The following is a 72089-nucleotide window of genomic DNA, read 5'->3' on the forward strand; positions in this document are numbered from 1 at the left end:
CCTTCGTCTTCCTCCTCCTCTTCCTCCTCTCCTTCCTCCTCTTCCTCCTCCACTGTCTCCTCCCCCTCCTCCTTCTCCACCTCATTCATTCATTCATTCATTCATTCATTCATTCATTCCATCGTATTTATTGAGTGCTTACTGTGTACAGAACACTTGTACTAAGTGATTGGAAAGTAAAGTTCAGCAACAAAAAGAGACAATCCCTGCCCACACCGGGCTTACAGTCTAGAAAGGGGAAGACAGAGATCAGAACAAGGAAACAGGCAAGTAAACTCCTCCTCCTCCTCTTCTTCCTCCTCCTCCTCCATCATCTCCTCCTCTCCCTCCAGCAGCGTGGCTCAGTGGAAAGAGTCCGGGCTTTGGAGTCCGAGGTCATGGGTTCAAATCCCGACTCTGCCACTTGCCAGCTGTGTGACTTTGGGCAAGTCACTTCACTTCTCTGGGCCTCAATTACCTCACCTGTAAAATGAGGATTAAGACTGTGAGCCAAACGTGGGACAACCTGATCACCTTGTAACCTCCCCAGCGCTTAGAACAGTGCTTTGCACACAGTAAGTGCTTAATAAATGCAATTATTATATCTCCTCTCCCTCTTCTTCCTCCTTCCCCCCTCTTCCTTCTGCACCTCTTCCTCTCCCTCCTCCCCTTCCTCCTCCTCCACTACCTCCTCTTCCTCCACCACCACCACCTTGTCTCCCTCCTCCTCCTCCTCCTCTCCCTTCTTCTCATTCATTCATTCATTCATTCAATCATATTTATTGAGTGCTTACTGTGTGCAGAGCACTGCACTAAGCGCTTGGGAAGTACAAGTCGGCAACATGTAGTGACGGTCCCTACCCAACAATGGGCTCTCCTTCTCCTCCTCCTTCCTCTCTTCTCCTCCTTCTGCACCTCTTCCTCTCCCTCCTCCTCTTCCCCTTTCTCCTCCTCCACCTTCTCCTTCCCCTTCTTCTCCTTTTCCTCCTCCTTCCTTGCTTCTCCTCCTTCTGCACCTCTTCCTCTCCATCCTCCTCTTCCTCCATCACCACCTTCTCTCCCTCCTCCTCTTCCCCCTCCTCCTCTCCTCCTCCACCTTCTCCTTCCCCTCCTCTCCCTCCTCCTCCTCTTCCCCCTCCTCCTCTCCTCCTCCACCTTCTCCTTCCCCTCCTCTCCCTCCTCCTCCTCCTCCCCTTCCTCCTCCTTCCCCACTTCTCCTCCTTCTGCACCTCTTCCTCTCCCTCCTCTTCTTCCTTCCTCTTTTCCTACTTCTGCACCTCTTCCTCTTCCTCCTCCTCTTCCTCCATCACCACCCTCTCTCCCTCCTCCTCTTCCCCCTCCTCCTCCTCCTCCTCTGCCTTCTCCTTCCCCTCCTCTCCCTCCTCCTCCTCCCCTTCCTCCTCCTTCCCTGCTTCTCCTCTTTCCGCACCTCTTCCTCTCCCTCCTCCTCCTTCCTCCCTATTCCTCCTTCTGCACCTCTTCCTCTCCCTCCTCCTCTTCCTCCATCACCACCTTCTCTCTCTCCTCCTCTTCCCCTCCTCCTCCTCCTCCACCTTCTCCTTCCCCTTTTCCTCCTCCTCTCCCTCCTCCTCCTTCCCCACTTCTCCTCCTTCTGCACCTCTTCCTCTCCCTCCTTTTCCTCCATCACCACCTTCTCTCCCTCCTCCTCTTCCCCTCCTCCTCCTCCTCCACTTTCTCCTTCCCCTTCTTCTCCCTTTCCTCCTCCTCCTCCTTCCCCACTTCTCCTCCTTCTGCACCTCTTCCTCTCCCTCCTCCTCTTCCTCCATCACCACCTTCTCTCCCTCCTCCTCTTCCCCTCCTCCTCCTCCTCCACCTTCTCCTTCCCCTTCTTCTCCTTTCCCTCCTCCTCTCCCTCCTCCTCCTTCCCCGCTTCTCCTCCTTCTGCGCCTCTTCCTCTCCCTCCTCCTCCACTAGCTCCTGTCCCTCCACCACCGCCTTGTCTCCCTCCTCCTCTTCCCCCTCCTCCCCCTCCACCTCCTCCTCCTCCTCCTCCTCCTCCTCCTCCTCCTCCTCCTCCTCCCGCCCTCCCGGTGGCCCCCATCCTCCACAGGTCCCCCGTGGCGAGGGGGCCCGACCGAAGGCCCGGAGCCCGGTGACTCAGGCTGTGGGGCGCTGAGCACGGCGGGGCCCGCCCCATGGCCCGGGGCCCGAGCCTGGGCCTCCCTCGACACTCCCTCCCGCCAGTGGTGGCGGCCACCTCGCTTGGCCAACAAAGGCCCCACTGTGGCCGCCAGACACCGACTCAACCATCGTCAGCGCCCCAGGGAGCCCCACCCGCCCCGCCTCAGCCGACGGGAGGCACGGGGCACCTGGGTTCCCGCCCCTCTTGGCCCTGTGTGGCGGCTGTGTGGGAGACAGGGGAGGGGGAAAGGTGGGGAGGCCCGCTCTGGCCACAGCCAGGCCCCAGGGCACCCTGGGAAGCGGGCCTGTCACGCTGGGGCCCCCAGAGGGGCCTCCCAGGTGGACCCCAGGGCACCCAGGGAAGTGGGCCTGTCACAGTGGGGCCCCCATAAGGGTCCTCTTGGCTGGACCCCAGTGCATGCTGGGAAGCAGGCCTGCATGGTGGGCCCTGAGAGGGGCCTCCCTCCTGGACCCCAGTGCACTCTGGGAAGCAGGCCTGCATGCTGGGCCCCGAGAGGGTCTTCCCGGCTGGACCCCACTGCACGCTGGGAAGCAGGCCTGTCACATGGGGTCCCTGAGAGGGGTCTCCCAGACGGACCCCAGTGCACCCTGGGAAGCAGGCCTGCATGGTGGGCCCCAAGAGGGTCCTCCCGGATGGACCCCAGTGCACCCTGGGAAGCAGGCCTGTCACGGTGGGGTCCCTAGAGGGTCCTCCCGGATGGACCCCAGTGCACCCTGAGAAGCAGGCCTGTCACGGTGGGGTCCCTAGAGGGTCCTCCCGGATGGACCCCAGTGCACCCTGGGAAGCAGGCCTGTCATGGTGGGGCCCTGAGAGGGGCCTCCCAGACGGGACCCAGTACACCCTGGGAAGCAGGCCTGTCATGGTGGGGTCCCGAGAGGGGCCTGCCAGATGGGACCCAGTGCACCCTGGGAAGCAGGCCTGCATGGTGGGCCCCAAGAGGGTCCTCCCAGAGGCCTTCCCAGACTGAGCCCCTTCCTTCCTCTCCCCCTCGTCCCCCTCTCCATCCCCCCATCTTACCTCCTTCCCTTCCCCACAGCACCTGTAGAGATGTATATATGGTTGCACATATTTATTACTCTATTTATTTATTTATTTATTTATTTTACTTGTACATTTCTATCCTATTTATTTTATTTTGTTGGTATGTTTGGTTCTGTTCTCTGTCTCCCCCTTTTAGACTGTGAGCCCACTGTTGGGTAGGGACCGTCTCTATGTGTTGCCAATTTGTACTTCCCAAGCGCTTAGTACAGTGCTCTGCACATAGTAAGCGCTCAATAAATACAATTGATTGATTGATTGATTGACCCCAGTGCATACTGGGAAGCAGGCCTCTCACAGTAATCCCCTGAGAGGGTCTTCCCGGCTGGACCCCAGTGCATGCTGGGAAGCAGGCCTGCACGGTGGGCCCCCGAGAGGGTCCTCCCGGCTGGACCCCAGTGCACCCTGGGAAGCAGGCCTGTCACAGTGGGCCCTGAGAGGGTCTTCCCGGATGGACCCCAGTGCACGCTGGGAAGCAGGCCTGTCATGGTGGGGCCCTGAGAGGGGCCTCCCGGATGGGACCCAGTGCACCTTGGGAAGCAGGCCTGTCATGGTGGGGTCCCGAGAGGGTCCATCAAGATGGACCCCAGTGCATGCTGGGAAGCAGGCCTGCATGGTGGGCCCTGAGAGGGGCCTCCCTCCTGGACCCCAGTGCACCCTGAGAACCAGGCCGGTCACAGTGGGGCCCTGAGAGGGGCCTACCGGACGGACCCCCCGGGCATGCTGGGAAGCAGGCCTGTCTCAGTGGAGCCCTGAGAGGGGCCTCCCGGCTGGACCCCAGTGCACGCCGGGAAACAGGCCTGCATGGTGGGCCCTGAGAGGGGCCTCCCTCCTGGACCCCAGTGCACCCTGAGAACCGGGTCACAGTGGCCGGTCACAGTGGGGCCCTGAGAGGGGCCACCCGGATGGACCCCCAGGGCATGCTGGGAAGCAGGCCTGCCTCAGTGGGGCCCTGAGAGGGGCCTCCCGGCTGGACTCCAGCGCACGCTGGGAAGCAGGCCTGCATGGTGGGGCCCTGAGAGCATCCTCCCAAACGGACCCCAGTGCACCCTGGGAAGCAGGCCTGCATGGTGGGCCCCTAGAGGGTCCTCCCAGCTGGACCCCAGTGCACACTGGGAAGCAGGCCTGTCACAGTGAGCCCCCCGAGAGGGTCTTCCCGGCTGGACCCCAGTGCATGCTGGGAAGCAGGCCTGTCACAGTGGGGTCTCTAAAGGGGCCTCCCAGCTGGCCCCCAGGGCACTCTGGGAAGCAGGCCTGTCACGGCGGGGTCCTGAGAGGGTTAATCAATCAATCAATCAATCAATCAATCGTATTTATTGAGCGCTTACTGTGTGCAGAGCACTGGACTAAGCGCTTGGGAAGTACAAGTTAGCAACACATAGAGACAGTCCCTACCCAACAGTGGGCTCAGGGTCCTCCCAGCTGGACCCCAGTGCACCCCGGGAAGCAGGCCTGTCACAGTGGGGCCCTGAGAGGGGCCTCCCGGCTGGACCCCAGGGCATGCTTGTACTTCCCAAGCGCTTAGTCCAGTGCTCTGCACACAGTAAGCGCTCAATAAATACAATTGAATGAATGAATGAACTTGTTAAGCGCTTACTATGTGCAAAGCACTGTTCTATGTGCTGGGGAGGGTGCAAGGTGATCAGGTTGTCCCAGCAGAGTGAAGCAGAGTGGCTCAGTGGAATGAGCGTGGGTTTTGGCGTCAGAGGTCACGGGTTCGAATCCTGGCCCCGCCACTTGTCAGCTGTGTGACTTTGGGCAAGTCACTTCACTTCTCTCGGCCTCAGTTCCCTCATCTGTAAAATGGGGATCATCATCATCATCAATCGTATTTATTGAGCGCTTACTATGTGCAGAGCACTGTACTAAGCGCTTAATGAAGAATGAAGGATGAAGACTGTGAGCCCCCCATGGGACAACCTCATCACCTTGTAAGCTCCCCAGCGCTTAGAACAGTGCTTTGCACAGAGTAAGCGCTTAATAAATGCTATCATCATCAGGTTGTCCCACGTGGGGCTCACAGTCTTCATCCCAGACCGATCCCAGCGCTCAATAAATACGATTGATGATGATGACGTATATATGTTTGTACATATTTGTTACTCTATTTATTTTACCTGTACATATCTATTCTATTTATTTTATTTTGTTAGTATGTTTGGTTTTTTTCTCTGTCTCCCCCTTTTAGACTGTGAGCCCACTGTCGGGTAGGGACTGTCTCTATATGTTGCCAATTTGTACTTCCCAAGTGCTTAGTACAGTGCTCTGCACATAGTAAGCGCTCAATAAATACGATTGATGATGATGATGATCCCCCTTTTTTCCTCTCCTCCTCCCCATCCCCCCCCACCCTACCTCCTTCCCCTCCTCACAGCCCCTGTATAGATGTTTGTGCAGATTGATTACTCTATTTCACTTGGACATATTTACAATTCTATTTATTTTGTTAAAGTGATGCATCTAGCTTTATTTCTATTTGCTCTGATCACTTGACACCTGTCCCCATGTTTTGTTTTATTGTCCGTCTCCCCCTTCTAGACTGGGAGCCCGTTGTTGGGTAGGGACCGTCACTATATGCTGCCGACTTGGACTTCCCAAGCGCTTAGTCCAGTGCTCTGCACGCAGTAAGCGCTCAATAAATACGATTGAATGAATGCTGAGTCCCAGTGCCCTCCAGGCAGCTGCAGGCCCCCATGGCCCCGCGTGGCCTAGCGTGGCCCACACGTGTGAGGACACGGTCGCCCAGCCCAGAGACGTTTCCCCGGGGGGGCTCGGCCCCATTTCTCTCCCTCGGCCCTCCCGGCCCCCAACCCCGCCCCGGGCCTGCCAACCGCAAAAAAACCAATAAAAACCCTTTTCTCCCATTAAACCCTAATGGGACAAGTTCCATCTCCTCCTCCTGTGGTGAAATCCTAGCAGGAATGTGTCCTGCCCACCTCCTCTGTGCACAGCCCTCATCCGAGCACCTTCCAAGGGCACGGCGGAGCAACTCCCAGGATCAGGAGGAGCAACTCCCAGTCCTTTTAGACTGTGAGCCCACTGTTGGGTAGGGACTGTCTCTATATGTTGCCAATTTGTACTTCCCAAGAGCTTAGTACCGTGCTCTGCACATAGTAAGCGCTCAATAAATACGATTGATGATGATGATGATGATGATGATCAGGGGGCTGTACTGGGCACTCCTTGTGAGCGGAGCACTGTTCTGAGCATCTTTTGGGAATAGAACATCATCATCATCATCATCAATCGTATTTATTGAGCGCTTACTGTGTGCAGAGCACTATACTAAGCGCTTGGGAAGTACAAATTGGCAACATATAGAGACAGCCCCTACCCAACAGTGGGCTCACAGTCTAAAAGGGGGAGACAAAACCAAGCATACTAACAAAATAAAATAAATAGAATAGATATGTACAAGTAAATTCATTCAATCAATCATACTTATTGAGCGCTTACTGTGTGCAGAGCACTATACTAAGCGCTTGGGAAGTACAAATTGGCAACATATAGAGACAGTCCCTACCCAACAGCAGTGGGCTCACAGTCTAAAAGGGGGAGACAAAACCAAACATACTAACAAAATAAAATAAATAGAATAGATATGTACAAGTAAATTCATTCAATCAATCGTACTTATTGAGCGCTTACTGTGAGCAGAGCACTGGACTAAGCGCTTGGGAAATACACGTTGGCAACATATAGAGACGGTCCCTACCCAACAGTGGGCTCACAGTCTAAAAGGGGGAGACGAAACCAAACATACTAACAAAATAAAATGAAATAGATATGTACAAGTAAATTCATTCAATCAATCGTACTTATTGAGCGCTTACTGTGTGCAGAGCACTGGAGTAAGCGCTTGGGAAGTACAAGTTGGCAACATATAGAGACGGTACCTACCCAACAGTGGGCTCACAGTCTAGATATTGAATGCATCCTGTGAGCAGAGCACTATACTGAACATTAGTAATAATAATGATGGCATTTACTAAGCGCTTACTATGTGCCAAGCACTGTTCTAAGTGCTGGGGTAATAATAAAAATGATGGCATTTGTTAAGCACTTACTATGTGTGAAGCACTGTTCTAAGAGTTGGGGGGAATACAAGGTGATCAGGTCGTCCCACGTAGAGCTAACAGTCTTAATCCCCATTTAACACATGAGGTCACTGAGGCTCAGAGAAGTGAAGTGACTTGACCAAGGCCACACAGCAGACATGTAGGGGAGCCGGGATTAGAACCCATGACCTCTGGCTCCCAAGCCCGGGCTCTTTCCACTGAGCCACACTAAGGTAAACAGGTTGTCCCACGTAGGGCTCACAGTCTTCACCCCCAATTTACAGATGAGGTCACTGAGGCCCAGAGAAGTGAAGTGACTTGCCCAAAGTCACACAGCAAACAAATGCCAGAGCCAGAATTAGAACCCACAACTTCTGACTCCCAAGCCCGGGCTCTTTCCACTAAGCTGCGCCGTACTAGAGCACGGCGTAATGGCTCGAACAAAGGCCTGGGACTCAGGTCCTGGATTCTAATCCCGGCTCTGCCATTTGTCTGCTGTCGTGAACTCGGGCAAGTCCCTTCACTTCTCTGGGCCTCAGTGACCTCATCTGTAAAATGGGGGTGGAGACTGTGAGCCCCCCAGGGAACAGGGACTGTGTCCAACCTGATTTGCTTGTGTCCACCCCAGAGCTTAGTACAGTGCCTGGCACGTAGTAAGCGCTTAACAAATACCACAGTTATTACTACTACTTGCCGCTTCCTGACTCACCTCCCTAGAGAAGCAGCGTGGCTCAGTGGAAAGAGCCCGGGCTTTGGAGTCACAGGTTGTGGGTTCAAATCCCGACTCCACCACTTGTCAGCTGTGTGACTGTGGGCAAGTCACTTCACTTCTCTGGGCCTCAGTTACCTCATCTGTAAAACAAGGACTAAGACTGTAAGCCCACCGTGGGACAACCTGATCACCTTGTAACCTCCCCAGCACTTAGAACAGTGCTTCACACATAGTAAGTGCTTAATAAAAGCCATCATTATTATTATTATTATCATTATTACTCTCCTACCCAGCTCTCACAATTTGTTTCTCACTGCCCCTCAATCTCACCACCGACTCCCGCTCCCCATCCTTAATAATGATGGCATTTTGTTAAGCGCTTACTATGTGCAAATCAATCAATCAATCACATTTATTGAGCGCTTACTGTGCGCAGAACACTGTACTAAGCGCTTGGAAAGTACAAGTCGGCAACATATAGAGACAGTCCCTACCCCACAGCGGGCTCACCGTCTAGAAGACAGTGCAAAGCACTGTTCTAAGCGCTGGGGGGGATACAAGGTGATCAGGTTGTCCCACGTGGGGCTCACAGTCTTCATCCCCATTTTCCAGATGAGGGAACTGAGGCTCAGAGAAGTGAAGTGACTTTCCCAAAGTCCCACAGCTGACAATTGGCAGAGTGGGGATTTGAACCCACGACCTCTGACTCCAAAGCCCATGCTCTTTTCATCATCATCATCATCATCATCAATCGTATTTATTGAGCGCTTACGGTGTGCAGAGCACTGCACTAAGTGCTTGGGAAGTACAAGTTGGCAACATATAGAGACGGTCCCTACCCAACAGTGGGCTCACAGTCTAAAAGGAGGAGACAGAGAACAAAACCAAACATACTAACAAAATAAAATAGATAGAATAGATATGTACAAGTAAAATAAATAAATAAATAAATAGAGTAACAAATATGTACAAACATATGTACATATATACAGGTGCTGTGGGGAAGGGAAGGAGCCACGCTGCTTCTCTGCTTCCTTCCTCAGGACCGGAACGCCCTCCCTCCTCAAATCATCATCATCAATCGTATTTATTGAGTGCTTACTATGTGCAGAGCACTGTACTAAGCGCTTGGGAAGTACAAGTTGGCAATATATAGAGACGGTCCCTACCCAACAGTGGGCTCCCAGTCTAAAAGGGGGAGACAGAGAACAAAACCAAACATACTAACAAAATAAAATAAATAGAATAGATATGCACAAGTAAAATAAATAAATAAATAGAGTAACAAATATCATCATCATCATCAATCGTATTTATTGAGCGCTTACTATGTGCAGAGCACTGTACTAAGCGCTTGGGAAGTACAAATTGGCAACATATAGAGACAGTCCCTACCCAACAGTGGGCTCACAGTCTAAAAGGGGGAGACAGAGAACAAAACCAAGCATACTAACAAAATAAAATAGATAGAATAGATATGTACAAGTAAAATAAATAAATAAATAGAGTAACAAATATATACAAACATATATACAGGTGCTGTGGGGAAGGGAAGGAGCCACGCTGCTTCTCTGCTTCCTTCCTCAGGCCCAGAACGCCCTCCCTCCTCAAATCCATGAGACAAAGACTCTTCCCCCCTTCAAAGCCTTACTGAAGGCCCACCTCCTCCAAGAAGCCTTCCCTGACTGCGCCCTCCTTTCCTCTTCTCCCCCTCCCTTTCGCGTCACCCTGATTCACTCCCTTTCTTCATCCCCCGATCCCAGCCCCACACCGCTTCTGTCCCCATCCCTCATTTATTTATTTCCCTCCATGTCTGTCTCCCCCTCTAGACTGTCAGCTCCTTGTGGGCAGGGAATGTGTCTCTAATTTTGCAAGCAACCTGCTCTCATGGGCTCTCTTTTAGACTGTGAGCCCACTGTTGGGTAGGGACTGTCTCTATATGTTGCCAATTTGTACTTCCCAAGCGCTCAGTACAGTGCTCTGCACATAGTAAGCGCTCAATAAATACGATTGATGATTGATGATGATGATGGGTACAGCCCAGGCCTGGGGGTCTAATCCCGGCTCCTCTACTTGTCTGCTGGGTGACCTTGGGCAAGTCGCTTCCCTTCTCTGGGCCTCAGTTCCCTCATCTGGAAAATGGGGATTAATTTTAATAATAATAATGGCAATTGTTAAGTGCTTACTATGTGCAAAGCACTGAACTAAGCGCTGGGGAGGATATAAGGTGATCAGGTTGTCCCACGTGGAGCTCAGAATCTTAATCCCTCGCTTCCTCCCTTCAAGGGAGGAAGCTCACCTCCTCCAGGAGGCCTTCCCACACTGAGCCTCCTCCTTTCTCTTCCCCTCCTCCCCACCTCCATCCCCCCCACCTTAGCTCCTTCCCTTCCCCACAGCACCTGTATATATGTACATATGTTTGCACATATTTATTACTCTATTTATTCATTTATTTTACTTGTACATATCTATTCTATTTATTTTACTTTGTTAATATGTTTGGTTTTGTTCTCTGTCTCCCCCTTCTAGACTGTGAGCCCGCTGTTGGGTAGGGACCGTCTCTATATGTTGCCAACTTGTACTTCCCAAGTGCTTAGTACAGTGCTCTGCACACAGTAAGTGCTCAATAAATATGATTGATTGATTGATTGATTGATTAATCCCCATTTTACAGATAAGGTCACCCAGAGAAGTCCAGTGACTTGCCCAAAGTCACACAGTTGACAAGTGGTAGAGCTGGGATTCAATCAGTCAATTGTATTTATTGAGCGCTTACTGTGTGCAGAGCACTGTACTAAGCGCTTGGGAAGTCCAAGTTGGCAACATATAGAGACAGTCCCTACCCAACAGTGGGCTCACAGTCTAAAAGGGGGAGACAGAGAACAAAACCAAACATACTAACAAAATAAAATAAATGGAATAGATGTGTACAAGTAAAATAAATAAATAGAGTAATAAATATGTACAAACATATATACAGGTGCTGTGGGGAAGGGAAGGATTCGAACCCATGACCCCTGCCTCCCAAGCCCGGGCTCTTTCCACTGAGCCACGCTGCTTGAGATGGTGAGGTCTATGTGGGACAGGAACTGCGTCCCAACCCGATTTGCTTGTGTCCATCCCAGTGCTTAGTACATCATCATCATCAATCATATTTATTGAGCACTTACTATGTGCAGAGCACTGTACTAAGCGCTTGGGAAGTACAAATTGGCAACATATAGAGACAGTCCCTACCCAACAGTAGGCTCACAGTCTAAAAGGGGGAGACAGAGAACAAAACCAAACATACTAACAAAATAAAATAAATAGAATAGATATGTACAAGTAAAATAGAGTAATAAATATGTACAAATATATATATATATATGTACAGGTGCTGTGAGGAAGGGAAGGAGGTAAGATGGGGAGGATGGAGAGGGGGACGAGGGGGAGAGGAAGGAAGGGGCTCAGTGTGGGAAGGCCTCCTGGAGGAGGTGAGCTCTCAGCAGGGCCTTGAAGGGAGGAAGAGAGCTAGCTTGGCGGAGGGGCAGAGGGAGGGCATACTATGTGCCTGGCACATAGTAAGCGCTTAGCAAATGCCATTATTATTATTATTATTATTATTATAGCGTGCTCTCCCAAGCGGAAACTATGGTGCTCTGTGCATAGTAAGTGCTCAATAAATACACTTGACTGACTGGCCGTCTGAGATAGGTGGGATGGAGGGACAGGGGGAGAGGATTAGCCTTAAGGGAGCGCGGAGTGTGTGGGCCGGGATGGAGGAGGAGGAGGGGCGACCCCATAGATGATGATGGGTTCCTGTCTGATGTGGACGGGGACGGGCAAATTACATCAAGAAATGTCGGCTTTCGGGGATTTTTATCACCATCATCAATCATCATCCTCAATCATATTTATTGAGCACTTACTGTGTGCAGAGCACTGTACTAAGTGCTTGGGAAGTACAAATTGGCAACATATAGAGACAGTCCCTACCCAACATTGGGCTCACAGTCTAAAATGCCATTATGATTATTATTATTATTATTGTAGCGTGCTCTCTCCAGCGGAAACTATGGTGCTCTGCGCATAGTAAGTGCTCAATAAATACGATTGATTGACTGACTGTCTGAGATAGGCGGGATGGAGGGACGGGGGAGAGGGTTAGCCTTAGAGGAGCACGGAGCCATGGATGATGATGGATTTCTGTCTGATGTGGAGGGAGACGGGCAAATTACATCAAGAAAAGTCGGCTTTCTGGGATTTTTATCATCATCATCAATCATCATCATCAATCATATTTATCGAGCGTTTACTGTGTGCAGAGCACTGTACTAAGCGCTTGGGAAGTACAAATTGGCAACATATACAGTTCCTACCCAACAGTGGGCTCACAGTCTAAAATGCCATTATTATTATTATTATCATTGTAGCGTGCTCTCTCGAGCGGAAACTTGGTGCTCTGCGCATAGTAAGTGCTCAATAAATACGATTGATTGACTGACTGTCTGAGATAGGCGGGATGGAGGGACGGGGGAGAGGGTTAGCCTTAGAGGAGCACGGAGCCATGGATGATGATGGATTTCTGTCTGATGTGGAGGGAGACGGGCAAATTACATCAAGAAAAGTCGGCTTTCTGGGATTTTTATCATCATCATCAATCATCATCATCAATCATATTTATCGAGCGTTTACTGTGTGCAGAGCACTGTACTAAGCGCTTGGGAAGTACAAATTGGCAACATATACAGTTCCTACCCAACAGTGGGCTCACAGTCTAAAATGCCATTATTATTATTATTATCATTGTAGCGTGCTCTCTCGAGCGGAAACTTGGTGCTCTGCGCATAGTAAGTGCTCAATAAATACGATTGATTGACTGACTGTCTGAGATAGGCGGGATGGAGGGACGGGGGAGAGGGTTAGCCTTAGAGGAGCGCGGAGCCATGGATGATGATGGATTTCTGTCTGATGTGGAGGGAGACGGGCAAATTACATCAAGAAAAGTCGGCTTTCGGGGATTTTTATCATCATCATCAATCATCATCATCAATCATATTTATCGAGCGCTTACTGTGTGCAGAGCACTGTACTAAGCGCTTGGGAAGTACAAATTGGCAACATATAGAGACGGTCCCTACCCAACAGCTGGCTCACAGTCTAAAAGGGGGAGACAGAACCAAACATACTAACAAAAGAAAATCAATAGAAATAGAATTTTTATATTCGCTCTCTCCCACGGACAAGGGTGGGCAAAATATTGTTTGAAAATGATACTAATGTTGGATCGTTTTCACGCTTGTCTGTCCTATTCTGTACTTTTTAAAAGTGATGGGGCCTGGTGGAAAGAATACAGTCTTGTGTATCAGAGGGCCGGCATTCAAATTCTGCTTTGGCCATTTGCCTGCCGTGGGATCTCGGGCAGGTCACTGAGCTTCTCTGTGCCTCAGTTTCCTCAGCTCAAAAATGGAGATTCAGTAACTGTTCCCCCTCCTGCTTATTTATTTATTACTCTATTTATGTATTTATTACTCTATGTATTTATTTATTTATTTTACTTGTACATATCTATTCTATTTTATTTTATTAGTGTGTTTGGTTTTATTCTCTGTCTCCCCCTTTTAGACTGTGAGCCCACTGTTGGGTAGGGACTGTCTCTATATGTTGCCAACTTGGACTTCCCAAGTGCTTAGTACAGTGCTCTGCACACAGTAAGCGCTCAATAAATACGATTGATGATGCTTGTCAGTCACTTAATTCATCATATTTATTAAGCGTTTACTGTGTGCAGAACACTGTACTAAGCACTTGGGAGAGGACATTATAGCAGTGTAACACACCCATTCCCTGCCCACAATGAACTTAGAAGGTGAAGCCCATATGGGTCAGGGATTGTCCGACCTGAGCCCCTTCTATCAATCAATCAATCAATCGTTTTTATTGAGCGCTTACTATGTGCAGAGCACTGTACTAAGCGCTTGGGAAGTACAAATTGGCAACACATAGAGACAGTCCCTACCCAACAGTGGGCTCACAGTCTAAAAGGGGGAGACAGAGAACAGAACCAAACATACCAACAAAACAAAATAAATAGGATAGAAATGTACAAGTAAAATAAATAAATAAATAGATAGATAAATAAATAAATAGATAGATAGATAGATAAATAAATAAATGAATAGGATAAATAAATAAATAAATAGACTAGACTGTGAGCCCGCTTTCGGGTAGGGACCGTCTCTATATTTTGCCAACTTGGACTTCCCAAGCGCTTAGTCCAGTGCTCTGCACACAGTAAGCGCTCAATAAATATGATCGAATGAATGAATGAACCCCTGGAGGGTCTTGAGGAGTTGGGAGACGTGGACTGAACGTTTTTGTAGAAAAAAGATCCGGGCGGCGGAGCCAAGCCTGGACCGGAGTGGGGAGAGTCCGGAGGCAGGGAGGTCAGCCAGGAGGCCGATCCAGGAGATGAAGTGGGAGAGGATAAAGGGATGGAGATGAAAGGGCGGATCTTAGCCATGTTGCGAAGGTTGAATCAATCAATCAATCAATCAATCAATCATATTTATTGAGCGCTTACTATGTGCAGAGCACTGGACTAAGCGCTTGGGAAGTACAAATTGGCAACATATAGAGACAGTCATCATCAATCGTATTTATTGAGCGCTTCCTGTGTGCAGAGCACTGTACTAAGCGCTTGGGAGGCACAAATTGGCAACATATAGAGACAGTCCCTACCCAACAGTGGGCTCACAGTCTAAAAGGGGGAGACAGAGAACAAAACCAAACATACTAACAAAATAAAATAAATAGGATAGATATGTACAAGTAAAATAAATAGAGTAATAAATATGTACAAACATATATACATATATACAGGTGCTGTGGGGAAGGGAAGGAGGTAAGATGGGGGGATGGAGAGGGGGACGAGGGGGAGAGGAAGGAAGGGGCTCAGTGTGGGAAGGCCTCCTGGAGGAGGTGAGCTCTCAGCAGGGCCTTGAAGGGAGGAAGAGAGCTTGAACAGCTTGAGCTTGAACAGCTTGGCTTAGGGGAAAGAGCCTGGGCTTGGGAGTCAGAAGTCATGGGTTCTAATCCCGGCTCCGCACTTGTCAGCTGTGTGACTTTGGACAAGTCACTTCACTTCTCTGGGCCTCAGTGACCTCATCTGTCAAATGAAGATGAAGACTGTGAGCCCCACGTGGGCTAGACGGTGAGCCTGTTGTTGGGTAGGGACCATCTCTATATGGTGCCAACTTGTATTTCCCAAGTGCTTAGTCCAGTGCTGTGCACACAGTAAGCGCTCAATAAATACGATTGAATCCCCCCCCACCTTTAGACTGTGAGCCCCCCTTTTAGACTGTGAGCCCACTGTTGGATAGGGACTGTCTCTATATGTTGCCAACTTGTAGTTCCCAAGCACTTAGTACTGTGCTTTGCACACAGTAAGCACTCAATAAATACAATTGATTGATTGATTGAATGAATGAATGAATGACAACCTAATAACCTTGTATCTACCCCAGCGCTTAGAACAGTGGTTGGCACATAGTAAGCACTTAACAAATACCAACATCATTATTATTATTATTATTATTATTATTATTATTTATTATTATTATTAAACCGGGAGAATTTGGTGGCAGATGGAACGTGTGGGAAGTGGGCACCAGAGGCTGGGGCTGAGGAGGTGGGGAAGGGGTGGAGGAGGGGAAAGGGACTGGGCTATGGCTGGGAGAAGCAGTGTGGCTCCGTGGAAAGAGCCTGGGCTTTGGAGTCAGAGGTCATGGGTTCAAATCCAGGCTCCACCAGTTGTCAGCTGGGTGACTTTGGGCCAGTCACTTCACTTCTCTGGGCCTCATCATCATCATCATCTGGAAAATGGAGATTAAGATTGTGAGCCCCACGTGGGACAACCTGATCACCTTGTATTCCCCCAGTGCTTGGCACATAGTAAGCGCTTAACAAATACTATTATTATTATTATTATTATTATTATTTCCCCAGAGGGGCTGTGGATGGACATCCCACATCAGTCAGGCTCTGGGGATGCAGTCCTCCACAGCGATGGGGAACACATGGCTCCCGCCATGGCCTGGCAAGATTCCGAATGCGGGATGGATGCAGGCCGAGGCCGGGATTCCCGAGGATTCGCCAGGGAGGTCCTGGCCTTGGCCTTCCTCCTCCCTGACCGTTCGCCTCAGAGAAGCAGCGTGGCTCAGTGGAAAGAGCCCGGCTTGGGAGTCAGAGGTCATGGGTTCTAATCCCGGCTCCGCCACTTATCAGCTGTGTGTCTTTGGGCAAGTCACTTCACTTCTTTGTGCCTCAGTTCCCTCGTCTGTAAAAGGGGGATTAAGACTGTTAGCCCCGTGCGGGACAACCTTTCATTCATTCATTCAATCATATTTATTGAGCGCTTACTGTGTGCAAAGCACTGTACTAAGCACTTGGGAAGTACAACTTAGTAACACATAGAGACAGTCCCTCCCCAAAAACGGGCTCACAGTCTAGAAGTGGGGGGACAGACAACAAAACATGTAGCCAGGTGTCAAAATGTCAGAACAAATAGAATTAAATTTGTCTTTCAATAGTCAGTTTACGATCACTGTTTAATATATACTTCCATTAACACAATCACTTTCGATGTCTATATATTTTGTCGTGAATCATATGCCTTTTGCAGGCCTGGCCTGAAGTGGGGAGTCACACAACATTTTGCCACTTCTTTAGACGACCAGAGCCCCATCTCCTCCATCAGGATCTGCAAATTGCTAATACTAAAGAAATTCCACTGAAGTCCAGGACTCCAACGGATGCAGTATGCGCTTAGAACAGTGCTTGGCACATAGTAAGCACTTAACAAATACCGACATTATTATTATTATTATTATTCATTCAATCGTATTTATTTATTTATTTTACTTGTACATATCTATTCTATTTATTTTAGTTTGTTAGTCTGTTTGGTTTTGTTCTCTGTCTCCCCCTTTAAGACTGTGAACGCACTGTCGGGTAGGGACTGTCTCTATATGTTGCCAACTTGTACTTCCCAAGCGCTTAGTACAGTGCTCTGCACCCAGTAAGCGCTCAATAAATACGATTGATTGATTGATTGAGTGCTTACTGTGTGCAGAGCATTCATTCATTCAATCATATTTATTGAGCGCTTACTGTGTGCGGAGCACTCTACTAAGCGCTTGGGAAGTACAAGTCGGCAACAGAGACGGTCCCTACCCAACAACGGGCTCACAGTCTAGAAGGGGGGAGACAGACAACAAAACAAAACATGTGGACAGGTGACAAAACATGTAAACAGGTGACCGCACTACCCAAGCGCTTAGTCCAGTGCTCTGCACACAGTAAGCGCTCAATAAATACGATTGAATGAATGAATGCACTAAGCGCATTAACAAATGCCAGCATTATTATTATTATTACTAAGCGCTTGGAAAGTACAGTTCGGCAAGAGACAGAGACAATCCCTACCCAACAATGGGCTCACAGTCTAGAATGGGGGAGACAGACATCACCACAAAACAAGCAGACGGGCCTCAATGGCATCAAAATAGATAAATAGAATTATAGATAGATACGCATCATTAATAGATGTGTACTTCTAGACTGTGAGCCCACTGTTGGGTAGGGACCGTCTCTATATGTTGCCAACCTGTACTTCCCAAGCGCTTAGGACAGTGCTCTGCACACAGTAAGCACTCAATAAATACGATTGAATGAATGAATGAATAATAAAAGAAATAGAATAATGAATATGTACAAATAGACACAAGTGCCGTGGGGAGGGGAAGGGGGTAGGGCAGATGGAGGGAGTCGGGGCGATGGGGAGGGGAGGAGGAGGAGAGGAAAAAGGGGGCTGAGTGTGGGAAGGCCTCCTGGAGGAGGTGAGCCCTCAGTAGGGCTTTGAAGGGAGGAAAAGAGCTTGGTGGATGTGCAGAGGGAGGGAATTTCGGGCCGGGGGAGGACGTGGGCCGAGGGTCGGTGGCGGGACAGGCAAGAACGAGGCCCATCATCAATCGTATTTATTGAGCGCTTACTATGTGCAGAGCACTGTACTAAGCGCTTGGGAAGTCCAAATTGGCAACATATAGAGACAGTCCCTACCCAACAGTGGGCTCACAGTCTGAAAGGGGGAGACAGAGAACAAAACCAAACATACTAACAAAATAAAATAAATAGAATAGATATGTACAAGTAAAATAAATAGAGTAATAAATATGTACAAACTTATATACATATATACAGGTGCTGTGGGGAAGGGAAGGAGGTAAGATGTGGGGATGGAGAGGGGGATGAGGAGGAGAGGAAGGAAGGGGCTCAGTCTGGGAAGGCCTCCTGGAGGAGGCCCAGGGAGGAGGTGAGCGGCGGCAGAAGAGCGGAGGGTGCGGGCCGGGCTGGAGAAGGACAGAAGGGAAGTGAGGTAGGAGGGGGCGAGGGGATGGATAGCTTTTAAGCGCTTAGTACAGTGCTCTGCACACAGTAAGCGCTCAATAAATACGATTGATTGATTGATTGATTGATTGATTGATTGAAGCCAACAGTGAGGAGCCTGTTGTTGGGTAGGGACCGTCTCTATATGTTGCCGATTTGTACTTCCCAAGCGCTTAGCTCTGCACACAGTAAGCGCTCAATAAATATGATTGAATGAATGCTTCACAGGAAGTTTGATAGGCAACCACTAGCCCCAGCCCGGCTCCTCCCTGCGGGCTTGTCCGGAGTCCAGGCCTAAGCCCGCTTTCTCCCGGACATTTTTTTCCAGGGTCCCAACCTCAGCCTGCCCGCCCCTCCAAGGGTTTGTCCGTGCTCCCAGTTTCATCACGGCTCCTGACCGAAGTTAATAATTAATTTAATAATGGCATTTGTTAAGCGCTTACTATGTGCAAAGCACCGTTCTAAGCGCTGGGGGGATACAAGGTGATCAGGGTGTCCCGCATGGGGCTTACAGTCATCATCCCCATTTTACAGATGAGGTAACTGAGGCTCTGAGAAGTGAAGTGACTTGCCCAAGATCACACAGCTGACATGTGGCGGAGCCGGGATTCGACCCCACGACCTCTGACTCCAAAGCCCGGGCTCTTTCCACTGAGCCACGCTGCTTCTCTGAAGTTCCCACCTCAGCCTGGTTTTTCCCCGACGTTTTTCCCGGGGTCTCGGCCTCAGCCTGGCTCCCGTCTGATGGTTCGTCGGGAATCTCCGCCTCATCGTGGCTCCTTCCCGTGGGTTCATCCGGGGTCCCCGCCTCGGCCTGATTTTTCCCCGACGGTTCTGTCCAGGGACCGGGCCTCAGCCCGGCTCCCGTCTGATGGTTCGTCGGGAATCTCCGCCTCATCATGGCTCCTTCCCGTGGGTTCATCCGGGGTCCCCGCCTCGGCCTGATTTTTCCCCGACGGTTCTGTCCAGGAACCGGGCCTCAGCCTGGCTCCCGTCTGATGGTTCGTCGGGAATCTCCGCCTCATCATGGCTCCTTCCCGTGGGTTCGTCCGGGGTCCCCGCCTCGGCCTGAGTTTTCCCCGACGGTTCTGTCTGGGAACCGGGCCTCAGCCTGGCTCCCGTCTGATGGTTCGTCAGGAATCTCCGCCTCATCGTGGCTCCTTCCCGTGGGTTCATCCGGGGTCCCCGCCTCGGCCTGATTTTTCCCCGACGGTTCTGTCCGGGAACCGGGCCTCAGCCTGGCTCCCGTCTGATGGTTCGTCGGGAATCTCCGCCTCATCATGGCTCCTTCCCGTGGGTTCATCCGGGGTCCCTTCCTGGGCCTGATTTTTCCCCGACGGTTCTGTCCGGGGACCGGGCCTCAGCCCGGCTCCTGTCTGATGGTTCGTTGGGAATCTCCGCCTCATCATGGCTCCTTCCCGTGGGTTCATCCGGGGTCCCTGCCTCGGGCTGATTTTTCCCCGACGGTTCTGTCCGGGAACCGGGCCTCAGCCTGGCTCCCGTCTGATGGTTCGTCGGGAATCTCCGCCTCATCATGGCTCCTTCCCATGGGTTCATCCGGGGTCCCTTCCTGGGCCTGATTTTTCCCCGACGGATCTGTCCGGGAACCGGGCCTCAGCCTGGCTCCCGTCTGATGGTTCGTCGGGAATCTCCACCTCATCATGTAGCCAGGGAGTATTTCATGGTCTCAAAGTTACTTTAATTGGGCCTCTTTCATCTGAAGCAGTGCTAAACTGTAAACGACAGGAACAGGAAATGTCAGCACCTGAAATGTTCTGTATATTCTGGTGGCTGTATCTTTAGCGGGGGCGTGAAGGCAAGGAAGGATTCAAAGAAGGGTAGCTAAGACGATCAGGTGGCAGAACAGCTTCTCCAAGCTTAGGCTGAAGGGGTTTGGGTTCTTCAGTTAGGAAAAATGAAGTCTGAAAAAGGGGTTTGAAGTCAGTAAAATTATTAAAAGCACAGTAAAATGATTAAAAGAACATCTCCAAGAGTCCTTCCCCAACTAAGCCCTCATTTCTTCTTTCCCCACTCCGTTCTGCATCATTCTTGCGCTGGGATCTTTACTCTTTACTCACCCCACCCTCAGGCCCACAGCAGCGTGGCTCAGTGGAAAAGAGCCCGGGCTTTGGAGTCAGAGGTCATGGGTTCAAATCCCGACTCCGCCACTTGTCAGCTGGGTGACTTCGGGTAAGTCACTTCACTTCTCTGGGCCTCAGTTACCTCATCTGTAAAATGGAAATGAAGACTGTGAGCCCCCTGTGGGACAACCTGATCACCTTGTAACCTCCCCAGCGCTTAGAACAGTGTTTTGCACATAGTAAGCGCTTAATAAATGCCATTATTATTATTATTATTATTATTATTGTTATTATCATGGCTCCTTCCCATGGATTTATCCAGGGTCCCCGCCTCGGCCTGATTTCTCCCCGACGGTTCTGTCCGGGGACCGGACCTCAGCCGGACTCCTACCCACGGTTTTCCCAAGGGCCCGTCCACAGCCTGGTTCATTCCCGAGGGCTTGCCAGGGTTCCCGGCCTCAGCCTGGTTTCTCCCTTATCATCATCATCATCATCAATCGTATTTATTGAGCGCTTACTATGTGCAGAGCACTGTACTAAGCGCTTGGGAAGTACAAATTGGCAACATATAGAGACAGTCCCTACCCAACATTGGGCTCACAGTCTTATTTTACTTGCACGTATCTATTCTATTTATTTTATTTTGTTAATATGTTTGGTTTTGTTCTCTGTCTCCCCCTTTTAGACTGTGAGCCCACTGTTGGGTAGGGACTGTCTCTATGTGTTGCCAACTTGTACTTCCCAAGCACTTAGTCCAGTGCTCTGCACACAGTAAGCGCTCAATAAATACGATTGATGACGATGATGATGATTTTTTTGGGTGTTTCGGCTCCACCTGGCTCCTCCCTGAGGGTTTGTTAGGCCTCAGCCTGAATCCTCCCTCAGGACTTGTCCCTGTCCCCATGGGAATCACAGACTTAATCCCCACTTTACAGATGAAGAAACTAGAGGCCCAGAGAAGTGACTTGTCCAAGGTCACACAGCAGACAAGTGGCGGAGCCGGGATTGGAACCCAGGTCCTCTGCCTCCTAAACCCGGGCCCATTCCACTAGGCCGTTCATTCATTCAATCATATTTATTAATAACAATAATAATAATAATGATGGCATTTGCTAAGCACTTACTATGTTCCAAGTACTGTTCTAAATGGTGATGATAGTAATGGTGGTATTTGTTAAACGCTTACTGTGTGCCAGGCACTATTCTAAGCGCTGAGAGATATACAAAATTACCAGGTTGTTCCACGTGGGAACAACCCACAGTCTTAATCCCCATTTTACAGATGAGGTAACTGAGGCACAGAGAAGTGAAGTGACTTGCCCAAAGTTACCCAGCTGACAAGTGCATATTTACAATCCATATCAATCGTATTTATTGAGCGCTTACTGTGTGCAGAGCACTGTACTAAGCGCTTGGGAAGTACAAGTTGGCAACATATAGAGACAGCCCCTACCCAACAGTGGGCTCACAGTCTAAAAACACATATTTACACATATTTATAACTCTATTTGTTTTATTAATGATGTGTATATAGCTATAATGCCATTTATTCTGATGGTATTGACATCTGTCTACTTGTTCTGTACAAGTATATATATATATGTTTGTACATATTAATTACTCTATTTATTTATTTATTTATTTTACTTGCACGTATCTATTCTATTTATTTTATTTTGTTAATATGTTTGGTTTTGTTCTCCGTCTCCCCCTTCTAGACCGTGAGCCCACTGTCGGGTAGGGACTGTCTCTATATGTTGCCAACTTGTACTTCCCAAGCGCTTAGTACAGTGCTCTGCACACAGTAAGCGCTCAATAAATACGATTGATTGATTGATTGATTGATTGTTCGGTTTTGTTGTCTGTCTCCGCCTTCTAGAATGTGAGCCTGTTGTTGGGTAGGGACCGTCCCTAGATGTTGCCAACTTGTACTTCCCAAGCACTTAGTCCAGTGCTCTGCACACAGTAAGCGCTCAATAAATACGATTGAATGAATGAATGATGTGGCGGAGTCGGGATTAGAACCCACGACCTCTGACTCCCAAGCCCACGCTCTTTCCACTAAACTATTATTGAGCGCTTACTGTGTGCGGAGCACTGTACTAAGCACTTGGAAAATACAGTTCAGCAACAAAGAGAGACAATCCCTGCCCACAGCAGGTTCACAGTGTAGAAGGGGGGAGACAGACATCAAAACAAGTAAACAGGTATCGATAGTATAATAATAATGACATTTGTTAAGCGCTTACTATGTGCAAAGCACTGTTCTAAGCGCTGGGGAGGATACAAGATGATCAAGTTGTCCCACGTGGGGCTCACAATCTTAATCCCCATTTTCCAGATGAGGTAACTGAGGCCCAGAGAAGTGAAGTGACTTGCCCAAAGTCACACAGCTGACGAGCGGCGGAGCTGGAATTTGAACCCACAACCTCTGACTCCAAAGCCCGGGCTCTTTCCACTGAGCCACGCTGCTTCCTTCCCCTCCCCACAGCACGTGTACAGATTTATTACTCTATTTATTTTACTTGTACATATTTACCCTTCTATTTCTTTTGTTAATGATGTGCATTTAGCTTTAATTCTATTTGTTCTATTTGTACGTATTTATTACTCTATTTATTTATTTTACTTGTACATATTTATTCTACTTATTTTATTTTGTTAATATGTTTTGTTTTGTTCTCTGTCTCCCCCTCCTAGGCTGTGAGCCCACTGTTGGGTAGGGACCGTCTCTATATGTTGCCAACTTGGACTTCCCAAGCGCTTAGTACAGTGCTCTGCACACAGTAAGTGCTCAAAAAATACGATTGATTGATTGTTCCAACTTGACACCTGTCCACATGTTTTGTTAGAGAAGCAGCGTGGCTCAGTGGAAAAAGCACGGGCTTTGGAGTCAGAGGTCATGGGTTCAAATCCCGGGTCCACCACTTGTCAACTGTGTGACTTTGGGCAAGTCACTTAACTTCTCTGGGCCTCAGTTCCCTCATCTGTAAAATGGGGATGAAGACTGTGAGCCCCACATGGGACAACCTGATCACCTTGTACATTCCCTAGCGCTTAGAACAGTGCTCTGCACATAGTAAGCACTTAATAAATGCTATTATTTTGTTTTGTTGTCTGTCTCCCCCTTCAAGACTGTGAGCCCATTGTTGGGCAGGGACCATCTCTCGTGGCTCAGTGGAAAGAGCACGGGCTTTGGAGTCAGAGGTCATGGGTTCGAATCCCAACTCCGCCAAATGTCTGCTGTGTGACCTTGGGCAAGTCACTTAACTTCTCGGAGTCTCCATTTCCTCATCTGTAAAATGGGGATTAAGACTGTGAGCCCCACATGGGACAACCTGATCATCATCATCATCATCAATCGCATTTATTGAGCGCTTACTATGTGCAGAACACTGTACTAAGCACTTGGGAAGTACAAACCTGATCACCTTGTATCCCCCCCAGCGCTTAGAACAGTGCTGTGCACACAGTAAGCGCTTAACAAATGCCATTATTATTATTATATGTTGCCGACTTGGACTTCCCAAGCGCTTAGTACAGTGCTCTGCACACAGTGAGCGCTCAATAAATACGATTGAATGAATGAATGAAATAAACAGAATTATAGATATATATACACAGTGAACAGGCCTTAATGCAAATAAATAGAATCTGTACATCTATACACAAGTGATGCGGGACAGGACGGGAGGCGATGGGGACGGGAGGAGGAGGAGAGGAAAAGGGGGCTCAGGCTGGGAAGGCCTCTTGGAGGAGGTGAGCGCTCAGTAGGGCTTTGAAGGGAGGAAGAGAGATAGTTTGGCGGATTTGAGGATGGAGGGAATTCCGGGACGGGGGAAGGACGTGGGCCGGGGGTCGATGGCGGGACGGGCGAGAACGAGGCCTAATGGTGAGGAGATTAACGGACAAGTTCAAGTGGACAAGGTCGGCCTGCTACCTAGATTTCCACTAGCCTCGCTCTGCGGCTTTTGGATCAATCAATCAATCAATCAATTGTATTTATTGAGTGCTTACTGTGTGCAGAGCACTGTACTAAGCGCTTGGGAAGTCCAAGTTGGCAACATAGAGAGACGGTCCCTACCCAACAGTGGGCTCACAGTCTCAAAGGGGGAGACAGAGAACAAAAACAAACATACTAACAAAATAAAATAAATAGAATAGCTACGTACAAGTAAAATAAATAGAGTAATAAATATGTACAAACATATATCCATCTATACAGGTGCTGTGGGGAAGGGAAGGAGGTAAGATGGGGGGGATGGAGAGGGGGACGAGGAGGAGAGGAAGGAAGGGGCTCAGACTGAGAAGGCCTCCTGGAGGAGGTGAGCTCTCAGTAGGGCTTTGAAAGGAGGAAGAGAGCGAGCTTGGCGGATGGGCAGAGGGATTGGGGGCATTCAAGGCCCGGGGGAGGACGTGGGCCGGGGGTCGATGGCGGGACAGGCGAGAACGAGGCCTAACGGTGAGGAGGTGAGCGGTGGAGGAGCGGAGGGTGCGGGCTGGGCTGGGGAAGGAGAGAAGGGAGGTGAGGGAGTAAGCTCTCAATAAATACGATTGATTGATTGATTGATTGATTGATTGATTGAGGGAGGAGGGGGCCAGGGGATGGATGCACAGCCTTGAAGCCCAGGGTGAGGAGTTTTTGCTTGATTCGAAGGTTGCTAGGCAACCACTGGAGTTTTTTGAGGAGGTGAGTGACATAATAATAATAATTATCTTGGTATTTGTGAAGCGCTTACTTTGCACCAAGCACTGTTCTCACCAAGCGCTGGTGAGGGGTTACAAGGTAATCAAGGTTGTCCCCCGTGGGGCTCACAGTCCTCATCCCCGTTTTCCAGACGAGGGAACTGAGGCCCAGAGAAGTGAAGCGACTCATCATCATCATCATCAATCGTCTTTATTGAGCGCTTACTGTGTGCAGAGCACTGGACTAAGCGCCTGGAAAGTACAAATTGGCAACATCTAGAGACAGTCCCTACCCAACAGTGGGCTCACGGTCTAAAAGGGGGAGACAGAGAACAAAACCAAACATACAAGGTGATCAGGTTGTCCCACGTGGGGCTCACAGTCTTCATCCCCATTTTCCAGATGAGGGAACTGAGGCTCAGAGAAGTGAAGTGGCTTGCCCCAAGTCCCACAGCTGACAATTGGCAGAGTGGGGATTTGAACCCATGACCTCTGACTCCAAAGCCCATGCTCTTTTCATCATCATCATCATCATCATCATCATCATCATCATCAATCGTATTTATTGAGCGCTTACTATGTGCAGAGCACTGTACTAAGCGCCTGGAAAGTACAAATTGGCAACATATAGAGACAGTCCCTACCCAACAGTGGGCTCACAGTCTAAAAGGGGGGGACAGAGAACAAAACCAAACATGCCAACAAAATAAAATAAATAGAATAGATATGTACAAGTAAAATAAATAGAGTAATAAATATGTACAAACATATACACAGGACTCTCCCAAAGTCACACAGCTGACAAGTGGCAGAGCCGGGATTAGAACCCGTGACCGCCGAGTCCCAAGCCCGGGCTCTTTCCACTGAGCCACGCCGCCGCACTGGCCACGGTGCTTCTCTTTACCTCAGTTTCCTGCTCTGTAAAATGGGGATTTAATCCCTGGTCTCCCTAAATTCCCCCTTTTAGACTGTGAGCCCACTGTTGGGTAGGGACTGTCTCTATATGTTGCCAATTTTTACTTCCCAAGCGGTTAGTACAGTGCTCTGCACGTAGTAAGCGCTCAATAAATACGATTGATGATGATGATGATGGTCTCCCTTCCCCTTAGAGTGTGAGCCCCGTGTGGGACAGGGACTGTGTCCAACCTCATTACCTTCTATCTACCCCAACGCTTAGTACAGAGCTTGGCACATAGTGAGCGCTAAATAAATCCCACACTCAATCAATCAATCAATTGCATTTATTGAGCGCTTACTGTGTGCAGAGCACTGTACTAAGCGCATGGGAAGTACAAATTGGCAACATATAGAGACGGTCCTTACCCAACAGTGGGCTCACAGTCATGATTATGATTGCCATTATTATTTATAATTGTGGTATTTGATAATAATAAGAATGATAATGGCATTTATTAAGCGCTTACTATGTGCAAAGCACTGTTCTAAGCGCTGGGGAGGAAACAAGGTGATCAGGTTGTCCCACGGGGGGCTCACAGTCTTAATCCCCATTTTACAGATGAGGGAACTGAGGCCCAGAGAAGTGAAGTGAGTCGCCCAAAGTCACACAGCTGACACTTACTATGTGCCTAGCGCTGTACTAAATGCTGAAGTGGATACAAGATAATCAGAGAAGCAGTGTGGCTCAGTGGAAAGAGCCGGGCTTGGGAGTCAGAGGTCGTGGGTTCTAATCCCAGCTCCGCCGCTTGCCGGCTGTGTGACTTTAGGCAAGTCACTTCACTTCTCTGGGCCTCAGTTCCCCCATCTGTCTAATGGGAATGAAGACTGTGAGCCCCCTGTGGGACAACCTGATCACCTTGTATCCCCCTCAGCGCTTAGAACAGTGTGCTTGGTAAGCGTGGCTCAGTGGAAAATCAATCAATCAATCAATCGTATTTATTGAGCGCTTACTATGTGCAGAGCACTGTACTAAGCGCTTGGGAAGTACAAATTGGCAACACATAGAGACAGTCCCTACCCACCAGTGGGCTCACAGTCTAAAAGGGGGAGACAGAGAACAGAACCAAACATACCAACAAAATAAAATAAATAGGATAGAAATGTACAAGTAAAATAAATAAATAAATAAATTTAGGAAAAGAGTCCGGGCTTTGGAGTCAGAGGTCATGGGTTCAAATCCCAGCTCTGCCAATTGTCAGCTGTGTGACTTTGGGCAAGTCACTTAAATTCTCTGTGCCTCAGTTCCCTCATCTGTAAAATGGGGATGAAGACTGTGAGCCCCCCGTGGGACAACCTGATCACCTTGTAACCTCCCCAGCGCTTAGAACAGTGCTTTGCACATAGTAAGCACTTAACAAATGCCATTATTATTATTATTCATTATTATTTAGTAAGCGCTTAACAAATGCCATCATCATTATTATTATTATAATCAGGTCCCACATGGGGCTTACAGTCTAAAGAGGAGGCAGAAGCAGTGTGGTCTAGTAACAAGAGCCTGGGCTTGGGAGTCAGAGGACCTGGGTTCTAATTCTGACTCGGCCGAATTCCTGCCGTGTGACCTTGCAAGTCACTTCGCTTCTCTGTGCCTCAGTTTCCTCAACTTTAAAGTGGGATTTTGTTAGTATGTTTGGTTTCGTTCTCTGTCTCCCCCTTTTAGACTGTGAGCCCACTGTTGGGTAGGGACCGTCTCTATATGTGGCCAACTTGGACTTCCCAAGCGCTTAGTACAGTGCTCTGCACACAGTAAGTGCTCAATAAATACGATTGATTGATTGATCTATTGAGCGGTTAATAATAATAATGGCATTTGTTAAGCGCTTACTATGTTTTGTTTTGTTCTCTATCTCCCCCTTCTAGACCGTGAGCCCACTGTTGGGTAGGGACCGTCTCTATGTGTTGCTAACTTGGACTTCCCAAGCGCTTAGTACAGTACTCTGCACACAGTAAGCGCTCAATAAATATGATTGTGAGTAATCCATGTTCTCCTTCCTACTTAGACTGGGAGCCCCATGCGGGACAGGGACCGTGCCTGTCCCGATTAACTTGCCCGCTGATGGATAGGGACCGTCTCTCTATGTTGCCAACTTGGACTTCCCAAGCGCTTAGTACAGTGCTCTGCACACAGTAAGCACTCAATAAATATGATTGAATGAATTAATTAATTAACTTGTACTTACCCCAGACGTTAGGACAGCATTTGACACAGAATAAGGGCTTAACAAACACCATTAAAAGAAAAAGACAAAGAAAAGAACAGGTTTTGAACTGTGGCATGGAGGAACAAAATGATCCTTGTGTCCACCGGCTCTCTTGCGTACTTCCCCAAGTACTCAGTGTTCTTCTCTGCACACAGTAATAATAATAATAATAATAATAATAATAATAATAATAATAATAACAATAATAATAATAATAACAGTATTAAGTGCTTAATACTTAAGCAATACTTAATACTTAAGAAAGTGTTCTTCTCTGCACACAGTAATAATAATAATAATGATAATAATAATAATAACAGTATTAAGTGCTTACCTTAATAAGAATAATAATAATAATTGGCATTTGTTAAGTGCTTACTATGTGCAAAGCACTGTTCTAAGTGCTGGGGAGGATACAGGGTGATCAGGTTGTCCCACGTGGGGCTCACAGTCTTCATCCCCATTTTACAGATGAGATAACTGAGGCCCAGAGAAGTTAAGTACAGCGCTAAGCGCTTAGTACAGTGCTAAGCGCTTAGTACAGTGCTCTGCACATAGTAAGCGCTCAATAAATACGATTGATTGATTGATTAAGTGACTTGCCCAAGATCACACAGCAGACATGTGGCGGAGTCGGGATTCGAACCCATGACCTCTGACTCCAAAGCCCGGGCTCTTTCCACTGAGCCACGCTGCTTCTGCTTGCTTACCTTGTGCCAAGCACTGTTCTAAGCACTGAGGGGGATGCAAGGTGATCAGGTTGTCCCGTGTGGGGCTCACAGTCTTCATCCCCCTTTTCCAGATGAGGTAACTGAGGCACAGGGAAGTTAAGCAACTTGCTCAAAGTCACACAGCAGATAAGTGGCGGAGCCGGGATTAGAACCCATGACCTCCAACTCCCAAACCCAGGCTCTACCCTGCTCCCAGCTCAGCCAATTGTCAGCTGTGTGACTTTGGGCGAGTCACTTCACTTCTCTGGGCCTCAGTTCCCTCATCTGGAAAATGGGGATTAAAACTGTGAGCCCCCCGTGGGACAACCTGATCACCTTGTAACCTCCCCAGCGCTTAGAACAGTGCTTTGCACATAGTAAGCGCTTAAAGAATGCCATCATTATTACCCACTGGACCATGCTGCTTCCCAGTAAACGCCCAATAAATACCACCAACTGATGGATTGGGAATAAAGCAGCGTGGCTCAGTGGAAAGAGCCCGGGCTTTGGAGTCAGAGGTCGTGGGTTCTAATCCCGGCTCCGCCAATTGTCAGCTGGGTGACTTTGGGCAAGTTACTTAACTTCTCTGTGCCTCAGTTATCTCATCTGTAAAATGGGGATTAAGACTGTGAGCCCCCCGTGGGACAACCTGATCACCTTATAACCTCCCCCAGCGCTTAGAATAGTGCTTTGCACGTAGTAAGCGCTTAATAATTGCCATTATCATTATTATTATCGTGGTTTCTGTTAAGCATTTACTCTATGCCAGGCACTGTACTAAGCGCCGGGATGTACTAGGCCCTGAAGCAGCGTGGCTCAGTGGAAAGAGCGTGGGCTTGGGAGTCAGAGGTCATGGGTTCTAATCCCGGATCCGTGACTTATGAGCCGTGTGACTTTGGGCAAGTCGTTTCACTTCTCTGGGCCTCAGTTCCCTCATCTGTCAAATGGGGATGAAGACTGTGAGCCGCACGTGGGACAACCTGATGACCTTGTATCTCCCCCAGCGCTTAGAACAGTGCTCGGCACATAGTAAGCACTTAACAGATACCAAAATTATTATTATTATATAAGCTAATCGGGTCAGACACGGCCCCCGTTTCGCTGAGGAGCTCACCCTCTCACTCCCCTTTCCCAGGCGAGGGCGTTGAGGGCCAGAGAAGTAAAATGACTCACCCAAGGTCACCCAGCAGACAAGAGTCAGAGCCGGGATTAGAACCCTGTATAGATGTATATATGTTTGTACAGATTTATTACTCTATTTATTTATTTTACTTGTACATATCTATTCTATTTATTTAATTTTGTTAGTATGTTTGGTTTTGTCTCCCCCTTTTAGACTGCGAGCCCACTGTTGGGTAGGGACTGTCTCTAGATGTTGCCAGTTTGTACTTCCCAAGCGCTTAGTACAGTGTATGTTTGTACATATTTTTTACTCTATTTATTTATTTATTTTATTTGTACATAGCTATTCTATTTATTTTATTCTGTTAGTATGTTTGGTTTTGTTCTCTGTCTCCCCCTTTCAGACTGTGAGCCCACTGGTGGGTAGGGACCATCTCTAGATGTTGCCAGTTTGTACTTCCCAAGCGCTTAGTACAGTGTATGTTTGTACATATTTTTTACTCTATTTATTTATTTATTTATTTATTTATTTATTTATTTTATTTGTACATATCTATTCTATTTATTTTATTTTGTTAGTATGTTTGGTTTTCTTCTCTGTCTCCCCCTTTCAGACTGCGAGCCCACTGTTGGGTAGGGACTGTCTCTAGATGTTGCCAATTTGTACTTCCCAAGCGCTTAGTACAGTGTATGTTTGTACATATTTTTTACTCTATTTATTTATTTATTTATTTTATCTGTACATATCTATTCTATTTATTTTATTTTGTTAGTATGTTTAGTTTTGTTCTCTGTCTCCCCCTTTCAGACTGCGAGCCCACTGTTGGGTAGGGACTGTCTCTAGATGTTGCCAGTTTGTACTTCCCAAGCGCTTAGTACAGTGTATGTTTGTACATATTTTTTACTCCATTTATTTATTTATTTATTTTATCTGTACATATCTATTCTATTTATTTTATTTTGTTAGTATGTTTGGTTTTGTTCTCTGTCTCCCCCTTTCAGACTGTGAGCCCACTGTTGGGTAGGGACTGCCTCTAGATGTTGCCAATTTGTACTTCTCAAGCGCTTAGTACAGTGTATGTTTGTACATATTTTTTACTCTATTTATTTATTTATTTATTTTACTTGTACATAGCTATTCTATTTATTTTATTTTGTTAGTATGTTTGGTTTTGTTCTCTGTCTCCCCCTTTCAGACTGTGAGCCCACTGTTGGGTGGGGACTGTCTCTAGATGTTGCCAATTTGTACTTCCCAAGTGCTTAGTCCAGTGCTCTGCACATAGTAAGCGCTTAATAAATACGATTGATGATGATGATGATGATGATAGTAAGCGCTCAATAAATACGATTGATGATGATGATGATGATGAACCCTGGTCCTCCTGGCTCTCAGGCCCGGGTTCGGCCCGTCAGACCAGCCCACTTCTCGGCACGGGGAAACTCCGTTACGCCGTGCTCTCCCGAGCGCTTAGTACACTGCTGCGCACACAATCAGCGCTCAGTAAATACCATCGACGGACTGATCGACGGACGGGGCCGGTTACGCCACTCAACAAGATGGGATCGTGGGTGTGATCCGACCAGCCTGTCTACCACAGTCTCCGGGACGGAGTGGGGGTTTAATAGATACCTTTACTGCTTAATGACCGGTTTCGGGATTTACTGCAGCCCATACTTTTCCAGAGCCGGATTCCCTTCTCCGTGTCACGTTGAAATAATAATGATGTTGATGACTATAATTAGGGTGTTTATTGAGGCCTCACTCTGGGCAAGGCGCTGTACTGGATGCAAGTTTGACGACCCCGTCGGTGACGCTCTCCTCTGAGTGCTTGCGTGGCTGAAAATTCCCAGGCGCTTAGTACAGTGCTCAAGCGCTCTCTGCACACAGTAAGCGCTCAATAAATACGTTACTGCTTAATGACCGGTTTCGGGGTTTACTGAAGCCCATAGTTTTCCAGAGCCGGATTCCCTTCTCCGTGTCACGTTGAAATAATAATGATGTTGATGACTATAATTAGGATGTTTATTGAGGATTCACTCTGGGAAAGGCGCTGTACTGGATTCAAGTTTGACGACCCCGTCGGTGACGCTCTCCTCTGAGCGCTTGCGTGGCTGAAAATTCCCAGGCGCTTAGTACAGTGCTCAAGCGCTCTCTGCACACAGTAAGCGCTCAATAAATACATTACTGCTTAATGACCGGTTTCGGGATTTACCGAAGCCCATACTTTTCCAGAGCCGGATTCCCTTCTCCGTGTCACGTTGAAATAATAATGATGTTGACGACTATAATTAGGGTGTTTACTGAGGATTCACTCTGGGCAAGGCGCTGTACTGGATTCAAGTTTGACGACCCCGTCGGTGACGCTCTCCTCTGAGCGCTTGCGTGGCTGAAAATTCCCAGGCGCTTAGTACAGTGCTCAAGCGCTCTCTGCACACAGTAAGCACTCAATAAATACGTTACTGCTTAATGACCGGTTTCGGGGTTTACCGAAGCCCATACTTTTCCAGAGCCGGATTCCCTTCTCCGTGTCACGTTGAAATAATAATGATGTTGATGACTATAATTAGGGTGTTTATTGAGGCCTCACTCTGGGCAAGGCGCTGTGCTGGATTCAAGTTTGACGACCCCGTCGGTGACGCTCTCCTCTGAGCTTTCGCATGGCTGAAAATTCCCAGGCGCTTAGTACAGTGCTCTGCACACAGTAAGCGCTCAATAAATACGTTACTGCTTAATGACCGGTTTCGGGGTTTACTGAAGCCCATACTTTTCCAGAGCCGGATTCCCTTCTCCGTGTCACGTTGAAATAATAATGATGTTGACGACTATAATTAGGGTGTTTATTGAGGATTCACTCTGGGAAAAGCGCTGTACTGGATTCAAGTTTGACGACCCCGTCGGTGACGCTCTCCTCTGAGCGCTTGCGTGGCTGAAAATTCCCAGGCGCTTAGTACAGTGCTCTGCACACAGTAAGTGCTCAATAAATACGTTACTGCTTAATGACCGGTTTCGGGGTTTACTGAAGCCCATACTTTTCAAGAGCCGGATTCCCTTCTCCATGTCACGTTGAAATAATAATGATGTTGATGACTATAATTAGGATGTTTATTGAGGATTCACTCTGGGAAAAGCGCTGTACTGGATTCAAGTTTGACGACCCCGTCGGTGACGCTCTCCTCTGAGCGCTTGCGTGGCTGAAAATTCCCAGGCGCTTAGTACAGTGCTCTGCACACAGTAAGTGCTCAATAAATACGTTACTGCTTAATGACCGGTTTCGGGGTTTACTGAAGCCCATACTTTTCAAGAGCCGGATTCCCTTCTCCATGTCACGTTGAAATAATAATGATATTGATGACTATAATTAGGATGTTTATTGAGGATTCACTCTGGGAAAGGCGCTGTACTGGATTCAAGTTTGACGACCCTGTCAGTGACGCTCTCCTCTGAGCTCTTGCGTGGCTGAAAATTCCCAGGCGCTTAGTACAGTGCTCAAGCGCTCTCTGCACACAGTAAGCGCTCAATAAATACGTTACTGCTTAATGACCGGTTTCGGGATTTACTGAAGCCCATTCTTTTCCAGAGCCGGATTCCCTTCTCCGTGTCACGTTGAAATAATAATGATGTTGATGACTATAATTAGGGTGTTTATTGAGGCCTCACTCTGGGCAAGGCGCTGTACTGGATTCAAGTTTGACGACCCCGTCGGTGACGCTCTCCTCTGAGCGCTTGCGTGGCTGAAAATTCCCAGGCGCTTAGTACAAGTGCCATCATTATTATTATTATTATTATAATCAGGTCCCACATGGGGCTCACAGTTGGGCTTGGGAGTCAGAGGACCTGGGTTCTAATTCTGGCTCGGCCGAATTCCTGCCGTGTGACCTTGCAAGTCGCTTCGCTTCTCTGTGCCTCAGTTTCCTCAACCTTAAAGTGGGGATACAATCCATGTTCTCCTTCCTACTTAGACTGGGAGCCCCACGCGGGACAGGGACTGTGTCTGTCCCGATTAACTTGCCCGCTGATGGATAGGGACCGTCTCTCTATGTTGCCAACTTGGACTTCCCAAGCGCTTAGTACAGTGCTCTGCACACAGTAAGCGCTCAATAAATACGATTGATGATGATGATGGACACGAGATCCATCAAATCGCTTTTATCCAGCGCCTGGCATGTAGGCGCCTTTTAGACTGTGAGCCCACTGTTGGGTAGGGACTGTCTCTATATGTTGCCAATTTGTACTTCCCAAGCGCTTAGTACAGTGCTCTGCACATAGTAAGCGCTCAATAAATACGATTGATGATGATAGTAAGCGCTTAACAAACACCCCACTTATGATTATTATTATTAGGAGTGAATCCTCCCTCTACAGATGGGGAAACCAAGGCCCGGAGAAGTGAAATAACTGGCCCAAGGTCACACAGCAGACAATGGGCAGAGCAGGATTGGAACCCTATAATAATAAAATAATAATAATAATAATAATAATAATGATGGCATTTGTTACGTGCTTATGATGTGCAAAGCACTGTTCTAAGTGCTGGGGGGATACAAAATGATCAGGTTGTACAAGACGATCAGGTTGTCCCACGTGGGACTCACAGTCTTCATCCCCATTTTACAGAGGAGGTCACCGAGGCCCAGAGAAGTGAAGTGACTTGCCCAAAGTCACGCAGCTGACAAGTGGCGGAGCTGGGATTTGAACCCATAACCTCTGACTCCAAAGCCCGGGCTCTTTCCACTGAGCCACGCTGCTTACTATGTGCGAAGCACTGTTTCAAGTGCTGGGGCCGGGGGGATACAAGGTGATCAGGTTGTCCCACGTGGGACTCACAGTCTTCATCCCCATTTTACAGATGAGGTCACTGAGGCCCAGAGAAGTGAAGTGACTTGCCCAAAGTCACACAGCTGACAAGTGGCGGAGCGGGATTTGAACCCATAACCCCTGACTCCAAAGCCCGGGCTCTTTCCACTGAGCCACGCTGCTTACTATGTGCAAAGCAGTGTTTTAAGTGCTGGGGCCGGAGGGATACAAGGTGATCAGGTTGTCCCACGTGGGACTCACAGTCTTCATCCCCATTTTACAGAGGAGGTCACCGAGGCCCAGAGAAGTGAAGTGACTCGCCCAAAGTCACACAGCTGACAAGTGGCGGAGCGGGATTTGAACCCATAACCTCTGACTCCAAAGCCCGGGCTCTTTCCACTGAGCCACGCTGCTTACTATGTGCGAAGCACTGTTTCAAGTGCTGGGGCCGGGGGGATACAAGGTGATCAGGTTGTCCCACGCGGGACTCACAGTCTTCATCCCCATTTTCCAGATGAGGGAACTGAGGCCCAGAGAAGTGAAGTGACTCGCCCAAAGTCACCCAGCTGACAAGTGGCGGAGCCGGGATTTGAACCCATAACCTCTGACTCCAAAGCCCGGGCTCTTTCCACTGAGCCACGCTGCTTACTATGGGCGAAGCACTGCTTTAAGTGCTGGGGCCGGGGGGATACAAGGTGATCAGGTTGTCCCACGTGGGACTCACGGTCTTCATCCCCATTTTCCAGATGAGGTCACCGAGGCCCAGAGAAGTGAAGTGACTTGCCCAAAGTCACGCAGCTAAGTGGCGGAGCTGGGATTTGAACCCATAACCTCTGACTCCAAAGCCCGGGCTCTTTCCACTGAGCCACGCTGCTTACTATGTGCGAAGCACTGTTTTAAGTGCTGAGGCCGGGGGGATGCAAGGTGATCAGGTTGTCCCACGTGGGACTCACAGTCTTCATCCCCATTTTACAGATGAGGTCACTGAGGCCCAGAGAAGTGAAGCGACTTGCCCAAAGTCACGCAGCTGACGAGTGGCGGAGCCGGGATTTGAACCCATAACCCCTGACTCCAAAGCCCGGGCTCTTTCCACTGAGCCACGCTGCTTACTATGGGCGAAGCACTGCTTTAAGTGCTGGGGCGGGGGGGATACAAGGTGATCAGGTTGTCCCACGTGGGACTCACCGTCTTCATCCCCATTTTACAGAGGAGGTCACTGAGGCCCAGAGAAGTGAAGTGACTTGCCCAAAGTCACGCCGCTAAGTGGCGGAGCCGGGATTTGAACCCATAACCTCTGACTCCAAAGCCCGGGCTCTTTCCACTGAGACACGCTGCTTACTATGTGCGAAGCACTGTTTCAAGTGCTGGGGCCGGGGGGATACAAGGTGATCAGGTTGTCCCACGTGGGACTCACAGTCTTCATCCCCATTTTACAGATGAGGTCACTGAGGCCCAGAGAAGTGAAGCGACTTGCCCAAAGTCACGCAGCTGACGAGTGGCGGAGCCGGAATTAGAACCCGTGACCTCTGCCTTCCAAGCCCACGCTTTTTCCATTCACTCGTTCATTCCATCGGATTTATTGAGCGCTTACTGTGTGCAGAGCACTGTACTAAGCGCTTGGGAAGTACAAGTCGGCAACATATAGAGACGTTCCCGGCCCAACAACGGGCTCACGGTCTAGGAGGGGAAGATGGACGACAAAAGGAAACGTGTAGAGAGCCAGTCTGTTGTGGGTAGACTGTGAGCCCACTGTTGAGAAGCAGCGTGGCTCAGTGGAAAGAGCCCGGGCTTGGGAGTCAGAGGTCATGGGTTCAAATCCCGGCTCCGCCAATTGTCAGCTGTGTGACTCTGGGCAAGTCACTTCACTTCTCTGGGCCTCAGTTCCCTCATCTGTCAAATGGGGATGAAGACTGTGAGCTCCCCGTGGGACAACTTGATCACACTGTATCCTCCCCAGTGCTTAGAAAAGTGCATTGCACATAGTAAGCGCTTAACAAATACCATTATCATTATTATTATTATTATTATTATTATTATATGTTGCCAACTTGGACTTCCCAAGCGCTTAGTCCAGTGCTGTGCACACAGTAAGCACTCAATAAATACTATTGATTGATTGATTGATTCATTGCTGCAGTGTACTTTCCCAAGTGCTTAGTCCAGTGCTCTGCACACAGTAAGCACTCAATAAATATGATTGATTGATTGATTGGTAGGGATTGTCTCTCTTCATTGCTGCAGTGTGCTTTCCCAAGCGCTTAGTCCAGTGCTCTGCACACAGTAAGCGCTCAGTAAGCACTCAATCAATCAATCATTCAATTGTATTTATTGAGCGCTTACTGTGTGTAGAGCACTGCACTCAATAAATAAACTGTACTGAGCTCAATAAATACTACTGATTGATTGATTGGTAGGGATTGTCTCTCTTCCTTGCTGCAGTGTACTTTCCCAAGCGCTTAGTCCAGTGCTCTGCACACAGTAAGCGCTCAATGAATACGACTGATTGATTGATTGGTAGGGATTGTCTCTCTTCATTGCTGCAGTGTACTTTCCCAAGCGCTTAGTCCAGTGCTCTGCACACAGTAAGCGCTCAATAAATACGATTGATTGATTGATGGGTAGGGATTGTCTCTCTTCATTGCTGCAGTGTACTTTCCCAAGCGCTTAGTCCAGTGCTCTGCACACAGTAAGCGCTCAGTAAGCGCTCAATCAATCAATCAATCATTCAATCGTATTTATTGAGCGCTTACTGTGTGCAGAGCACTGGACTCAATAAATAAACTGTACTGAGCTCAATAAGTACTATTGATTGATTGGTAGGGATTGTCTCTATTGCTGCAGTGTACTTTCCCAAGCGCTTAGTCCAGTGCTCCGCACACAGTAAGCGCTCAATGAATACGATTGATTGATTGATTGGTAGGGATAGTCTCTCTTCCTTGCTGCAGTGTACATTCCCAAGCGCTTAGTCCAGTGCTCTGCACACAGTAAGCGCTCAATAAATACGATTGATTGATTGATTGGTAGGGATTGTCTCTCTTCCTTGCTGCAGTGTACATTCCCAAGCGCTTAGTCCAGTGCTCTGCACAGGGGAAACGCTCAATAAATACAATTGGACAAGAATCAAAAAAATTCCCGGTGTCCCCCGGCTTGCAGGCCCAGGCTAAAGGCCTGCTAGGCCTCATTCCCGGTCCGTCCGTCCGTCCATCTGTCCATCCATCCATCGGCCCATCCATCCTGTTGGGAGCCGGAGTTCTCCGGGCGGACCAGGGGGACGATCCGAGGATCGGCTCCGCTTGGGCCTTGCCCCATTCCCGGCCTCCCTGGGGTGAGGAATCTTGTCCGGAATGTGCTGACTTCCCTGACGGCTTTCCAGTGATTGCCCGGGGAGGAGGGGGGAAGACGAGGCAGACAGACACCTGGCACCGCGCCAGGCCTGCCCCTCATTCCTTCATTCAGTCATATTTATCGAGCACTCATTCAATTGTATTTATTGAGCGCTTACTGTGTGCAGAGCACTGGACTAAGCGCTTGGGAATCAATCAATCAATCAATCGTGTTTATTGAGCGCTTACGGTGTGCAGAGCACTGGGCTAAGCGCTTGGGAATCAATCAATCAATCAATCGTGTTTATTGAGCGCTTATGGTGTGCAGAGCACTGGGCTAAGCGCTTGGGAATCAATCAATCAATCAATCGTGTTTATTGAGCGCTTACGGTGTGCAGAGCACTGGGCTAAGCGCTTGGGAATCAATCAATCAATCAATCGTGTTTATTGAGCGCTTACGGTGTGCAGAGCACTGGGCTAAGCGCTTGGGAATCAATCAATCAATCAATCATATTTATTGAGCGCTTACGGTGTGCAGAGCACTGGACTAAGCTCTTGGGAATCAATCAATCAATCGTATTTATTGAGCGCTTACTGTGTGCAGAGCACTGGACTAAGTGCTTGGGAATCAATCAATCAATCAATCGTATTTATTGAGCACTTACGGTGTGCAGAGCACTGGACTAAGCGCTTGGGAATCAATCAATCAATCAATCGTATTTATTGAGCGCTTATGGTGTGCAGAGCACTGGACTAAGCACTTGGGAATCAATCAATCGTATTTATTGAGCACTTACAGTGTGCAGAGCACTGTACTAAGCGCTTGGGAATCAATCAATCAATCGTATTTATTGAGCGCTTACTGTGTGCAGAGCACTGTACTAAGCCCTTGGGAAGTACAAGTTGGCAACCTATAGAGACTGTGAGCCCACTGTTGGGTAGGGACTGTCTCTCTAGGTTGCCAACTTGGACTTCCCAAGCGCTTAGTACAGTGCTCTGCACACAGTAAGCGCTCAATAAATATGATTGATTGATCCCTACCCAACAACAGGCCTTCTAGACTGTGAGCCCACTGTTGCGTAGGGACCGTCTCTATATGTTGCCAACTTGTACTCCCCAAGCGCTTAGTACAGTGCTCTGCACACAGTAAGCGCTCAATAAATACGATTGATTGATTGATTGATTGATCCCTACCCAACAACGGGCCTTCTAACTGTGAGCCCACTGTTGGGTAGGGACCGTCTCTATAGGTTGCCAACTTGTACTTCCCAAGCGCTTAGTACAGTGCTCTGCACACAGTAAGCGCTCAATAAATACGATTGATTGAATAGAAGGGGGAGACAGACAACAAAACAAAACACGTGGACGGGTGTCAAGTCGTCAGAACAAGTAGAATTAAAGCTAGATGCCCATCAGTAACAAAAGAAATCGAACAGTAAATATGGACAAGTAAAATAAATAGAGTAATAAATCTGTACAAACCTATATACAGGGGCTGTGGGGAGGGGAAGGAGGTAGGGCGGGGGGGATGCTAAGCGCTTAGTACAGTGCTCTGCACACAGTAAGCGCTCAATAAATACGATTGAATGAATGATGGGGAGGAGGAGAGGAAAAAGGGGGCTCAGTCTGGGAAGGCCACTAAGTGCTTGGGAGAGTCCAGTGGAATGACAAACAGACCCATTCCTGCCCACAGAGAGCTCTGAGTCTAGAGGGGGAGATGGGTATGAATAATAATAATAATATTAATAATAATAATAATAATAATAATGGCATTTATTAAGCGCTTACTATGTGCAAATCACTGTTCTAAGCGCTGGGGAGGTTACAAGGTGATCAGGTTGTCCCACGGGGCGCTCACAGTCTTCATCCCCATTTTACAGATGGGGTAACTGAGGCCCAATCAATCAATCAATCAATCGTATTTATTGAGCGCTTACTATGTGCAGAGCACTGTACTAAGCGCTTAAGATTAGCTTAAGCACTGTACTAAGCGCTGTACTAAGCACTGTACTAAGCCCAGAGAAGTTAAGTGACTTGCCCAAATAATAATATTATTATTATTATTCTCTGTACCTCAGTTCCCTCATCTGGAAACTGAGGATGAATCAGTCAATCAGTCATATTCATTGAGCGCTTACTGTGTGCAGAGCACTGTACTAAGCACTTGGGAAGTCCAAGTTGGCAACATATAGAGACGGTCCCTACCCAACAGTGGACTCACAGTCTAGAAGACTGTGAGCCCCACGGGGGACAACCTGATCACCTTGTATCCCCCCACAGCGCTTAGAACAGTGCTTTGCACATAGTAAGCGCTTAATGAATGATATTATTATTATCATTATTATTATTATTTTTCTCCGTGCCTCAGTTCCCTCATCTGGAAAATGAGGATGAAGACTGTGAGCCCCACAGGGGACAACCTGATAACTTTGTATCCTCCCCAGCGCTTAGAACAGTGCTTTGCACATAGTAAGCACTTAATAAATGCCATTATTATTATTATTATTACTATTATTCTCTGTGCCTCAGTTCCCTCATCCGGAAAATGAGGATGAAGACTGTGAGCCCCACGGGGGACAACCTGATAACTTTGTATCCTCCCCAGCGCTTAGAACAGTGCTTTGCACATAGTAAGCACTTAATAAATGCCATATTATTATTATTATTACTATTATTCTCTGTGCCTCAGTTCCCTCATCTGGAAAATGAAGGTGAAGACTGTGAGCCCCACGGGGGACAACCTGATCACTTTGTATCCTCCCCAGCGCTTAGAACAGTGCTTTGCACATAGTAAGCACTTAATAAATGCCATTATTATTATTATTATTATTACTATTATTCTCTGTGCCTCAGTTCCCTCATCTGGAAAATGAGGATGAAGACTGTGAGCCCCACGGGGGACAACCTGATAACTTTGTATCCCCCCCAGCGCTTAGAACAGTGCTTTGCACATAGTAAGCACTTAATAAATGCCATATTATTATTATTATTACTATTATTCTCTGTGCCTCAGTTCCCTCATCTGGAAAATGAGGATGAAGACTGTGAGCCCCACGGGGGACAACCTGATAACTTTGTATCCTCCCCAGCGCTTAGAACAGTGCTTTGCACATAGTAAGCACTTAATAAATGCCATATTATTATTATTATTACTATTATTCTCTGTGCCTCAGTTCCCTCATCTGGAAAATGAAGGTGAAGACTGTGAGCCCCACGGGGGACAACCTGATCACTTTGTATCCCCATCCAGTGCTTAGAACAGTGCTTTGCACATAGTAAGCACTTAATAAATGCCATTATTATTATTATTATTATTTATTATTATTATTATTATTATTATTATTATTATCATCATTCTCTGTGCCTCAGTTCCCTCATCTGGAAAATGAGGATGAAGACTGTGAGCCCCACAGCCTGATCACTTTGTTTATCCCCCCACCCCCGTGATTAGAACAGTGCTTGGCACATACTAAGCGCTTAACAAATACCAAAACAATTAAATTATTATTACCTTCTTCTTCCAAGTGTTCAGTACAGTGCTCTGCGCATAGTAGACCCTTGAAAGGTACGTTTGACAGATCGATTGACAGGTCGCTGACTCTTGTCAATGCCAAAAGTCTGGGGTCTCCATGCTGTGCCCCCAAGGGGGGCATTGAGGGGGGCATCAGTCAATCAATCAATCAATCGTATTTATTGAGCGCTTACTGTTTGCAGAGCACTGTACTAAGCGCTTGGGAAGTACAAGTTGGCAACATATAGAGACAGTCCCTACCCAACAGTGGGCTCATCTTGATAGCCATTGCCCGGACCATGTGTTGTTGGGCGGTCCCCAACCCTAGCCACCTTCCCCCATCCCAAATTCCTGCCCGGGTAATGGTCAATCAATCAATCAATCAATCAATCGTATTTATTGAGCGCTTACTGTGTGCAGAGCACTGTACTAAGCGCTTGGGAAGTCCAAGTTGGCAACATCTAGAGACGGTCCCTACCCAACAGCGGGCTCCCAGTCTAGAAGGGGGAGACAGAGAACAAAACAAAACATATTAACAAAATAAAATAAATAATGGTCGTGGGGAGGGGGAGCGGACAGACACCCCGAAAAGGAGGGTCACCATCAATCGATAATATTTATTCAGCGCTTACAATGGGCATTTAATCCAATCGCTCCTCCTCTCCCGCCTGCATGACTGCATCGGCCTCATTCGTTCATTCATTCAATCGTATTTATTGAGCGCTGACTGTGTGCAGAGCACTGGACTAATCAATCAATCAACCAATCAATCGTATTTATTGAGCGCTGACTGTGTGCAGAGCACTGACTAATCAATCAATCAATCAATCAATCGTATTTATTGAGCGCTGACTGTGTGCAGAGCACTGGACTAATCAATCAATCAATCAATCGTATTTATTGAGCGCTGACTGTGTGCAGAGCACTGGACTAATCAATCAATCAATCAATCGTATTTATTGAGCGCTGACTGTGTGCAGAGCACTGGGCTAAGCGCTTGGGAAGTCCAAGTTGGCAACATCTAGAGACGGTCCCTACCCAACAGTGGGCTCACGGTCTGGAAGGGGGAGACAGAGAACAAAACATATTAACAAAATAAAATAAATAGAATAAATATGTACAAATAAAATAAATAGAGTAATAAATCCGTACAAACATCTATCCATATATACAGGTGCTGTGGGGAAGGGAAGGAGGTAAGGAGGGGGGGATGGAGGGGAGAGGAGGGGGAGAGGAAGGAGGAGGCTCAGTCTGGGAAGGCCTCCTGGAGGAGGTGAGCTCTCAGTAGGGCCTTGAAGGGAGGAAGAGGCCTCCTGTCTGACCTCCCTGCCTCCCGTCTCTCCCCACTCCAGTCCACACTTCACTCCGCTGCCCGCATCATTATGCTACAAAAACGTTCGGGACATGATAATAATAATGACGGCATTTGTTAATCAATCAATCAATCGTATTTATGGAGCGCTTACTGTGTGCAGAGCACTGGACTAAGCGCTTAATAATTGGCATTTGTTAAGCGCTTACTATGTGCAAAGCACTGTTCTAAGTGTTGGGGAGGATATAGGGTGATCAGGTTGTCCCACGTGGGGCTCACAGGCTTCATCCCCATTTTACAGATGAGGTCACAGGCCCAGAGAAGCGACTTGCCCAAGATCACACAGCTGACATGGGGCGGAGTCGGGATTCGAACCCAGGACCTCTGGCTCCAAAGCCCGGGCTCTTTCCACTGAGCCGTAAGTGTTTACTATGTGGGAAGCACTGTTCTAAGCGCTGGGGGGGGGGGGATGCAAGGTGATCAGGTTGTCTCATGTGGGGCTCACAGTTTTAATCCCCATTTTACAGATGAGGTCACTGAGGCCCAGAGAATAATAATACCCTGTTTATTTATTTATTTTACTTGTACATATTCATTCTACTTATTTTATTTTGTTAATATGTTTTGTTTTGTTCTCTGTCTCCCCTTTCTAGACTGTGAGCCCGCTGTTGGGTAGGGACCGTCTCTATATGTTGCCAACTTGCGCTTCCCAAGCGCTTAGTCCAGTGCTCTGCACACAGTAAGCGCTCAATAAATACGATTGAATGAAATATGAATGAATAATAATAATAATAATGGCATTTGTTAAGCGCTTACTATGTGCAAAGCGCTGTTCTAAGCGCTGGAGGGATACAAGGTGATCAGGTTGTCTCACGTGGGGCTCACAGTCTTAATCGCCATTTGACAGATGAGGGAACTGAGGCCCAGAGAAGTGAAGTGACTTGCCCATAGTCACACAGCTGACGAGTGGCGGAGCCGGAATTCCTCAAAAAACTGTAGTGGTTGCCCATCCACCTCCTCATCAAACAAAAACTCCGCACTGTTGGCTTTCAAGCCGTCAATCAGGTGGCCCCCTCCTCTCTCCCGTCCCTTCTGTCCTTCTCCATCCCAGCCCGCACCCTCCGCTCCTCTGCCGCCGCTCACCTTCTCACTGGGCCTCCAACTCACTGGGTCGACCCCCGGCCCATGTCAATCAATCAATCGTATTTATTGAGCGCTTCCTGTGTGCAGAGCACTGTACTAAGCGCTTGGGAAGTACAAGTCGACAACACACAGAGACGGCCCCTACCCAACAGTGGGCTCACAGTCTAGAAGGCTCACAGTCTAGAACCTGCCTCCGACCTGGAATGCCTTCCCTCCTCAAATCCCACAGACAATGACTCTCCCCCTTTTCATCATCATCATCAATCGTATTTATTGAGCGCTTACTATGTGCAGAGCATTGTACTAAGTGCCCTTTTCAAAGCCTTATTGAAGTCCCGTCTCCTCCAGGAGGCCTTCCCTGACTGCGCCCTCCTTTCCTCTTCCCCCACTCCCTTCTGCATCTCCCTGACTCACTCCCTTCATTCATCCTCCCTCCCTCAGCCCCCCACCACTTATTTTCATATCTGCCATTTTATTTATTGGTATTGATGTCCTTCTCCCCTCTCCATTCATTAATTAAATCATATTTATTGAGCGCTTACTGTGTGCAGAAAACTGTACTAACCGTTTGGGAAGTCCAAGTAGGCAACATATAGAGACGGTCCCTACCCAACAATGGGCTCCCAGTCTAGAAGGGGGAGACGGGCAACGAAACAAAACATGTGCACAGGTGTCAAGTCATCAGAATAAAAAGAAGTAAAGCTAGATGCCCATCATTAACAAAATAAATAGAATAGTAAATATGGACGAGTAAAATAAATAAAATAATAAACCTGTACAAACATCTATAGAGACGGTCCCTACCCAACAACGGGCTCCCAGTCTAGAAGGGGGAGACGGACAACAAAACAAAACAGGTGGACGGGTGTCAAGTCATCAGAATAAAAAGAAGTAAAGCTAGATGCCCATCATTAACAAAATAAATAGAATAGTAAATATGGACGAGTAAAATAAATAGAATAATAAATCTGTACAAACATACATAGAGACGGTCCCCACCCATCAATGGGCTCCCAGTCTAGAAGGGGGAGACGGACAGCAAAACAAAACGTGCACAGGTGTCAAGTCATCAGAATAAAAAGAAGTAAAGCTAGATGCCCATCATTAACAAAATAAATAGAATAGTAAATATGGACGAGTAAAATAAATAGAAAAATCTGTACAAACATATATAGAGACGGTCCCTACCCAACAACGGGCTCCCAGTCTAGAAGGGGGAGACAGACAATAAAACAAAAAACATGTGGACAGGTGTCATCAGAATAAAAAGAAGTAAAGCTAGATGCCCATCATTAACAAAATAAATAGAATAGTAAATATGGACAAATAAAATAAATAGAATAATAAATCTGTACAAACATATATAGAGATGGTCCCTACCCAACAATGGGCTCCCAGTCTAGAACGGGGAGACGGACAACAAAACAAAAAACATGTGGACAGGTGTCAAGTCATCAGAATAAAAAGCAGTAAAGCTAGATGCCCATCATTAACAAAATAAATAGAATAGTAAATATGGACGAGTAAAATAAATAGAATAATAAATCTGTACAAACATATATAGAGACGGTCCCTACCCAACAACGGGCTCCCAGTCTAGAAGGGGGAGACGGACAACAAAACAAAACATGTGGACGGGTGTCAAGTCATCAGAATAAAAAGAAGTAAAGCTAGATGCCCATCATTAACAAAATAAATAAAATAGTAAATATGGACAAGTAAAATAAATAGAATAATAAATCTGTACAAACATATTTAGAGACGATCCCTACCCAACAACGGGCTCCCAGACTAGAAGGGGGAGACGGGCAACAAAACAAAACATGTGGACAGGTGTCAAGTCATCAGAATAAAAGGAAGTAAAGCTAGATGCCCATCATTAACAAAATAAATAGAATAGTAAAATGGACGAGTAAAATAAATAGAATAATAAATCTGTACAAACATATATAGAGACGGTCCCTACCCCACAATGGGCTCCTAGTCTAGAAGGGGGAGACGGACAACAAAACAAAACATGTGGACGGGTGTCAAGTCGTCAGAATAAAAAGAAGTAAAGCTAGATGCCCCTCATTAACAAAATAAATAGAATAGTAAATATGGACGAGTAAAATAAATAAAGCTATAAATCTGTACAAACATATATACAGGTGCTGTGGGGAGGGGAAGGAGGTAGGGCGGGAGGGATGGGGAGCAGGAGAGAAAAGAGGGGGCTCAGTCTGGGCTCCAGATTATAAGCTTCTTGTGGGCAGGGAATGTCACTGTTTATTGTTGTATTGTACTTTCCCAAGTGCTCAGTACAGTGCTCTGCACACAGTAAGCGCTCAATAAATATGATTGAATGAATGAATGAAATGCAGAGCAGACTAGACTGCAAGCTCTCTGTTGGCAGGGAATGTGTCAGCTAATTCTGTTGTTCCCAGTAAGGACTCAATAAATAATAATTACTAATAAATAATAATAATAATAATGGCATTTATTAAGCGCTTACTATGTGCAAAGCACTGTTCTAAGCGCTGAAGAGAAACAGCATTGCCTCGTGGTAAGATCCCGGGCCCGGGAGTAAGAGGGACCTGGGTTCTAATCCCGGCTCCGCCACTTGTCCGCTGTGTGACCTGGGGCAAGTCACTTCACTTCTCTGGGCCTCAGTTCCCTCATCTGGAAAATGGGGATGAAGACTGTGGGCCCCGTGTGGGATGGGGATTGTGTCCATCCCGATTTGCTTGTATCTGCCTCAGCGCTTAGTACAGTGCCTGGAATAGAGTAAACACTTCATAAATACTGAGCCCAGACTGAGCCCCCTCCTTCCTCTCCCCCTCCTCCCCATCTTCATCCTCCCTGCTTTACCTCCTTCCCCTCCCCACAGCACCTGTATATATGTATATATATATTTGTACGGATTTATTACTCTATTTATTTATTTATTTTGTTTGTGCATATTTATTCTATTCATTTTATTTTGTTAATGTTTTGTTTTGTTCTCTGTCTCCCCCTTCTAGACTGTGAGCCCGCTGTTGGGTAGGGACCGTCTCTATATGTTGCCAACTTGGACTTCCCAAACGCTTAGTACAGTGCTCTGCACACAGTAAGCACTCAATAAATACGATTGAATGAATGAAATACCAAAATTATTATTATCATTATTATTATTATAAATGTCATTGATCAACTGATTGATTGCATTCATTCATTCAGTCGTATTTATTGAGCGCTTAGTGTGTACAGAGCACTGGACTAAGCACTTGGGAGAGTACAAAATAACAGAGTTGTAAGCGCTTAACAAATACCATCATTATTATTAACAGAGTTGCTGGCAAATTCCCGGGCTCCAATCGCTCTTATGTCAAAATCCCTCGAAAATATCTTCTTGAATAATAATAATAATAATAACAATAATGGCATTTATTAAGCGCTTACTATGTGCAAAGCACTGTTCTAAGCGCTGGGGGGATACAAGGTGATCAGGTTGTCCCGCGTGGGGCTCACAGTCATCATCCCCATTTTACAGATGAGGGAACTGAGGCTCAGAGAAGTTAAGTGACTTGCCCAAGGTCACACAGCAGACATATGGTGGAGCCGGGATTCGAACTCATGACCTCTGACTCCAAAGCCCGGGCTCTTTCCACTGAGCCATGCTGCTTCAATGAATGAAGATGAGGGGTCTGATGGTAACGATGGTGTCTCTATATGTTGCCAACTTGAACTTCCCAAGCGCTTAGTACAGTGCTCTGCACACAGTAAGCGCTCAATAAATACAATTGATTGATTGATCTGTTAATAATAATGATGATGATATTTGTTAAACGCCTACTATGTGCAAAGCACTGTTCTAAGCGCTGGGGGGTTACAAAGTGATCAGGTTGTCCCATGCGGGGCTCACAGTCTTCATCCCCATTTTACAGAAGTGGTCACTGAGGCCCAGAGAAGTGAAGTGACTTGCCCGAAGTCACACAGCCGATAAGTGGCGGAGCCAGGATTAGAACCCATGACCTCTGACTTCCAAGCCCGTGCTCTTTCCACTGAGCCACGCTGCTTCTCTAAGCACTTACTGTGTTCCTTTAGTCATTCAATCGTATTTATTGAGCGCTTACTGTGTGCAGAGCACCGTAATAATCAATCAATCGTTTTTATTGGGCGCTTACTGTGTGCACACTGTGTACTGTGTGTACTGTGTAATAAGCGCTTGGAAAGCACAATTCGGCAACGGCTAGAGGCGGCCCCTGCCCGACAAACGCTGTTCTAAGCGTTGGGGTGCAAATCGGGTTGGACACAGTCCCTGTCCCACGAGGAGCTGAGGCCCAGAGATGTGAAGCGACTCCCCCAAGGTCACCCAATCAATCAATCAATCAATCAATCATATTTATTGGGCGCTTACTATGTGCAGAGCACCGTACTAAGCGCTTGGGAAGTACAAATTGGCAACACATAGAGACGGTCCCTACCCAACAGTGGGCTCACAGTCTAAAAGGGGGAGACGGAGAACAGAACCAAACATGCCAACAAAATAAAATAAATAGGATAGAAATGTACAAGTAAAATCAATCAATCAATCAATCAATCAATCATATTTATTGAGCGCTTACTATGTGCAGAGCACTGTACTAAGCGCTTGGGAAGTACAAATTGGCAACATCTAGAGACAGCCCCTACCCAACAGCGGGCTCACAGTCTAAAAGGGGGAGACAGAGAACAAAACCAAACATACTGACAAAATAAAATAAATAGAATAGATACGTTCAAGTAAAATAAATACAGTAATAAATATGTACAAACATATATACGTATATACAGGTGCTGTGGGGAAGGGAAGGAGGGAGGGGGGATGAGGGGGAGAGGAAGGAAGGGGCTCAGTCTGGGAAGGCCTCCTGGAGGAGGGGAGCTCTCAGCAGGGCCTTGAAGGGAGGACAGTCCCTACCCAACAGTGGGCTCAATCAATCAATCATATTTATTGAGCGCTCACTCTGTGATTAATAAATTAATCATTTATTAATATTAATCAATTAATTAATGAATGAATTAATGGTTATTTATTTATTTATAATTTATAAATTACTCGTCCCAGCAGACGAGCGGCGGAGCCAGGATTAGAACCCAGCTCCTGTTTGACAATCAGGCTCAGGCTCCATCCACCAGGCCTTCCCAGCGTCGAACATTCCCAGAATACGGGGCTGCGACCACCCTCACCACCCCAAAATCGGGCCTTGGTGGCAGGGGGTCTCCCGGCCTGGGCCTCGGGGAAGGGAAGGGAAGCAGCATGGCTCAGTGGGACGAGCCCGGGCTTCGGAGTCCGAGGTCATGGGTTCGAATTCCGCCTCCGCCACTTCTCAGCTGCGTGACTTTGAGCAAGTCACTTCCCTTCTCTGGGCCTCAGTTCCCTCATCTGGAAAATGGGGATGAAGACCGTGAACCCCACCGTGGGACAACCTGATCACCTTGTAACCTTCCCAGCGCTTAGAGTGGTGCTTTGCACATAGTAAGCGTTTGATAATGCTGACCTCCCCCACAATGACCTCCGACCTCCAACCCCAACGTCAGGATCAGAGGTCATGGGTTCGTATCCCGACTCCGCCGCACGTCTGCTGTGTGACCTTGGGCAAGTCACTTAACTTCTCTGAGCCCCAGTTACCTCATCTGTAAAATGGAGATTAAGACTGTGAACCCCACATGGGACAACCTGATCACTTTGTATCCCCCCCCCAGCGCTTAGAACAGTGCTCTGCACATAGTAAGCGCTTAACAAATGCCAACATTGATTGATCACCGGCTGACCCCCCACAACCTCTGACCTCCAACGCCACCCGCCACCCCGGGGAAGCAGCGTGGCTCAGTGGAAAGAGCCCGGGCTTTGGAGTCAGAGGTCGTGGGTTCAAATCCCGGCTCCACCACTTGTCAGCTGTGTGACTTTGGGCAAGTCACTTCACTTCTCTGGGCCTCAGTTCCCTCATCTGTAAAATGGGGATGAAGACTGTGAGCCCCACGTGGGGCAACCTGATCACCTTGTAAACTCCCCATCATCATCATCATCAATCGTATTTATTGAGCGCTTACTATGTGCAGAGCACTGTACTAAGCGCTTGGGAAGTACAAATTGGCAACATATAGAGACAGTCCCTACCCAACAGTGGGCTCACAGTCTAAAAGATAATAGAAAGATAACCTCCCCAGCGCTTAGAACAGTGCTTTGCACATAGTAAGCACTTAATAAATGTCATTATTATTATTATTATTATTATTATCATTATTATTATTATTATTATCATCACCGGCTGACCCCCCCACCCCCATAATGACCTCTGACCTCCAACCGACTTTAGAATAATAATAATAACGATGGTATTTGTTAAGCGCTTCCTATGTGCAAAGCACTGTTCTAAGCGCTGGGGAGTTTACCAGGTGATCAGGTTGTCCCACGCGGGGCTCACAGTCTTGATACCCATTTTACAGATGAGGGAACTGAAACTGTGAGCCCACTTCTAGACTGTGAGCCCACTGTTGGGTGGGGACCGTCTCTCTAGGTTGCCAACTTGGACTTCCCAAGCGCTTAGTACAGCGCTCTGCACGCAGTAAGCGCTCAATAAATACGATTGAATGAATTGAATGAATAAATGCCATTATTATTATTATTATTATTATTATTCCGGCTCTCGGTTTACGCTGGGATTGGGCCCACAGTCCTCCGGGATGGGTTTGGCTTGGACGGCTTTCTCCTTCAGCGATGGGGCGATGAAAGATATATTTCCAGATCGCGGGGACGGATGGAGGGGGGCCGGTGGGATAGAAATGAAATGCAGATAATTCTCCTGATAGCGGGAGGAGAGAACAGCTCCCAACAAGCTTCTCCCTGGGAAAGCCTGCAATTACACGATTTGGGCCCAGCCGGGAAGACGGGAGGACGGTTTGGGAATCTGGGGAGGCGTCCTGGGAATGGGGGAGGAGGAGATTGCAGGCTCGTTCCTGTCTCCCGGAGACTCCGGCTGCTGGGATGAGGGACGGAGATTTTAGGGGACCCCTCAGGCCTCCCCCGGCCTCCTACCCGCACTCCTTTTTAATAATAATAATGATGATGATATTTATCAATCAATCAATCGTAGTTATTGAGCACTCCGCCACGTCATTCAGTCATTCGATCATATTTATTGAGCGCTTACTGTGTGCAGAGCACTGGACTAAGTGCTTGGGAAATGCAAATCGGTAACATACAGAGGTGGTCCCTACCCAACAACAGGCTCACGTTCTAGAAGGAGGAGACAGACAACAAAACCGAACAATCAATCAATCAATCAATCAATCGTATTTATTGAGCACTTACTGTGTGCAGAGCACTGTACTAAGCGCTTGGGAAGTCCAAGTTGGCAACAGATAGAGACGGCCCCTACCCGACAGTGGGCTCACAGTCACAGTCAGTCTTATTAAGCACTTATTACGTGCCAAGCACCGTTTGAAGCGCTGGGGGATACAAGGTGATCAGGTTGTCCCACGGGGCGCTCACATTCTTCATCCCCATTTTACAGATGAGGGAACTGAGGCCCAGAGAAGTGAAGGGACTTGCCCAAAGTCACACAGCTGACAAATGGCGGAGTCGGGATTAGAACCTACAACCTCTGACTCCCAAGCCCGGGCTCATTCCACTGAGCCACGCTGCTTCTCTTATGGTATATAATAATAATAATAATAATAATAATAATAATGGCATTTATTAAGCGCTTACTATGTGCAAAGCACTGTTCTAAGCTCTGGGGAGGTGACAAGGTGATCAGGTTGTCCCACGGGGGGCTCACAGTCTTCATCCCCATTTTACAGATGAGGGAACTGAGGCCCAGAGAAGTGAAGTGACTTGCCGAAAGGCACACAGCTGACAGTTGGTGGAGCCGGGATTTGAACCCAGGACTTCTGACTCCAAAGCCCGGGCTCTTTCCACTGAGCCACGCTGCTTCTCTATGGTTGGTATTTGTTAAGCCCTTACTTTGATGTCTGTCCACTGGCTTTGTTTTGTTTTGTTGTCTGTCTCCCCTGTTCTAGACTGTGAGCCCATTGTTGGGTAGGGATTGTCTTTGTTGCCAAATTGGACTTCCCAAGCGCTTAGTCCAGTGCTCTGCACAAAGTAAGCGCTCAATAATAATAATAATGATGATGGCATTTGTTAAGCGCTTACTATGTGCCAAGAACTGTTTTAAGCACTGGGGGAGATACAAGGCGATCAGGTTGTCCCACTTGGGGCTCCCAGTCTTCATCCCCATTTTACCGATGAGGGAACTGAGGCTCAGAGAAGTGAAGTGACTTGCCCAGAGACACACAGCTGACAAGCGGCGGAGCGGGGATTAGAACCCATGACCTCTGACTCCCAAGCCCGGGCTCTTTCCACTGAGAAACGCTGCTTAATAAATAAATACGATTGAATGAATGAATTAATTCCAGGCACTGACATGCTAGGGTAGATAGGAGATAGGTAATAATAATAATAATAATTTATTAAGCACTTGCTATGTGCAGAGCACTATTCTAAGCACCGGGGAGGTTACAAGGTGATCAGATTGTCCCAAAGGGGGCTCACAGTCTTAATCCCCATTTTACAGATGAGGTCACTGAGGCCCAGAAAATAATAATAATAATAATAATATAATGGCATTTATTAAGCACTTACAATGTGCAAAGCACCGTTCTAAGCACTGGAGAGGTTACAAGGTGATCAGGTTGTCCCACAGGGGGCTCACACTCTATCCCCATTTTACAGATGAGGTCACTGAGGCCCAGAGAATAATAATAATAATAATGATGGCATTTATTAAGGACTTACTATGTCCAAAGCACTGTTCTAAGCGCTGGGGAGATTACAAGGTGATCAGGTTGTCCCACAGGGGGCTCACAGTCTTTATCCCCATTTTCCAGATGAGGTAACTGAGGCCCAGAGAAGTGAAGTGACTTGCCCAAAGTCACCCAGCTGACAGTTGGTGGAGCTGGGAGTTGAACCCATGACCTCTGACTCCAAAGCCCACGATCTTTCCACTGAGCCACGCTGCTTCCCCATGTAGATAGGATACTGAAGGCTCACCTCCTCCAGGAGGCCTTCCCAGACTCAGCCCCCCTTTTCCTCATCTCCCCTTCCCTTCCATGTCACCTAATACGATTGAATGAATGAATGAATGAATATGTTTGTATGTATTTATTACTCTATTTATTTTATTTGTACATATTTATTCTATTTATTTTATTTTGTTAATATGTTTGGTTTTGTTGTCTGTCTCCCCCTTCTAGACTGTGAGCCCGCTGTTGGGTAGGGACCGTCTCTATATGTTGCCAACTTGTAATACTACTACTAATAATAATAATGATGGCATTTATTAAGCGCTTACTATGTGCAAAGCACTGTTGTAAGCGCTGGGGAGATACAAGGTGATCAGGTTGTCCCACGTGGGGCTCACAGTCTTCATCCCCATTTTACAGATGAGGGAACTGAGGCCCAGAGAAGTAAAGTGACTTGCCCAAAGTCACACAGCTGACAAGTGGCAGAGCCGGGATTTGAACCTCTGACTTCAAAGCCCATGCTCTTTCCACTGAGCCACGCTGCTTCTCTAACGTGGTACGCTGCTTGTACTTCCCAAGCGCTTAGTACAGTGCTCTGCACACAGTAAGCGCTCAATAAATACAATTGAATGAATGAACCTAGACTCCCTCCCTCTGCTCTATCCCCCCTCCCCTCCCCACAGCACTTGTGTATACATGTACACATCTATAATTCTATTTTATTAGAGAGAAGCAGCGTGACTCAGTGGCAAGAATCCGGGCTTGGGAGTCAGAGGTCGTGGGTTCTAATCCCGGCTCCGCCACTGGTCGGCTGGGTGACCCTGGGCAAGTCACTTCTCTGGGCCTCAGTGACCTCATCAATAAAATGGGGATTAAGAACCGTGAGCCCCCCCTTTTAGACTGTGAGCCCACTGTTGGGTAGGGACTGTCTCTATATGTTGCCAACTTGGACTTCCCAAGCGCTTAGTACAGTGCTCTGCACACAGTAAGTGCTCAATAAATACAATTGATTGATTGATTGATTGACAGCTTGGACTTCCCAAGCGCTTAGTCCAGTGCTCTGCACACAGTAAGCGCTCAATAAATACGATTGATTGATTGATTGATTGACAGTTTGTACTTCCCAAGCGCTTAGTACAGTGCTCTGCACGCAGTAAGCGCTCAATAAATACAATTGATTGATTGATTGATTGACAGCTTGGACTTCCCAAGCGCTTAGTCCAGTGCTCTGCACACAGTAAGCGCTCAATAAATACAATTGATTGATTGATTGACAGCTTGGACTTCCCAAGCGCTTAGTACAGTGCTCTGCACACAGTAAGCACTCAATAAATACAATTGATTGATGATTGATTGATTGACAGCTTGTACTTCCCAAGCGCTTAGTACAGTGCTCTGCATGCAGTAAGTGCTCAATAAATACAATTGATTGATTGATTGATTGACAGCTTGTACTTCCCAAGCGCTTAGTCCAGTGCTCTGCACGCAGTAAGCGCTCAATAAACACAATTGATTGATTGATTGATTGATTGACAGCTTGGACTTCCCAAGCGCTTAGTCCAGTGCTCTGCACACAGTAAGCGCTCAATAAATACGATTGAATGAATGAATGAATGACAACCTGGTGACCTTGTATCTATCCCAGCGCTTAGAACAGTGCTTGGCACATAGTAAGCACTTAACAAACACCATCATCATTATTATTATTTTTATATACATTGATCTCTGTTTACTTGTTTTGTTGTGTAAATATCTATCATTCTATCGTCTATTCATTGAAGCTGCGTGGCTCAGTGGAAAGAGCCTGGGCTTTGGAGCCAGAGGTCGTGGGTTCTAATCCCGGCTGCTGGTGATGATGATGGCATTTATTAAGCGCTTACTATGTGCAAAGCACTGTTCTAAGCCCTGGGGAGGTTACAAGGAGATGAGGTTGTCCCACGGGGGGCTCATGGTCTTAATCCCCATTTTACAGATGAGGGAACTGAGGCCCAGAGAAGTGAAGTGACTTACCCAAAGTCACACAGCTGACAATTGGTGGAGCTGGAATTCGAACCCATGACCCCTGACTCCAAAGCCCGGGCTCTCCCCCTTCTAGACTGTGAACCCACTGTTGGGTAGGGACCGTCTCTCTATGTTGCCAACTTGTACTTCCCAAGCGCTTAGTCCAGTGCTCTGCACACAGTAAGCGCTCAATAAATACGATTGATTGATTGGTTGATTGATTGATTTATACTGAGCCATGCTGCCTCTACCACATGTCTGCTGTGTGACCTTGGACAAGTCACTTAACTTCTCTGAGCCTCAGTGACCTCATCTGGAAAATGGGGATTAAGACTGTGAGCCCCCCATGGGACAACCTAATCACCTTGTACCTCCCCAGTGCTTTGAACAGTGCTTTGCACATAGTAAGCGCTTAATGAATGCCATTATCATTATTATTATTATTATTATTCTCTGGGCCTCAATGACCTCATCTGGAAAATGGGGGTGAAGACCATGAGCCCCACAGGGGACAATCTGATCACCTTGTAGCTCCCCCAGTGCTTAAGAACAGTGCTTTGCACATAGTAAGTACTTAACAAATACCACACTATCATTATTATTATTATTATTATTATTATTATTATTATTATTATTATTATTATTATTAAGTAGCCATCCAGTACAGATCTCTGCACCAAGTTGGCGTCCAGTACAGTGCTCTGCACCAAACAGGCACCCAGCACAGCGTCCTACACACGGCCCAGCTGGGGCCGAAGATGAGTTCAAAGCTTCTTTCCTGACCCTTCCGACCCTTCCAAACTCGGCCCTCCCCGCCACATCACAGTAATAATAATAATAATAATAAAATAATAATAATAATAATAATAATGGTATTTGTTAAGCGCTTACTATGTGCCAAGCACTGTTCTAAGCTCTGGGGGAAATACAAGGTCATCAGGTTGTCCTACATGGGGCTCACAGACTAAATCTGTATAATTTATCATGCGTATATATTGAGAAGCCACATGGCTCAGTGGAAGGAGCCCGGGCTTTGGAGTCAGAGGTCATGGGTTCAAATCCTGGCTCCACCAATAGTCAGCTGTGTGACTTTAGACAAGTCACTTCACTTCTCTGGGCCTCAGTTCCCTCATCTGCAAAATGGAGATTAAGACTGTGAGCCCCACGTGGGACAACCTGATCATCTTGTAGCCTCCCCTGTGCTTAGAACAGTGCTTGGCACATAGTAAGCGCTTAATAAATGTCATTATTATTATTATTACACATATTTGTACATATTTATTACTCTATTTTATTAATGATGTGCATATAGCTATAATTCTATTTATTCTGATGGTTTTGTCACCTGTCTACTTGTTCTGTTTTGTTGTCTGTCTCCCCGCGAGCCGGTTGTTGGGTAGGGACCGTCTCTATCTGTTTCCGACTTTTACTTCCCAATCGCTTAGTCCAGTGCTCTGCACACAGTAAGCGCTCAATAAATTCGATGGAATGAATGAATGAATGGATGAAAGAAATCCCCATTTTCCAGATGAGGTAACTGAGACCCAGAGAAGTGAAGTGACTTGCCCAGAGTCACACAGCTGGTAAGTGGCAGAGCCGGGATTAGAACTCGCGACCTCTGACTCCCAAGCAGGAGCTGGTCCTGGACCGCCCAGGCCTCCCAGGACTCCTGGGCCTCCTCCGTCCATCGGGAGAGAGATCAATCAATCAATCAATCAATCAATTGTATTTATTGAGCGCTTACTGTGTGCAGAACACTGTACTAAGTGCTTGGGAAGTACAAGTTGGCAACATATAGAGACAGTCCCTACCCAACAGTGGGCCCGTCCGTCGGGAGAGAGATCAATCAATCAATCAATCAATCAATCGTATTTATTGAGCGCTTACTGTGTGCAGAGCACTGTACTAAGCGCTTGGGAAGTACAAGTTGGCAACATATAGAGACAGTCCCTACCCAACAGTGGGCTCATCCCCCGGATCATCAATCAATCAATCAATCATCAATCGATCGTTTTTATTGAGCGCTTACTGTGTGCAGAGCGCTATACTAAGCGCTTGGGAAGTCCAAGTCGGCAACATATAGAGACGGTCCCTACCCAACAGTGGGCTCACAGTCTAAAAGGGGGAGACAGAGAACAAAACCAAATATACTAACAAAATAAAATAAATAGAATAGAAATGTACGAGTAAAATAAATAATTAATGAAATGAATGAATGAATGAATGAATAAATGAATAAATAAATGAAATGAATAAATAAATAAATGAAATAAATAAATAAATAAACAAACAAATAAATAAATAAATGAATAAATAAATGAATGAATAAGTAAATAAATAAATAAATAAATAGATCATCCTTGCAGGCCCCCCTCTCCTACGGCAGCAGGCCCGCTCCCAGGCCCGGAGAGCTCGAGTTTTGTAAACTCTTCGTCTGGGACGGTCTGGGCCATGTGTTTTCGATAAATCGCCCGTCCCGAAGCTTTGATATTTATATCAATCGCCGGCTGTGGCATCTACATTTCAATTTATGTGTCGCGGCCCGGCGGGATTTATCCAGAGGAAGTTTTCCCAAGAAGACAAGGATCGGGCGGTCTTTAACGTTGCCACCCTCCCCTATGTCCTTCACCCCAACATCATAATAATAATAATAATCAATCAATCAATCGTATTTATTGAGCACTTAATCAATCAATTGTATTTATTGAGCGCTTACTGTGTGCAGAGCACTGTACTAAGCGCTTGGGAAGTACAAGCTGGCAACATAGAGAGACTGTCCCTACCCAACAGTGGGCTCACAGTCTAGAAGTCTTACACACACACAGTCTTCCTGTGTGCAGAGCACTAAGCGCTCATCTGGAATAATAATAATAATGATATTTGTTAAGCGCTTACTATGTGCCAAGCACCAGGGTCATCAGGTTGTCCCACGTGGGACTGTGGGTTGTCCCACAGTCTTAATCCCCATTTTATTCACTCATTCATTTATTCAATTGTATTTATTATTATTAATTATTAATAATGTTATTAATAATTATTAATAATTTTGGTATCTGTTAAGCACTTACTATGTGCAAAGCACTGTTCTAAGCGCTGGGGAGGATACAAGGTGATCGAGTTGTCCCATGCGGGGCTCACAATCTTAATCCCCATTTTGCAGATGAGGTAACTGAGGCCCAGAGAAGTTAAGCGACTTGCCCAAAGTCACACAGCTGACAAGTGGCGGAGCCGGGATTTGAACCCATGACCTCTGACTCCCAAGCCCGTGCTCTTTCCACTGAGCCACGCTTTATTGAGTGCTTATTGTGTGCAGAGCACTGTACTAAGCGCTTGGGAAGTACAAGTTGGCAACATACAGAGATGGTCCCTACCCAACAGCGGGCTCACAGTCTAGAAGGGAACTGAGGCCCAGAGAATAATAATAATCATAATAATAATGGCATTTATTAAGTGCTTACTATGTGCAAGGCACTGTTCTAAGCACTGGGGAGGTTACAAGGTGGGTCAGGTTGTCCCACGTGGGGCTCACAGTCTTAATCCCCATTTTATAGATGAGGTAACTGAGTCCCAGAGAAGTGAAGTGACTTGCCCAAAGTCTCACAGCTGACAAGTGGTGGAGCCTGGATTTGAACCCATGACCTCTGACTCCAAAGCCCAGGCTCTTTCCACTGAGCCACACTGCTTCTCCATAATAATAATAATAATAATAATAATAATAATAATAATAATAATAATGGTATTTGTTAAGCACAAGTGCCAAGCACTGTTTTAAACACCGGGGTAGATACAAGGTGATGAGGTTGTCCCCCGTGGGGCTCACAGTCTTCATCCCCATTTTACAGATGAGAGAACTGAGGCCCAGAGAATAATAATAAAAATAATAATAATAATAATAATGATGCCATTTATTAAGCACTTATGTGCAAAGCACTGTCTAAGTGCTGGGGAGGTTACAAGGTGATCAGGTTGTCCCCCACGGTGGGCTCACAGTCTTCATCCCCATTTTACAGATGAGGGAACTGAGGCCCAGAGAAGTAAAATGACTCACCCAAAGTCACACAGCTGACAGTTGGTGGAGCCGGCATTTGAACCCATGACCTCTGACTCCAAGCCCGGGCTGTTTCCACTGAGCCACACTGCTTCATGCATCCAATCATTTTTATCGAGTGCCTACAGTGTGCAGAGCACTGTACTACGCGCTTGGGAGAGAGCTTAGAGGCCTACCCAGACTAAGCCCGCATTCTCCTCATCTTTTAGACTGTGAGCCCACTGTTGGGTAGGGACTGTCTCTATATGTTGCCAACTTGTACTTCCCAAGCGCTTAGTACAGTGCTCTGCACACAGTAAGCGCTCAATAAATACAATTGATTGATTGATTGACTGATTGATTGATCTCCCCACTCCCTTCTGCGGCTCCCTGACTCACTCCCTTTCTTCATCCCCCCCCTCTTAGCCTAAAAGTCTAAAAGGGGGGAGACAGAGAACAAAACCAAACATACTAACAAAATAAAATAAATAGAATAGATATGTACAAGTAAAATAAATAAATAAATAAATAGAGTAATAAATATGTACAAACCTGTCAGCTGTGTGACTTTGAGCAAGTCACTTCATTTCTCTGGGCCTCAGTTACCTCATCTGGAAAATGGGGATTAAAACTGTGAGCCCCCTGTGGGACAACCTGATCACCTTACAACCTCCCTAGTGCTTAGAACAGTGCTTTGCACATAGTAAGTGCTTAACAAATACCACCATTATTATTATTATTATTACAGAGCCCCACGAGACACAGGTTCCCAGATTTAGTCAATCGTATTTATTAAGCGCTTATTGTGTGCAGAGCACTGTACTAAGCGCTTGGGAAGTACAAGTTGGCAACATATAGAGACAGTCCCTACCCAACAGTGGGCTCACAGTCTAGATCTCCATTCATTCATTCATTCATTCAATCGTATTTATTGAGTGCTTACTGTGTGCAAAGCACTGTACTAAGCGCTTGGGAAGTCCAAGTCGGCAACATATAGAGACGGTTCCTACCCGACAACGGGCTCACAGTCTAGAAGGGGGAGACAGACAACAAAACAAAACGTGGAGACAGGAGGTACAGACCTCAACCTTTCCCCGGCAGAATCATCCTCTGAATAAATAATAATAATAATGATGGCATTTATTAAGTGCTTACTATATGCAAAGCACTCTTCTAAAAACTGCGGTATTTGTAAAGTGCTCTTACTATCATCATCATCATCAATCGTATTTATTGAGCGCTTACTGTGTGCAGAGCACTGGACTAAGCGCTTGGGAAGTACAAATTGGCAACCTATAGAGACAGTCCCTACCCAACAGTGGGCTCACAGTCTAAAAGGGGGAGACAAAACCAAACATACCAACAAAATAAAATAAATAGAATTGATATGTACAAGTAAAATAAATAAATAGAGTAATAAATTTGTACAAACATATATACATATATACTGGTGCTGTGGGGAAGGGAAGGAGGTAAGATGGGGGGGGATGGAGGGGGGAGGAGGCTCTATGTACTATGTACCAAGCGCTGTGCTATGCACTGGGGTAGAGATGAGACGCTCAGAACAGAGACAGTCCCAGTCCCACCTAAGGCTCACAGTTCAAGGGAGAGGGGAAATTGGAGAATTTGATCCCTTGATCCCCATTTTACAGCTGAGAAAGCTGAGGGCTCGGGAAAGTTGGGGAAAGGGGCCGGATTCCTGTCTCTTTGCATAGACTGAGCCCCTTCCTTCCTCTCCCCCTATATGTTTGGACATATTTATTACTCTGTTTATTTTATTTGTACATATCTATTCTATTTATTTTATTTTCTTAGTATGTTTGGTTTTGTTCTCCGTCTCCCCCTTTTAGACTGTGAGCCCACTGTTGGGTAGGGACTGTCTCTAGATGTTGCCAATTTGTACTTCCCAAGCGCTTAGTACAGTGCTCTGCACATAGTAAGCGCTCAATAAATACGATGATGATGATGAGGAGGAGGAGGAGCGACTTACCCCAGATCACACACAGCAGGTAAGTGGCAGGAGAGGATGAGAAGCCTCAGAGCCCACATCCCCTAGACAACTAGAGGTCCAAATGCCCCAGTGAATCCATATCCCAGAGCTCAGGAACCCCATTCATTCATTCATTCAATCGTATTTATTGAGCGCTTACTGTGTACAGAGCTTGGGAAGTACAAGTCAGCAACATCATCATCATCAATTGTATTTATTGAGCGCTTACTGTGTGCAGAGCACTGGACTGAGCGCTTGGGAAGTCCAAGTTGGCAACATCTAGAGACGGTCCCTACCCAACAGTGGGCTCACAGTCTAAAAGGGGGAGACAGAGAATAAAACCAAACATGCTAACAAAATAAAATAAATGGAATAGATATCATCATCATCATCATCATCAATCGCATTTCTTGAGCGCTTACTATGTGCAGAGCACTGTACTAAGCGCTTGGGAAGTACAAATTGGCAACACATAGAGACAGTCCCTACCCAACAGTGGGCTCACAGTATAAAAGGGATATGTACAAGTAAAATAAATAAATAAATAAATAAATAAATAAATAAATAAATAAATAAATAGAGTAACAAATATGTACAAACATATATACATATATACAGGTAGACATATATACAGGTAGACATCAGTTCCTACCCAACAGCGGGCTCACAGTCTAGAAGGGGGAGACAGACAACAAAACGAAAGACGTAGACAGGCGTCAAAATCGCCAGAATCAAATTAAAGCTAGATGCACATCATTAGCAAAATCAAAAGAATAGTAGATATGTACTAAACACGCTCATCGGTTCAAATCCCGGCTCCGCCACTTGTCAGCTGTCATCATCAATCGTATTTATTGAGCGCTTACTACGTGCAGAACACCGTCCTGGCATTCTCGGTAGTCATCACTCCTCACGGAGGGATTCGGAATGGACGGAATTCCTGGTTGTATTAAGCACTTCATGTCTGATCACTCTCCATGATAGTTTCTGCTAATGTTTGGAGAATGTCGAAAAAGGAGATTGAGCATTATTTCTGTCTGTGGGATATACAGTCCCATCATCCCTGTCCTATGGATGAATTGCCCTGTCCTAGCTCTATTTTGTTTTCTATGGTACCCCAGAGCCACAGAATCAATCCATCAATCGTATTTATTGAGCGCTTACTATGTGCGGAGCACTGGACTAAGCGCTTGGGAAGTCCAAGTTGGCGACATATAGAGACGGTCCCTACTCGACAGTGGGCTCACGGTCTAGAAGAGTGGGCTCACAGTCTAGAAGACTCTAGCCAGAATAATAATAATAATAATAATGGCGTTTGTTAAGCGCTTACTATGTGCAAAGCACTGTTCTAAGCGCTGGGGAGGGGAAACAAGGTAATGAGGTTGTCCCACGTGGGGCTCGCAGTCTTAATCCTCCTTTTACAGATGAGGGAACTGAGGCTCAGAGAAGTTAAGTGACTTACCCAAGGTCACACAGCAGACATGGGGCAGAGCCGGGATTCGAACATATGATCTCCGACTCCAAAGCCCGGGCTCTTTCCACTGTATATATGTTTGTACATATTTATTACTCTATTTATTTATTTATTTATTTTACCTGTACATATCTATTCTATTTATTTTGTTAGTATGATTACTCTATTTATTTATTTATTTTATTTGTACGTATCTATTCTATTTATTTTATTTTGTTAGTATGTTTGGTTTTGTTCTCTGTCTCCCCCTTTTAGACTGTGAGCCCACTGTTCGGTAGGGACTGTCTCTTTGTGTTGCTAACTTGGACTTCCCAAGCGCTTAGTACAGTGCTCTGCACACAGTAAGCGCTCAATAAATACGATTGATTGATTGATTGATTGATTGAGTCATGCTGCAGGCCCCATGGCCCAAGGAGCCCTTCAGTCCCAGGAACCCCAGGAGCCCCTGAGGCCCTGGAACCCAGATCCCCCGGAATCCCAGATACCCAAAGCGTCGGGAATTCCAACTTCCTAGCAGCCCCAGAGCTCCCGGAACACTAGGAGCCTAAACTGTGGAAGCAGCCATAACTTCATGGGAAGAGCCCAGGGTTGAGAATCAGAAGACCTGGGTTCTAATCCCGGCTCTGCCACTTCATTCATTCAATCGTATTTACTGAGCGCTTACTGTGTGCAGAGCACTGTACTAAGCGCTTGGGAAGTCCAAGTTGGCAACATATAGAGACGGTCCCTACCCCGCAGTGGGCTCACAGTCTAGAAGTGTCTGCTCTGTGACTTTGGGCGGGTCACTTCACTTCTCTGGGCCTCAGTTTCCTCATCTGGAAAATGGGGATGAAGACTGGGAGCCCCACGTGGGACAACCTGATGACCTTCTATCTACCCCAGCGCTTAGAACAGTACTTAGCTCATAGTAAGTGCTTAACAAATGCCATTATTATTATTATTATTATCACACCCCCATTTTACGGAGGAGAATACTGAGGCCCAGAGAGGATCAGTGACTCGTCCACTGCCCCGCAGTCTATGAAGAAGGGAGACACCCCCATAGCTCACGCCAATTTTCCAGAGGTGAAAACCGAGGCCCAGAGCGGGTCAGTGACTTGCCCAAGGCCACGCAGCAGCTCACTGGCTCGTCAGCCTAAGAACGAGGGAGAGAGATAATAATAATAGTAATAATAATAATAATAATGACATTTATTAAGTGCTTACTAGGTGCAAAGCACTGTTCTAAGCACTGGGGAGGTTACAAGGTGATCAGGTTGTCCCACGGGGGGCTCACAGTCTTAACCCCCAGTTTACAGATGAGGTAACTGAGGCACAGGGGAGTTAAGTGACTTGCCCAAATTCACACAGCTGACAAAAATACGATACAATGAATGAATGAATGAATGAATTGGCGGAGTCAGGATTTGAACCCATGACCTCTGACTCCAAAACCCGTGCTCTTTCCACTGAGCCACACTGCTTCTCCTCACATCTCACCCTCCATTTTAATAATAATAATAATAATAATGGCATTTATTAAGTGCTTACCATGTGCAAAGCACTGTTCTAAGTGCTGGGGAGGCTACAAGGTGATCAGGTTGTCCCATGAGGGGCTCACAGTCTTAACCCCCATTTTACAGATGAGGTAACTGAGGCACAGAGAAGTTATTAATAATAATAATAATGGCATTTGTTAAGCACTTACTATGTGCAAAGCACTGTTCTAAGCGCTGGGGGGATACAAGGTTATCAGGTTGTCCCACGTGGGGCTCACAGTCTTAATCCCAATTTCACAGATGAGGTAACTGAGGCTCAGAGAAGTTAAGTGACTTGCCCAAGGTCACACAGCAGACAGGTGGCGGAGCCGGGATTCGAACCTCCGACCTCTGACTCCAAAGCCCATGCTCTTTCCACTGAGCCACGCTGCTTCGACTTGCCCAGAGTCACACAGCGGACAACTGGCGGAGCCGGGATTTGAACCCATGAGCGCTGACTCCAAAGCCTGTGCTCTTTCCCCACGCTGAGGGGAAACTGAGGCCCGGGGAGGGTCAATGACTCATCCACTGCCCCGCGGTCTAAGAAGAAGGGAGACACCCCCATAGCTCAACCCCATTTTCAAGAGGCAAAAACAGAGGCCCAGAGCGGATCAGTGACTCGCTCGAGGCCACTAAGTCTGGACGGTGGAGGTGGTGGGATTAGAACTCAGGTCCCTGGGCTCGACCTCCATCCCCAGGCCTGGTTGGGGGGAGAGGAAGAGGCCCAGGAGGACGACGGTGACCCCGCTTTCGACGGGGTCGACGATCCCGAGGGCCGCCGGGCCCCGACCGCCGTAAACAGCCTCATTAGCCGTCCCGGGAGGCGGAATTGTGTTTGACATTATTAATTGGCTTTTCGGGATAAGGAGTCAAATGGATGAAAAGGTTTATCAAGCTGAAATAATTAATTTCGCCCGCTCTCTCTGACAGTTCAGATGGCCCGCAGAAGGCCCGTGGCGGGAGAGACGCCGCCTTTTCTTCTCCCCCCTCCGAGTCCGAAAGGCATAATGGTGGCAAAAGTGAAGCTTTTTAGGAAATTATAATTAAAGGGAATTTAATTAACTTAGACCTGAGGAAGAGGGGAGAGAGGGAGAGAAAGGGAGAGAGTCGGGGCCTGCAGAGAGGTGCGGTTTCGATGGCGGATCCTATCACGGCCCTCATAATGCATTAATTTTAATCTAATCAAAGTTTAATAAAAGAGGTAATTATATGTTTAAAAATTACCAGCCGGCGATCCCCGGGTCTTTAAACGTTTAATATCTTCCGCCGCTCCCGGTTAGCCCGCGTGGTAATTGTGGCTTTTGGGTCTACTTGATTGGAAGATGAGCGATAGTCGTCGGGCGGATTGGGGACATGTGAGAGACGCCCCCTTTCCACCCACCCCGAGGAAGAAAGGAAAACTTTGTTCCAAGTGGGGGACCTCCCTCCCCCATCTTCAGTCGTCGGGGCTATTTACTGAGCGATCGCCGTGGGCAGAGCGCTGTGCGGAGCACATGGAGGGGACGATAGTAGACGTGATGCCTTATTTGAGAAGCAGCGTGGCTCGTCATCGTCATCAGCAATCGTATTTATTGAGCGCTTACTGTGTGCAGAGCACTGTACTAAGCGCTTGGGAAGTACAAATTGGCAACGTATAGAGACAGTCCCTACCCAACAGTGGGCTCACAGTCTAAAAAAAAAAGCCCGGGCTCAGTGGAAAAGAGCCCAGGCTTTGGAGTCAGAGGTCATGGGTTCAAATCCCGGCTCCGCCAATTGCCAGGTGTGTGACTTTGGGCAAGTCACTTCAATTCTCTGGGCCTCAGTTACCTCATCTGTTAAATGGTGATTAAGACTGTGAGCCCCCCATGGGACAACCTGATCATCTTGTAACCTCCCCAGCGCTTAGAACAGTGCTTTGCACATAGTAAGCGCTTAATAAATGCCATTATTATTATTATTATTATTATTATTATCATTATTTCCTCAAGGAGCTGATGGTCTCCCGTGTGGGCAGACCACTCTGCTGAGCACTTGGGAGACCCCACGATAGAGTGACGTAGATCCCTGCCCTTCATGGAGCTGGAAGACAAGGAGCTGCAAGACTGCTGTGTGCAGAGCGCTGTACTGAGCGTTTGGGAAAGAATAATATAATCCTTGCTTGTGTCCTTTCATTCATTCATTCATTCATTCATTCAATTGTATTTACTGGGTGCTTACCGTGTGCAGGGCACTGTACTGAGCGCTTGGGAAGTACAAATCGGCAACATCTAGAGACCGTCCCTACCCAACAACTGGCTCACAGTCTAGAAGGGGGAGACAGACAAAAAAACAAGACATGTAGACAGGTGTCAAGTCGTCAGAACAAACAGAATTAAAGCTAAATGCACATCATTAACAAAATAAATAGAATAGTAAATATGGACAAGTAAAATAAATAGAGTCCTTGCTTGTAAGAGAAGCAGTGTGGCTCAGTGGAAAGAGCCCGGGTTTTGGAGTCAGAGGTCATGGGTTCCAATCCTGGCTCCGCCAATTGTCAGCTGTGTGACTTTGGGCAAGTCACTTCACTTCTCTGGGCCTCAGTGACCTCCTCTGCAAAATGGGGATGAAGACTGTGAGCCCCCAGTGGGACAACCTGATCACCTTGTAACCTCCCCAGCGCTTAGAACAGTGCTTTGCACATAGTAAGTGCTTAATAAATGTCATCATCAACAAATGCCATTATTATAGTAATTGCTTGTATCCACCCCAGCGCTTAGTACAGAAAGCGCTTAACAAATGCCAATTATTATTATTATTACAGTGCCTGGCACATAGTAAGCGCTTAACAAATACCACGATTATTATTATTATTATTATCATTAATAGTAGAGTGGGAAAGCACAGTTTCTGCCCTCAAGGACCTTCCAGTCCATTGTGCACAGAGCACTGTTCTGAGCGCTTGGAAGCAAACAATATGACAGAGTAAGTGAGCACTCAATAAATATTATTAAATGAATGGGGCAGAAGGGCAGCATTAAAATGAATTACCAATAGAGGAAATAGTAGAGTGGAAAAATATGGATTTAAGAGCTGTGGGGCTGAGGGCGGGGGCGAGTATTAAGTTCAATCATTCATTCATTCAATCGTATTTATTGAACGCTTACTGTGTGCAGAGCACTGGACTAAGAACTTGGGAAGTCCAAGTTGGGAACATATAGAGATGGTCCCAACCCAACAATGGGCTCACAGTCTAGAAGGGGGAATTAAGTACTTTAAGGGGATGGAGGACCTGGGTTCTAATCCCAGCTCGGCTGTCTTCCTGCTGTGTGACCTTGGGCAAGTCATTTTACTTCATTCATTCATTCAATCGTATTTATAGAGCACTTACTGGGTACAGAGCACTGGACTAAGCGCCCTACTAAGGCCCTACTGAGAGCTCACCTCCTCCAGGAGGCCTTCCCAGACTTAGCCTCTTCCTTCCTCTCCCCCTCGTCCCCCTCTCCACCCCACTTCTTACCTCCTTCCCTTCCCCACAGCACCTGTATATATGTATATATGTTTGTACAGATTTATTACTCTATTTATTGATTTATTTATTTCACTTGTACCTATCTATTCTATTTATTTTATTTTGTTAGTATGTTTGGTTTTGTTCTCTCTCTCCCCCTTTTAGACTGTGAGCCCACTGTTGGGTAGGGACTGTCTCTATATGTTGCCAACTTGTACTTCCCAAGCGCTTAGTACAGCGCTCTGCACACAGTAAGCGCTCAATAAATACGATTGATGATGATGCGAAGTCCAAATCGGCAACATATAGAGATGGTCCCTACCCAACAAGGGGCTCACAGTCTAGAAGGGGGGAGACAGACAACAAAACAAAGCAAAACAACTAGACAAGCATCGATAACATCAAAATAGATAAATAGAACAGTGTTGCTTAATGACAAGAGCCCGGGCCTGGGAATCAGAAGGTCATGGGTTCTAATTCTGGCTCCTGCCACCTGTCTGCTGTGTGACCCTGGGCAAGTCACTTCACTTCTCTGTGCCTCAGCTCCCTCATCTGTAAAATGGGGATGAAGACCGTGAGCTCCACGGGGGACAACCTGATGACCTTGTATCTACCCCAGCGCTTAGAACAGTGCTTGGCACATAGTTAGCCCTTAACAAATAGCGTGGCTCAGTGGAAAGAGTGCGGGCTTGGGAGTCAGAGGTCATGGGTTTGAATCCCGGCTCCGCCACTTGTCAGCTGTGTGACCTTGGGCGAGCCACTTAACTTCTCTGTGCCTCCGTTACCTCATCTGTAAAATGGGGCTTAAGACTGTGAGCCCCAAGTGGGACAACCTGATCACCTTGTATCCCCCCCAGCGCCTAGAACAGTGCTTTCCATATAGTAAGCGCTTAACAAATACCACTATTATTATTATTATTATCAGTGATAAATGGTGGATTCATTCCATCGTATTTATTGAGTGCCTACTGTGTGCAAAGCACTGTACTAAGCGCTTGGGAAGTACAAGTTGGCGAGTTGGATGTGGACATAAGCGGTGTGGGGCTGGGAGGGGGAATGAAGAAGGGGAGAGAGTCAGGGTGACGCAGAAGGGAGAGGGAGAAGAGGAAAGGGGGGCTTAGTCAGGGAAGGCCTCTCTGTGATTCATTCATTCAATCGTATTTAGTGAGTGCTTCCTAATAATAATAAGAAGAAGAAGAAGAAGAAGAAGAAGAAGAAGAAGAAGAAGAAGAAGAATAAATGCCGCCATTATTATTTATTATTTATTATTAATAATAATAACAATGATGGTATTTGTTAAGCGCTTACTATGTGCAAAGCAGTGTTCTAAGCACTGTGGGGGAAAAAAGGTGATCAGGTTGTGCCATGTGGGGCTCACAGTCTTCATCCCCATTTTCCACAGGAGGGAACTGAGGCCTAGAGAAGTGAAGTGACTTGCCCACAGTCACTCGGCTAGCAAGTGTCAAAGCCAGGATTAGAACCCACACCCTCTGACTCCCAAGCCCGAGCTCTTTCCACTGAGCCATGGGCACTGTACTAAGCACTTCATTCATTCATTCAATCGAATTTATTGAGCGCTTACTGTGTGCAGAGCCCTGGACTAAGCGCTTGGGAAGTACAAATCGGCAACGAGCCTTGGGAGAGGTACAACAGAACAATAAACGGACACATTCATTCATTCAGTTGTATTTATTGAGCGCTTACTGTGCGCAGAGCACTGTACTAAGCGCTTGGGAAGTCCAAGTTGGCAACATATAGAGACGGTCCCTACCCAACAGCGGGCTCACACATTTCCTGCCCACAAGGAGCTGACAGTCTAGAGGGAGAGACAGACATGAATAGAAATAAATAAATGGCAGATATGATTAGAAATAAATAAGTGGCATCTACGGACGTGAGGGCTCGGTGCTTGGGCCCAGGCAAGCATTCGTTCATTCATTCAATCGTACTTATTGAGCACTTACTGTGTGCAGAGCACTGTACTAAGCGCTTGGAAAGTATAAGTTGGCAACATATAGAGATGGTCCCCACCCAACAGCGGGCTCACAGTCTAGAAGGGGGAGACACACAACAAAACAAAACATGTGGACAGGTGTCAAATCGTCGGAATAAATAGAATTAAAGCTAAAGCAGGGGCGGGGGATTTGGGGGGTCTCCGGCAAGGCCTTGGAAGGCCGAGGAAGCTTTTGTTCCCGAGGGGTCAGAGGTCGCTGAGCCGGACAGGTTGTAATAGCCGCCCCCCCGGGACTATTGTTAATGGAGATTTCTTTCAGAAAGAGGCAGACCCCAGTGATCACCCACAGCTGTCTCTCTTTGGGATCCTCTGCTGATGGAGTCATTCAATCATTCAGTCGTATTTATTGAGCGCTTACTTTGGGGGCTGTCCTCACCACCGTCCTTTGTGTGGCTTTAATAGACTCCTCTGACCCAAGAGCCAGGTCCTTTCCATGCCTTCCCCTTCCCTCTTCCCTCGCTTTCTCCTCTCCCTCCTAAGAAAAATGACTGGGGTATCCATGGATGATAATAATGATGATGATGATGATTAAGTGTTTAACAAATACGAAGGTCTCTTTGTTAAGAGACCGTGAGCCCACTGTTGGGTAGGGACTGTCTCTATATGTTGCCAATTTGTACTTCCCAAGCGCTTAGTACAGTGCTCTGCCCATAGTAAGCGCTCAATAAATACGATTGATGATGATGAAGTGCTTATTAGGTGCCAGGCAGTGTACGAAGCGCTGGGGTGGATAATAATAATAATGATGGCATTTGTGAAGTACTTACTATGTGCAAAGCACTGTTCTAAGCGCTGGGGAGGTTACAAGGTGATCAGGTTGTCCCACGTGGGGCTCACAGTCTTCATCCCCATTTTACAGATGAGGGAACTGAGGCACAGAGAAGTTAAGTGACTTGCCCAAAGTCACACAGCTGACAGTTGGTGGAGTCGGGATTTGAACCCAGGACCTCTGACTCCAGAGCCCAGGCTCTTTCCACTGAGCCACGCTGCTTCTCTATGGATGTGAACAAGTCGGGTTGGACACGGTTCCTGGCCCGTGTGGGGCTCACGGTTTCAATCCCCATTTTATTAACAACAACAATAATAATAATAATAATAATAATAGTGATAATGGTATTTGTTAAGCACCTACTATGTACCAAGCACTGTACTAAGCGCTGGAATGGATACGAGCAAATCGGGTTTGACACAGCCCCTGTCCCGTGTGGGGCTCACGGTCTCAATCCCCATTTTATTCATGATAATAATAGCACTTGTTAAGCGCTTATTTTATGTGCCAGGCACTGTACTAAGCACTGGGGTGGACACTCTGCTTCAGAGAAGCAGCGTAGCTCAGTGGAAAAGAGCCCAGGCTTTGGAGTAAGAGGTCATGGGTTCAAATCCTGACTCTGCCGCTGGTCAGCTGTGTGACTTTGGAGAAGTCACTTCACTTCTCTGGGCCTCGGTGACCTCATCTGTAAAATGGGGATGAAGACTGTGAACCCCCCGTGGGACAGCCTGATCACCCCAGTGCTTAGAACGGTGCTTTACACATAGTAAGTGCTTAATAAATGCCATCATTGTTATTCTTATTATTACAAGCAAATTGGGTTGGACACGGTCCTTTCCCAGCGTGGGGCTCACAGTTTCAATCCCCACTTAATAATTAATAATAATAATAATAGCAATAATGGCAGTTGTTAAGCACTTACTATGTGCCAGAAACTGTACTAAGCGCAGGGGTGGATACAAGATAATGGGGTTGGACACAGACCCTGTCTCACGTGGGGCTCCCGTCATCATTTTACAGAAGGAGGCCAGAGAAGTGAAGTGACTTACCCAAGGTCTATTTATTCTGACGACTTGACACCTGTCCACATGTTTTGTTTTTCTGTCTATCTCCCCCTTCTAGACTGTGAGCCCGTTGTTGGGTCGGGACCGTCTCTATAGGTTGCCAACTTGTACTTCCCGAGCGCTTAGTACAGTGCTCTGCACACAGTAAGCGCTCAATAAATACGATTGAATGAATGAATGAATACAGCAGACAAGGGGCAGAGCCGGGACTAGAACCCAGGTCCTTTGGGCTTGCAGGCCTAGGCTTTAAAGCCAATGAAAAGCTTGACAGTCTGGTGTAATAATAATAATAATAACGATGGCATTTATTAAGCGCTTACTATGTGCAAAGCACTGTTCTAAGCGCTGGGGAGGTGACAAGGAGATCAGGTTGTCCCACGGGGGGCTCACAGTCTTCATCCCCATTTTACAGATGAGGGAACTGAGGCCCAGAGAAGTGAAGTGACTTGCCCAAAGTCACACAGCTGACAATTAGCGGAGCTAGAATTCGAACCCATGACCCCTGACTGTATATGTGTAGATATGT

This window comes from Tachyglossus aculeatus, chromosome 1, assembly GCF_015852505.1.
Source record: "Tachyglossus aculeatus isolate mTacAcu1 chromosome 1, mTacAcu1.pri, whole genome shotgun sequence".
Lineage (NCBI taxonomy): Eukaryota > Metazoa > Chordata > Mammalia > Monotremata > Tachyglossidae > Tachyglossus > Tachyglossus aculeatus.